The following is a 72089-nucleotide window of genomic DNA, read 5'->3' as shown; positions in this document are numbered from 1 at the left end:
TAATATGATGACCATTCATGTTGCATCTCCATTGTATTAGATGTTATAAGTAATCTAGAGATGACAAATGTATGGGAGGGTGCATACAGGTTCTATGCAAACACTGTCTATTTTATTTAAGGTATTTGAGCACCCATGTGTTTTGGTACCTTCAGGGGGATGACTCTAAATAGCATACAGATATGATTTGAACTTTAGGCCTTTTAAAAACTTCATGTCAGCCATCTTGCTTTAAACTAAAGGAATAGGATTGTAATTTAAATTTTTTTATCTCTGATATAAACAACATATATAAATCAGAGAGATGAAAGACAGCATTCAATTCCATACACATTAAAAATTACATGTCCTTTCTCTAATTGATTGTGATAAAATTTTGTTTTCTCTCTATTAACCAATATGTTTCTAATTAAGTCGTGTATCATTGTGCACTAAATAGTATAGTGTACAGATAGTGTGGATTATATGAAAAAGACTGCTGAAAATGCTAGTTTTCTCATGCATAGATTACACACCAACTTTCTCACATATAATAAATTGGTGAAGAATGATCATGAGTAGAGAATTTCTCAGTGTATGTACTAATTAGGTTTCTATTGCTGTGATATGCAACATGACCAAAGGCAACTTGGGGAGGAAAGTGTTTCTTTGGCTTACATGTCACAGTGCATATTATGGAAAGCCAAGGCAAGGACTCAAGGCAGGGATATGGAGGCAGGAACTATGTAGAGGCCACAGAGGGAAGTTGCTTGCTGTTTGACTCTGTGTCTTGCTCAGTTTGCTTTCTTATATTACCCAAGACCATGGTCCAACAGTGGCATCATTTACAATGGGCTGCACCCTCCCTCACCAATTATCAATCAAGAAAATGTGCCATAGACTTGTCTACAGGAAATCTGATGGGGGCATTTTCTCATTTGAAGCTCTTCTTCCCAGATAACTCTAGCTTGTGTGACCCAAATCAGGACAGTGTCCTTGCAAGTGTCCCTCTCAAGTCCCATCCTTCCAACCTTAATTCATTCAACACAGTTGGGTACTCTCACAATGACAAGTTGGGTGAAATCCTTCTCCCAAGTGAGGTGGGCTTTGAAGAGAGGTTGTTGTTTAAGCCATGCAGAGGTCACAAACAGGAACTTTGTAGGGAACAAGAAATCTTCCAGAGAGAGGGAATAATTGATGCAGAGACATAAGCAAGGTACCAGAATTTCTCCTGTACCATTTTTTCTTCTGCCTAAAGGACTTTCCTTAACATCCATTTTAGAGAGAAGCTCATGATGAATGAATCCTCTCAGCTTATACTTTGTGTATATATATATATGTGTGTGTGTGTGTGTGTGTGTGTGTGTGTGTGTGTCTGAATGTCTGGGTCTATATTTGTATGCAGGTGTCTGTGTTTATATGTGTATGTATGTGTCTATATCTGTATGTGTATCTGTCTGCATGTGTGTCTATGTATCTCTGTGTGTATGCATGTATGCATGTGTGTGCATGTGAGTGTGTCTGCATGTCTGGATCTCTATTTGTGTACATGTGTCTATGCTTATGTTTGCATGTCTGGGTCTGTATTTGTGTGCATGTGTCTGTGTATATCGTTCATATGCACGCACTTGCATGTGGAAGCCAACTTTGGGTGTTTCTCCCTAGGGTCCACTCATATTATTTTGTTGTTGTTTTAAAGACAGGGTCTCTCATTGGTCTGAGGCTTGTGACTTGGCTAGGATGGATGCCCAGTGAACTTTGGGGGTCTGCCTGCAACTGAGGTGCTGAATATGTGACTTTGTTATGTGGAATATGGGCTTTAGTCTGAGTTCCTGATGCTTGTGTGGCAAGTGCATTACTAACTGAGCCCTCTCTCCAGCCCTCTTCTCAGCTTTCTGAAAACTCTTTGTTTTATCATCATTTTAAACATATGTTTGGGGCATGTCGACTTTGTTTTCCTAGGACTTTAACTATGTCTCCGGATTTCCTTTTTGTGTACATTGATTTGGGTGGGAATATGCTGTAATTCTAATTTTTGTTCCTGGTTATGGACAGTTCATTTTTTTTTGTTTTTACGAGACAGGGTTTCTCTGTATTGTTTTGGAGGCTGTCGGTCCAGCCTGCCCTTGAACTCACAGAGATCCGCCTGCCTCTGCCTCCCGAGTGCTGGGATTAAAGGCGTGCGCCACCACTGGCCGGCTGGACAGTTCATTTTTAATATGGCTGCCTTTATGATTTTTTCTTTGATGACTTTTCTTGTGTTTGGTGAGGGGGGAGAGTCAAGCTTTGCTATAGTTTTCATCACATTGGTACTGCTTTGGTTTTCTTTTTTAAGTTCTTAGATCTCGAATTTATAGTTTTAATAAGTTTTGGCCATGATTTCCTTAAATGTTTTTTATCTTATCTGTCTTTCCTGGAACTCCAGGTATTTGGGATCCCTTGAGTCTTCCTCACAGGTCAATCTCTGTTCACCCTCCCCGCCCCATCTTACATACTTTGTTTGGAATAGTTTTTCCTCCATGTCTTTAGTTTATTGGTCATTTCTTCAGTAATTACCAGATCTGGTGTCAAAGTTTGATAAATTTCCCAGATCTTGAAGTTTTTATTTCTTGGGATTTCTCTGGCTACGTTTTCATCTTTTATTTCACTTTTCATTTTGTCCCTGTCTTTTCTTGCTGTTTCTTTCCTTTATTTTTTGAATTTTCCCCTCACTCCATATATAGATCACATTTTCCTACTTTTCTGCATTTCTGAGAAATTTAAAACCATTAATTTTCATTTATATGTATGTGAGTATGTCCTCTGAATATGTGTATATGTGTGTGTGTGTACCTACAGAGACCAGAAGAGGGCATCAGATCCCTTGGAGCTAGAGTTACAGGTGATGGTGAGCTAGCTGATGTGGTTGCTGAGCAACAAGTTTAGGTCCTTTGCAAGAGTAGCAAATGCTCTTAACATCCATCTCTCTAGTCCCCATTGTGAAATTTTTATTATATCATGAACATTATGAGTTTAACCTGCTAGGGTCTGAATTTGTTGTGCTTCCTTAAATACGATGGACTTTGTTTTGGTATGTATGTAATGACTGTTTTTAAGATCTATCGGCAATTTAAGCTTACTTTAGCCCTAGTATTAAGACAGCACTCTTGTGAGAACCCTCCTTACATTGCTACTATTATGTAGTCATTCTAGGCTGTTTGATGGAATGAGAAACGAGTCTTAGCTTTTTGTGAACTTCAGGAATTGTCCAACCTATTGCTTTCCAGTGTTTTGTTGCTTTTCCCCACCAACTATGCAGTTTCCTGTGCTGCATGCACAGCCTAGAGGACTCCTTTATGGATTCCTGGGATAAGTACTTTCTCTTACAGCAGCATCCTCTGGAGGGCACTGCCATGTAACCTCTGTGCACTGTGTTGGCATGATCTCCAACCTTTGTGTCCAGCTCTTAGAAGGGTTCTGGGCATCATTTGTGTTCCCCCTTCCGTACAACAGAGTGGAAACTCCCCAGGCAGGAAGCCAGGGCAATTGTAGGACAGGCTTAGTTTGTTTTCCTTTATGCACCTCCTGTTATTCAGTGTAAGAAAACAATTGTTTCATATGTTCCTTTTCTTTTTCTGATTTTTCTGCTTCCTCCAAGGCAGAAGGATAAATCCAGTTTTGGATATTCTATAAGACTGAAAACATTATATTTTGTAAAACTCTTTTTTATTGTGGGGATTTAAAAGGTTCACAGATATAGACAGGTGTGAAGAGATTCACACCTGTCCATCATCTGGACTCACCAATGTGCAACTCACGGCCAAGGGGCTTTAATCTGAGCACCCGCCCCCACTGCTTTTCACCGTGGAGATTATTTGGATTTACCTGGAGCAATTTCTGTAGATTTTATGATCTTTCTTATGAAAATTTCTGTGTGCATTTGTAAAAGATAAGGACAGTATTTAAAAAGTATAACCATACCAGCATTATCATGCCTTTAACAACAAATACTGGGCTGGAGAGATATGCCAGTGGTAACAGTGCTTGCTGCATAAGAATGAAGAGCTAATCTTGAGTCCCTAGGAGCCAGGTAAAAAGTGATGTGTGGCTGGGCACATTCTTGCCTCCCTAGTGAAAACAGCAAGAGTGCTGGACTGGCTGATCACTACCTTAACTCCAGGCTCAGTAAGAGACCTTCTGGGAAAAAGAGGGATTTTTACATTACTAAAGTAATTAAGAAATTGCTGTTTGGTTTTATTAGGGAGGGAGCTACTGTTTCTCTCTCTCTCTCTCTCTCTCTCTCTCTCTCTCTCTCTCTCTCTCTCTCTCTCTCTCTCTGTGTGTGTGTGGTATAGTGTTTGTGTACCTATGTTCAATGTGTTCACAAATAAGGAAAACTGGTGTCCTGTTCTATCATCACTCTCCATCTTATTCCTTTGAGAAAAGGTCTCTTACTAAGCCTAGAGGTTCAGCCCATTATCACCATGGTGGGGAGCATGGTGGCATGCAGGCAGACATGGTGCTGGCTACCATGATTAGAAGGCAGTAGGAAATGGTCTGTGTCACTGGGAGTAGCCTGAACATAGGAGACCTCAAAGCTTGTCCCCACAATGACACACTTCCTTCAGAAGGCACACCCACTCCAACAAAGTCACACCTCCTATTAGTGCTGCTGATTTTGGGGGCCATTTTCTTCCAAACCACCACACCTCCCAAGTTGCTTTGATCATGGTATTCTATCACAGCAACAGTAAGCCTAAAAGACACCCTTCCTCATACAGTTTCTTTGAAGTTCAAGTCCATGTTCACATCAGGCAGATCAGTGCAGATTGCCTTCACCTCCCAATGGGACTATATTGTGATGAATCTATTCTATACACCCACATCCTTGCTGAGCAGTCTGGTACACAGTAGAGGGCTGTCTGTTCCCCTTCACGGTCTTGTGGCTCACTGGGAGCTATGCCTGCCCAGTATCAACAAAATGTCAAGGGCCAGCTTGACAAAAGAGTCAAGGTCAACATTTGACTATGGAGTCCTCTGAATGCCCATTATTTTCTTATCATCCTAAAGTTAAAAAACACATAAACAAATAAACATTAACTTGAACCATCCCAAGTTTTAATCTCTTTCTTGAAAGATAAAGGGAACATTTTCAAGTCCTTCCCAGCTCTGACCTGCTTGAATTTGAATGGGAAGTCATGGACAGCTTTAGAAACAAAACAGAGCACTCTCTTGATCTTGAGTTTCTACACCAGTGAAGAATAAATAGCATCAGTTCCAAGGGATTGTGCCCTGCTCACTGATTCGTGGTCAATCATGATTATTATATTGAAGTTTCCAGTGGCTCAAATAGAGTCATATTCATGGATCACAAAAATGGCCATGCGTTATTTAAAAAGTTACACTCAAAATGACCTGCTGGAGGCTGGGGATATAGTTCAATGGATAAAGTGCTTGCTCTTCAAACAATAAGGACCCAAGTTCAGATTTCTAGAACCAACATACCTTTTTTGGATACTTAAAAGGTTCTGTATTAGAAACAAGAACACAGATAAATAGACACAACTTTCAAAAATGTATTTATTGCTATTTAATTAAAAACTCATCTAATTTACCCTTAAGCTGTAAAATTTGGTGGCCATTTTAGTAAAATTTTCAGTACATGCAGTTTTCACCATGGTACATTTTAGAACATTTTCATCCTCTGAAGAGAAAACCCATTTCCTTTAGCAGTTACCCTGTTTACCTTTAGCCTTCTCAGCCCTAAGCAAACACGAATCCTCTTCCCTCTCTGTTGAGGTTTCTACCCTGAACATTTCATATAAATGGAATAATACATGTGGTCTTTGGGGACAGAAAAAGAAGCGATCCAGAGTGATTGAAATTTATATTAAGGAGGCAAAGATTCCTTCCATTCCTTTACATGGCTTTTTCATAGGGAGGGGAAGAGGCCTCTTTGGTACCGGAGAGCTGATTGAGAAGCAGAAAAATAGAATGGCAAAGAACAGTGGCCCTCACTTTCTAGTTTGGTGGGGGAAGTCCTTCCTGTCTGTCAGCACTAAATGTCAAAGCTTCAAGATGATAATTCAGATGTTGACATCAAAAGAGAAGGACTCACCCAAGCGGCCTCATGTATAGATGGAGGCAAGCCCTAGGTCTTGTCTATCATATTCATAAATACTGGAAATGAGACTTATAATTAGACCTCACTTAACTGACAGCTCACCTTGCCTCCTCACTGAGCAGCTTGCAGGACCGAAGCATCTCTTTTCTCCGTGGCTGCTTGTAGTGCAACGCCTTGGAACAATGTTGCTCAGGCTATTTGCCCAATCGGGCCAGGTAAGGGGCACAGGGCTGTCATTTTCATCATGAGGAAATAGGTCTTTTGGTGTAATTTTCCTCCAGTAATTAGTCTCTCTGTGATTTTTAGATTTTGTGTCATGTTGTGATTGCAACATGTTCGACAGCTTTCCCGTGGAGGGAATATCTCCTATGATGGGTAAGCACATACCATCTTACATTAAAACATCGGAAAATTTCATCTGAAACTTCTGAATAGCCATGAGCAGGGAAACTCCTAATGATAGCAAAAAAATTCACTAATGCCAAAATCTGCATGACAGTCTTGTCCAGGCTGTTCTGAGACTTGACCATTGTTGGATATCTGCTCCCACCTCTATAATGCTGCATTCTGAGACAATTGGCTTTTGTCCACCAAATGGTGTTGTTTAAGTAAGAAAGGAAAGTGGGTGAACCAAGTGACATGTACTAAATTAAGACACCTTCCTAAAGTTTGTAAATCAGGCTTTAACTCTACCAGCCCTTATTTTTCATTTTCACTTGTCTATGAAGACACATACCTGCTAGTAAAAACTACCCTGGCCCCAGATAAAATGAATCAATAAAAATAAATTCCTTCTCTGATAAAGTCCTCCTTTTAGCACTGATGATGTCTGGAGAGAAATGGGTTTTAATGTCCTTAGGTGAAAGAGGCCATTATGCCTTTTGTTATAATGGGATGGTTGTATTAAGACCATTAAGACAGGAAAGTGGAATGACTATAACTCTCAGACATTGTACATTTGGAAGCATCAAGTCATTTTAAGCATATGCCTGTCCTGTAACCCAGCAATTCCAATTGTGTGTGTGTGTGTGTGTGTGTGTGTGTGTGTGTGTGTGTGTGTGTAGTGGTATCCATTTGTGAGGCCAGTGATCTGGAGGCAGAGAAAAGAGAATTTTAGGGGCTCTTTGTCCATCCAGTCTAATCAATGAGCTACAGGTCTCACTTAGAGACTTTGTCTCAAAAAACAATGTACATATCTGCCTCTAGAAACAACGTTTGAGGTGGACCACTGGTCTTTATAAACATGTGCACATATGTGCATGAGACCCTCTCCCCAGATTAAGGGCAATAGGCATGCCTACATTCACACACTCATAATGATTTTCTTTTAGGACTGCAAAGAAAGGAAATGTTCATACCTAGCCTAACCCATCAACCAAAGACCGTAGTTGGAATTGTACATACATTGGACAATTTATGCATTTGAAGATAGATCAGGTACCTAAAATAGTTATGCTCTGTATGTGTCCTTAGAAGACATTTGGATGGATATTATCAACCACCTCTGTTCTCTTTCAATACTTGATTTCAAGAAACAAAATTGGGAGATGTCTTCCTTGAACTGGTAGTACTTCTAGGCCAGGGAATTCAAGATAGCATTGTAGATGTGAGTGAGATAGCCAAGGGAAACAAGTGGATGTAATTTGTGTGGACATCATAGGAGAAAATGGGAGAGAGCAGTGAGAGTAGGAGGACCAGGAGCCAGGAAGAGCACATTGGTGAGAAATTAGTTATGCACCAGGGAACTAGAGACACTAAAAGTAGACCAGAGACTAGGTGTTCTGGTTCCTAGTGTGCAGTTTACAGGCCTCTGCCCAAGATTTAAGCTTCTGTTTCTGTAGTTTCTGCATTTTCTGTCTCTTTAATAAAAACCTTTAATATCTATATTCATGATCCTTTCTGTTTCAGTGAGGCTAGTTTTTTGCTAACATTTCCACAATTAAATCTATGCCTTGATTTCATTTCTTTTCATCAAACTCTGGTCCTAAATCTTTTTAACTCATTTGAAATAAGCCTTAACAAGTACCATGATCTACTGGCTGGTTTTGTATGTCAACTTGACACAAGCTAGAGTCATCAGAGAGGAGGGAGCTTCAGTTCAGGAGCCTTAGGAGGAAATGCATCCATGAAATGCAGCTGTAAGGTATTTTCCCATTAGTGATCAATGGGGAGGGGCCTATGCCATGGTTGGTGGTGCCATCCCTGGGCTGGTAGTCCTGGGTTCTGTAAGAAAGCAGGCTGAGCAAACCATGAGGAGCAAGCCAATAAGCAGCATCCCTCCATGGCCTCTGCATCAGCTCCTGACTCCAGGTTCCTGCCCTGTTTGAGTGCCCATCCTGACTTCCTTCAGTGGTGAACAGCAGTGTGGAAGTGTAAGCCAAATAAACCCTTCCTTCCCCAACTTGCTGCTTGGTTATGGTGTTTTCATGCAGCAACAGAAACCCTAACTTAGACAAATTGGTACCAGCATAGTGGGCTATTGCTGTGACAGACCTGACCATGTTTTGGGGAAGATTGTGGAAGGACTTTGGGACTTGGGTCTGGAAAAGCCATTGAGTGTTCAGTGGGATGTTCTGTGGGAACTTGGAAGATAAGAGTGTCAAGAGCAGTACAGAGGATGGAGGTCTGGTTTGTGAAGTTTCAGAGGGAAGATTAAAGATGCTTATCAGGACTACTTGTTATTTTGAATAAAAATTCTGTGGCTCTGATTAGCTGGGTCTGATGAATCAGTTGAGGTTGAAGAATCAGCTGTGATTAACAAGATCAAGAACTACTAAAGGGAAACTTTCCTTTGTTGGGATACTTGATGATGGTTAGCTGGAGCTAAGAAATTAGCAGTGATTAAGAAGAGACCAGCATCACTGAGGTTAAATCTTCTGGGATTAGTTTCCTGTGAGCACAGAGAAATTGTGTTTCAGAGATGGCCAAGGTTGTACACCATGCTGCCAACTGGACTTGGTAATGTTAAGTGTCACCCAGGTGGTACTAGTTTTGAAGGCATGAAGGGGTCATGTAGAACAGCTGAGGCTTGGCCCTGTGAGAGGCCAGGAGAAGCCATTGGTGAAGGAGAAGCCTCAGGAGCAATTGAAAGCCCAAGACTTAAGGAGCCATGCAAAGAAGTTGAGGTTTGGCACCATGCAGAGAGTTTACGAGACATTGTTGGTGAAAGTAAGATACAGTTTCAGCAGAAGACCCCTGCATTTTAGAGATGATATTACTATGGGACGACCACCAAGAGCAGCAGCAGCAGTGGAGTGGAGACAGTTGAAGCCTAGAAGACAAGCTGTGTGTGCTGCCGATGGTGGAGCCAGAGAAGTGGTCAAGCCCTTAGGGGGAATCCAGAAGATCATGAGTAGATCCCAGCCATTTAATGGTTGGGGTTTGGTTTTGCTTTGCTTTGATTGTGACTGTGCCCTCAATTTTCCTTCTTGAAGTAAGAATGTATTTTTAAAGGAGCCCACAGACAAAAGACTTGAACTTTTAAAAGAGATTGGGTATTTTAAAGAGAATGAAATTTTAATATCTTTGAATTTGTAAAGACTGTGGGACTTTTAAAATCATTTATTATTTTAATGTGATATCTTGGGTATGAATAAGAAAGGAAGGGTTGCAGCTTACTGCTTGTGTGTCAAGTTAACAAGGGGTCAGTTGTACTGGCTGGTGTTGTGTGTCAAGTTGACACAAACTAGAGGCATCAGAGTAGGAGTCTCAGTTGAGGAATTGCCTCTATGAGATCTGTTAGGGTCCAGGAGAAGTCCTATAAAGACCACCATCATGTATGCAATCAATAAGAATGCTTTATTAAAATTTCCAACATGTTGGGGTGGCACAAGACAACCACGTAAGAAGCCCAAAGGTTCATTTAAAGCAAGATTAAAGGAAATTCCAGGGAGGGGAGGTTAGTCTGGAGTCTTATTGGTAGATTTAAACAATTTACGGGTTGCTATAAGATTGGTTGGCATCTTAGTGGTTAGAGGCTTTTCAGCTGCAGGGTGGGAGAAGCTATCTTTAGTTCTCTTAAGCTTGCATAAAGCTATGGGGTGCCCTCTGATTAGTTGCCCCTGAGCTATGGTTTTCCCAAGTACTGCTTGCTCATCTCCAGCCAGTTCTAATTGAAAGTAGGTCGTGGTTCCTGGAAGTGACCTTTAGAAACCTGTCATGACTGTGGTCTGGCTCCCTTGCCCTCTCAAGATCCAATCATTTTCTCAATTAGTGGTCAATAGGGAAAGACCTAGGCCATGGTGGGTGCTGCCATCCCTGGGCTTGTTTTTCCTGGATTCTATAAGAAAGCAGACTGAGCAAGCCATGCAAAGCAAGCTAGTAAGCAGCACTTCTCTCTGGCCTCTGCATCAGTTCCTGTCTCCAGGTTCCTGCCCTGTCTGAGTTCCTGTCGTGATTTCCTTCAGCAATGAACAGCAATGTGGAAGTGTAAGCCAAATAAACCCTTTCTTCCCCAACTTGTTGCTCATGGTATTTCACTGAAGCAATAGAAACCCCAACTAAGACGCATGATATATATTAAGTGTATATACATACAAAAATAAATGTACCTGAAAAGATAAAAACAAAAGAAATAAGAGTCAAGAAAAAGAAATATCTGGAGTGACTTTGAAAAGATTTCCTCTGGGAGGGGAGAAGTGAGCATGGAAGGAGATGTTTGAAAACAGACATGGATTTGCCTTTTCTATTCTCTTTCCACTAGGCTCTGTGGTAATGTTATGCCAGCATGTATTTTTTTATTACTGCTTGTCCAGAGCTATGCTTTATGATCATGCATACCATCACACCTATTGCTCATGACACTCTAACACTGTGTTTAACTTGCATTTTTTAGGGAGGGAAACTAAAGCCTAGAATGGTTGAGTTGTTAATTGGTCAAAGGGTTCATAGCTATCCCAGCCTGGGTCTAGAGTGTGAATCCTGATTGCTTGGCTATGGAATTCCATCTCATAACTTGAAATTGTCTCTTTCTGGACAAACACGCTCCTGTAAATTCCTGTCAATATTTTTATGAGGACTTTAGACACTGTGTTTGCCTTACTGTGTCTGTCTCCATGATGTCAGTATGTTCAAGCTGGTGGGCATGGGGGCATGCCATATTTAATACATCCTGGGGCTTGGCTGGCCTTGAATTTGTGAATGAAGAGTTAAGATGTGATTTAACTGGCAGTGCAGAGCTGCTGAAGGTTTCTGATGAGAGCTGAGCTTTAGAGAGATGATTCTGACAGCCACTGAGGGATGGATTGGAGCCAGCAGAGGCTGCAGGCGAGAAGCCAGCTACTTTTATTACAGTCCAGGTAAGGTGGCATGCATGGTAGGATGAGGGTGGGGAAGGCAGGAAGAACGTGGTGGGAGTTATCTGAGAAATATCTCTTCCCAGAAGCCCTGCTGGGGAATATATTTATCCAGCTTCCAAACGAGTCAGTAAAAAAGAATATCTTGTTCATTTAACACTTAATCAAATCTCAATTTCCCAGCTGAGCTTTCAAAGGCCCCCATGTAAACTGATGCCAGCCTTCTGTATCCATCTCTGTTTGCTGATTCTCAGCATGCATCCCTCGCAAAGTGTAGCCTGGCCTTGCTGTTCCGTATGTATGCTAAGACTGGTATCATATCACACTCTGTCCCAGATTCTTCAGATGCACTTGTTTTCCCACTTATTTTGATGGATTTTAAACTCCATTTTGCCTACAGACACTGTATTGATTATAGCTACTCTTTTTTTCCCATCTTCTCTCAACTTCTCAAGTTCTCCAATGTAATTAGACATGGCCAAGCTGGCCTTGCATCTTCCCGAGCCCACTGAAGGATGCTTCCGGAACATCATGCATTATGCTCTATCTTGGTTCTCTATGGGACTTAGCCAGGCCTGGAGTACATGGCAAGCTTCAGACCATGAGCTGTTGTAGATTTCTACATAGAAAAGCTAGCTTCCATATGGAGTTTTGACATGCCAAAGTTAATTCTGTCCAAAGTCCAAAATTCAATCAAATGAGTTTTTACTGAAGATAGGCTTTGTGGTAGCAAGTGGAGGTACCTGGAGATGAGATGGTAAAAGAAACTTCGAAAGGAATGGGTAATTTACTGTGTTCCACCCTTCCTTGTTCTTGCAAATATTGGCTCACACTTACCTAAAGTTTAAAGGCCTTCTTTCTTAGCTTTGGGGTAATAGTGATCCCAAGGCCACTCCAGAAGAGAAATAGAGTCAATGAATGCTCAGCTCAAAGGTAGAGCAGCAGAGCTTGCATAGGCATCCATGAGCTTGATGTCAGGAGTGTGTTAATTAATTTTTCATTGCTGTGACTAAATATCTGGGGATAGCTCAGTTTAAAAAGGGGGAAACACTTATTTCATCTGATAGTTTTTGAAGTCTGCACTAGGTTGGTTCCTTTGTTCTGGTCTGCGGGAAGACTATGAGGTTGTTTATCTTCATGGTGGTCAGGAAGTCGAGTAAGACCAACCTTCCTCCTCTTCTGCTTTTGAGTTCCCTGTTTCCCCAATCTATGGGACAGTGACAGTCACAACCAGAGCAGATCTTTATTCATTTGCTGTCATATGTGTCACTCATCTCTGAACATGACCTCATAGACACACTTAGGAGTGTGCTTTATTCATTTCTTAGACATCTCTCAATCCAGTCAGGTTGACAATTAAGATTCACCATTGCAGATGTTGATTAAGGACCATTGTCATCTTTAAAGGAAGTATCCTTTTTAGATCCTCATGTCTTCACACTGTATTAGCATCTCCTTTCAGGTGTATCTCCCACAACATCTTTTTCCCCATAAGGCATACAATAGGTGCTAGCTTAGTGCTTTTTGATTAATAACATATATTTTTTATTTAGTAAACACCAAGATAGTACTCAATACTTCCAGTCTTCACAACTCTCATTATTGCTATTAGCTTATATAGGACTAACTAGGGCATAGTAAATTGCCCAAGGTTACATGACCAAGTGGGTAGACAGGCGCAATTTAAATCTGGCCATTGAAGCTCCACAGTCCTTGATGTTTACCAATATTGTTGGTTGTTTTGAGCATTATTTGTGTCCAACATGCTTTAGCTGTTAGTACTTAGGTATAGAGCAGTGGTCTCAACCTTCCAAATATTGTGACCCTTTAACACAATTCCTCATGTTGTGGTGACCCCCAACCATAAAATTATTTTGTTGCTACTTCATAACTGTAATTTTACTACTGTTACAAATCACAATGTAAATATCTAATATGTGACCCCTGTGAAACGGTTGTTGAATCACCAAAGATGTCACGACCCACAGGTTGAGAACCTCTGGTATAGAGTAATACTAGGGTCACTTGGTGGATAAAGTAGATAAGAGGCTGTGGGGAGAGATAGCAAAAGGAGGACAGTTGAAGGCCAACACATCTGTCTTCATTTTACAACTCACACAGGTTTTTGGTCGAGTGTTAGAATTATCTCTTCCCATTTTTAATTAAGGATTCCTCAAAGCCAGCCCAAGATATTAAAAAGCAGCAATTAGATGTCATTGTCCTTGGTAGTTCATCATCTTGTACTCTGACAGGAAGGAGCAGATGCTGTGTGAAGATCATGCTGTCATGGATGTTGTGGAACAATTTGGGTTTGATGGATGTCACTCCCTCACTGCTTCTCCAGGCAGACGACCTGAGACACTGCAGGGACGAGGGGTCTCTTATCAGTTGCCTCTTTAATTTATATGTCTTGAGCCAAAGCAGGAACCCTCTCACAGGATGCTCTTTTGGGGATGATTTTTGGAATAGATTTTTCCCCCTCAAAATTAATTCCACAATTCTGGGAGCACGACAGCATTATTTATCTGATCATATAATGAAGCTTATAGAGTTTCCCTCCTTTGAGATGAAGAGTCATTCATTCAATGGAAACTCATTGCTGCTGTTCCTTGTTCCCTCAAAGGGAGTCATTTTTGTGTGACAAAGGGGAAATATCCAAAATAACCTTCCTGGCGGGGATTTCAGCCCGAAGTTATTTGCAGAATGTCTCCAAGATTGGAAAATTTGGAGTTGCTGTAGTTACCAGGATGGGGAAAAAAGGCTTCCAGACTTCCAGAGAAGGGGGCATGGCTCAGGGATAAAGAGTTTGTAATGCAAGTGTGAAGATCAGAATTCAGATTCTTGGAGCCCAAATAAAAGCTGGGCAGGCGTAGCAGCCACCTGGAATCTCAGCACTCTGGAGGAAGATGGCTGGGGTATGCTGGGCAGCTAGGCGAGTCAGAATTGTCAAACTATAGTTTTACTGAGAGACCCCACCTCAGTAACTGAAGTAGAGAGTGATTGAAGAGAATATCTGACATTAACTTTGGTATCCACATGCGTGTGCACAAAATGTACATGCATCTGTACTCTCATGTTTGGACATGCATGTAAATATGTATACATACATGTATAACATACACCCACACTCCCCCATATACACACCAGCTTCCTTTCCTATGTGCTTGGAAGGGCATCTAAGGTAAAGCTCACGCTATGTCCCCAAGCTTTCGGCTGACAAAGTTTTCCATATTCTTCCAGTTTGGGCTCTATTCTTTTGATCTAAGAAATCACAACTTGTAAGCCCCTCCCTTTACAATGAGAATTAGTTGGGACGTGTGTGTGGAGTGGAGGTAGGTGACATATAACACATAAGAGATTGCTACTTTAGTTTTTTGAACTGTCCTAAAAAGAAATCAAAAGAGTTCTGTTCTATTGTACTCAAGCCTTTCCCATATTATAGCCATAGCTGATTTGTCATGTAACCAGAGTTGTTCTATGGCTTGGTACCTGGAAGGATGTGGGAGCTGAGGACAGATACCGGGAGAGGGAGGGGGCATGCCTGCAAGAGGAGTTACCCAAGAGCCAGGATGTGTTGTCTTGCTATTCCCCATGGTGACTTGGAATTCAGAAGAAGCAAAACGGAGGCATAAACCAGGAGATAAAAAGCTCATCTCACTTAATCTGCATCCTCTGTGGAACAGCTCCGTTGTTAGTGCAGCATCAATCTCACTTTGGGTGTGTGGAAGGGTAACTGTGGAGGCACAATGCTTTACCTGGCTTATTAAGGGTGTGATTACCTTAGCTGTTTGCCTGGTATAAATGTTTCAAATGAACATAAATGAATTTGTGTTTTAGTGAAAACTGAGAAGATGTGACATCACACTATTATGAGACTCTCAGTGCTAATCTGAACTGCTAACCTGTCAGCGCTCCAGGCGCTCTCTCTCTCTGTGTGCTCTGGCTCCCAGTCTCCATCCCCTCCCCTCCCAGGTATACCCTGCCCACTCTGCAGGCATCTGCCACACCACTCCAGGTGTGGGCTATCCCAAGGCAGGAGGAGCAGCTATAATTTGCCTGGCTTACCCTTCTGTCTTACACCTGAGCCATGGGTTCTTTTTAACTATGCTTTCTCTTTGGGAGCTGGATCTCTACCTTGTTTCTCAGGGCTAATTGTCTCATGTGACAATTTCCCCCAACTCCCTTCGATTTATCTAGTTCCCCTCCTATCTTTTCTATATTTCTCCCTAACTTTCTAGCTAAACCCTGTTCTTCTATATCCAGTACTCATGCTAAATACTAGGGTTTGTTTTTAATTACAAGAGGTCCCAATGTTCACAGACTAAAGTCTGTTCCTTTATTCTTCATGGTTAAGTGTGCCTGTCCAGTGTGTCTTCCCCCATATACACAGTAAGATGGCTTACACACTGTTTCTCAACCATGAGTTGAACTTTCTAAGCCAAACTTTGTGGCACTGGGCATCAATTAGCCCATTTATTGGCCATGATTAGCAGACTTCAGAATCACGATGCTGGTTCTAGAACAGATACTTGAGAACCACAGGCCCAGGCAATTGCTAGTCTTTACACTGCCTGGTAAGCCCTCCTGGGAGCCAGACCTGAGCCTTTCTCACCTGGTTCCCAGCAGGAGACAGCCACAAGCATAGGCACACCCTCCTTTCACTTGGGAGCATTTACGTCTAGTGTACAATGAGATACACTAGGATCCTAGAGTCCTGATTTTACTTCTGACGCCATCCTGGCTTTGGACTAAAACTAAGAATACCACCACCTTCAGCAACTCAAGCTTTGACTCGAGTGGTACAGTACAGCTGTTTGCTCTGGGTTGGTCATGAGCTTTTGCATCTTGAAATCAGCAGCCATGATGAATGAGACCCACTTGAGATACTATCTCACGAGCTAGCAGGGCTTCTGACACTCAGCAGCCCCCTCAGGAGGTGTGTCCCTTCTCCAAGTTTCCAACCACCAATGAGGAAGAGACGAACAATTAAGCTGAGTGTGATGGCGCTTGGGAGCCTGAGGCAGGAGAATAGGTGCAGGCACAAGGATAGCCTAGGCTACAGAGTGCGATCTTGTCTCAAAGGAAGGAAGGAAGTAAAAATAAAAGATGAAAATCCAGATAAACAGCGCATTGGGGATTTCTCTGTGCTGTAGCTCCCTAGGGTCTTCTTGGCCATATTTGTATAAGTAACCTCAAAAAGCCAGACTTGGATAGAATCTTCTTTGATCTATTGGTAGATCCTCTATCTAGATTTGCAAATATTTGTATAAATACATATAATTTGTTTGCTTTCTGAATCAGGGTCTCATCTAACATGACTTCCTAATCACTATGTAGCCAAGGCTGGCCTTACACTCCTATTCCTTCTGTATCCACTGATCCACTCCCTGAGTGTGAGCTATTCTGTCCAGGAACAGATGTTATTTTTGAGGGTATTTTCTTGAGTTTACCCAGTTTCTGTGGGCTTCTGGGATTCCTTCATTAACTTTTCTTTTAGATTTAAGTGAGCATACAAGTTATTGGATATCATTAGGGTACCTTTCATGTGTGCTTTAGTAATTCTCCTTCCTCTTTCTCTTCATTCCCTGCTGCCTCTACTTCTCCCTTACAGCCTCCCTGTCCCCTTCCTTTCTTCTTTTGCATCCCATTTGTCCTTTTGCCTGCTCCCCATCTTTCCTTATCACATACTTTCCCAATGGAATGCTTATGTGTGGGAACAGTCACATTTCTGCAATTGTGTGTTGCAGCACACCCTGCAACTGAATGAGAGCGGGATGGAACCCTGGTACTTCTGACTCTGTGCTGGAGGATCCCGTGAGAGTGGAAGTGAAGGGACACTAGCCCACTCAAGCACATGGCTCTTCAGGCCTTTCCCTTCTCCTGGATGACCCAGCCTTGCTAAAAACCATTCGATTACAATCCTAAGGCTAGCCACCAAGGCCTATCCCTTTATTTGGCCACTTCCTCCTCCTAAGGCCGACTACCAATGTCCAGTAATCCAAAGCCCCCTTTGGCTCACTGAATTACATTCCCAATTAAAATTAAACACCTCATTCTAATGTGGGGTTTCCCTTTTCCTTTATAAACTGCTCTTTTCCTATGGGCCACATTTGTCTCCTCTCTGTCCAGAGGCAGTCCTTTGTCCCCTGGGACAAATGCCTTTGTTCTCCTTTCCCCTGTTCCCTTCCCATTCTCCCTCATCCTCTATCTCCTGACTTTGTCTCTTATTCCCTACCCTTTGTCTCTCTGGGGCAGATAAATCTCCTTTGTGCTGAGAGCTTGGTCTTGAGGGTGCTGAGCCGATGCTTTTCCTTTCTGGAGGTTGAAGAGCTATGTGAGGCAGAGGAGCCATCACTCATCACACAGGTGGATGTCATAAGTGAGAGAGGACAGAGTTCCTTTGGTGCAGGGAAAGATAATTTGCAGGGCTGGCTGGGGATCTAGTGCTATGGTAGAATGACTACCTAGCAGAAGTGAGGCCCTGGATTTTAGTGCCAATACTGCAAATAAAATACAACCATTAAAAAGCTAGTTACCAATAGAGGAAGAAGAAGAAATTTGAGAGAAGACTACAAATGTCAAAGACCAACTTCTCTATTTTACAATTATGCCTGCAGCAACTTGTCCTGAGGATCACCAAACAGGAAAAGTAGAGACTAGTCTAGGATTGTTTCAGTAAGACCCACAGGACCACAAAGTAAACTGAAAATCTGAGCCTTTAGAGCTGGCTTGTTACTGCAGTGTAGACTGGTCCATCCTAACAGATTGGTCTGAAGCTAATCTGCTCTGGAGTATCTTTCCTTGGCCACAGAGGTACCCTCCAGCATTTTCTCCTCTCCTCCTCCTCTTCCTCCTCTTCCTCCTACTTTTTCCTTCTTCTTCATCTTCTCCTGCTCTCCTCCTCCTCTTCTTCTTTGTCTGGTCTGACCATTTATTTGTTACTATCAAAGACGTAGTTTTGACTGTATTCAGAAGCAGACGCTTTCAGGGAGGACAACCTGTGTCTCTTGGCAATCTGTTTTTTGCTGGCTTCCTTCCCTCTCTTGGCCGAAAGTTTGGCATATTATGCTGCCTTCTCCTCATCTTTTTTCTGTGCATTTTTTCTTGATAGCAATACATACATTTGTGTTGCTGGGCAGGTGGGGTAACAAGATGCTGAATCATGAGTGCTTTGGTCCTGGGCTTCTTATTTCTTTATTGGAGGCTTTTCTCACAAGATACTGCTGGAACCATCTTCTTTAGAAAAACTGAAAAGTTTTAAGATTCCACTAGTTTATTTGGATCTCAACCACTGAGACACAGTAGTATCCATCAATCCAGGAATAGCCTTCTCCCCTGCCCACTTTTTATTTTTACACAATGGTATCCATAGTGCATCCCTGAACAGACTTGTACTTCCTCTCTCTACTTCTCCTTGGTCTATAACAAGAAGGCATCTTATTCAACATCAGGTAAGCTCTTTGACATGGGTTAAGACATCTTGGTTCATGGGAAAACCTTGTTTGTCATTGCCACCATTGATTTGGACCACATGACCCTTCCACTCTCCACCCAGAGCATCAGCAGATGCTTTTATGACCCTGGATTCTCATAGGAGGCTTGTGTTCATCATCCACTCCAGTGAGGTCCTGACAGCCAATGCCTGGGAAGGAGATATTCAGCTACATCTTGACACAGGCAACCAACTAGGAGGTGCCATAAAAAAGAGCTCCCTCCATTTTCTAGACACAACATTTCTTAGTTATTAATATGTTGCTGTACAGAAAGAAATGATTTCTCCATCTCTTTTGTTCAGATAATTCTTGGTGACCATAGGGAAAACAATAACTAAAGCACATAGCTAGAGAATATAGATACTGGAAAAGGTTTGTGTCCTCAAAGGCAGACACTTAAAATAGTATATTATATGTTTACAGAAAAAGATATTTAAAAATGTGTCCTTGCAGGAAAAAGTTGCATCTATGCCTAAGTGCACGCTGACACACTTCTCTGTACATTCTTCCTACCCTTTTCCTCAGCTAGCAGTGTGCCTTGGAGAATAACCATTTTATTCTGGCAAGTTCTTCCCAGTGTTTAATGAATAGGTGCATCACGGCTTAGGTATCAGTAGCTTTTTAGACAGAGTCTTCTGAATATTCTTAATGAGGAAAAGAAAAAGGGAAGGAACAATGAGAAGGAAGAAAATCTAAGGAGTGGAAGCGTCTAACCAAAGCACAAGAGTTAGAACAAACAGGGCACCTGAAGCATGCCGCCAGGCCTGTTTGACTTCTAGTTCTGATTGTAGTGATGGACGTGGACTCTGAAATGTGAGCACAAAGCTGCAGTAGGGACTTGAACTAGGTTCAGAATGGCCTGAGGGAAAGGATCTTGGCAGCAGCTTCTAATATTTACTAGACTCACGAAGCACAGAGGGAAGGCAGGCCATCTGGACAACAGTTACATTTGTCAAGTCAAGAAGTGACCAAAACACACGGCGGCATCTTATCAGCAGGAGTAGAGAGGGAGGCTGTAGCCATTTAGGATTCGCCAGAGCATTGCTGCAGAGTTACTAGAGAGTTTGTTACTGGTGGCTGCTTCAGGAGTTCAGAAACAATGCTATTATTCCACAGAGTCAGGTTAACTCTGTCTCTCTCTGTCTCTGTCTCTGTCTCTCTCTGTCTCTGTCTCTGTCTCTGTCTCTCTCTCTCTCTGTATGTGTGTGTATGAGAGCATGTGTGTGCTGCCTGCCTTTCTATGTCACTGTGTGTATGTGTGTGTGTGTGTGTGTACAAGAGCATGTGTATACTACCTGCCTTTGTGTGTGTGTATGTGTCTGTTCACAGCGGTGCATACCAATGAGTTTTCAGATGCTCCTTCTCAACTGCCAAATGCTGTGTTGGGCACTTCACATAGCAGTATGAACCTTCTCATTTCCCTATCTACCTCGAAGCAGTTTTTGTGCCCCTTTTTAGCATATGCATGTGTGTATAGTGTGTATGCATACTTATACGTGTGACTGCATGTGTGTGCACATGCCTGTGGAATGTTACCTTCTATCACTCTCTGCCTTCTATACAGAGGCCTGATCTCCCTTGGACCCTACTTCCTCTTGTCTGGCTAGTCTGTTCATTACCTTCCAAGTGCTGGGGTTACAGGGGAGCTGCCCACAACTTGACTCTATGTGGGCTCTGGGGATACAATATGGGTCCTCACTTTGCTTCCTGAGCTGTCTCTCCAGCACCCCTTGTTTTTAATCCAAACCCATTCTCATTGTGTAGTGTAGGCTGTCATGGAAACTGTGAAGCTCCTCTGAAATTCTGGAATGAAAAGATCGCATGATTCCACTGAAAGGCTAAATCTAGAACGCTTTAATAGGTAAGTGATCTACCACATGAGAGCCTAGAGCCTAGGTATATTTGCTTCAAAACCCAAGTTACAGGGCTAGGCAGACAGGCCAGCAGACAAGACACTTGCTGCTGTTTCAGAGGACAGAGCACCCATGCTGAGCGACTCACAGACACCTGGATCGCCAGTTCCAGGGGATCTGACTCTGGAAACGCCACCACCACTCCCACACAAGTAAATACACGCAGGCACATGCATAGATAAAAGTTAAACAGACAAACATAAGCAACCCAGATTTTTCTTTGCAGGTTAGAAGACTGAAATATTTGAATGGACTATGAAAAGTTACTAACCTTACCTGGGTTTTGCTATGTGGGTAGACTCTGCTTCGGGGACAAGACTGGTCATCAAAGAGGAAATGGATAAAATCACAATTTCTCTCTGTGTGTTCAGCGAACAGCATGGTAGATAATGGACTGAAAGACAACTGGTTTGCAGAATTAAGAGCAAATCAGGAAGAACTCAGTTTTTGGACAAGGGAGAGATTTGCTTTTTAGAAAGAACCATGTCCTAGGGTACAGCCTGAAGACATGGCAGTCACCAGGATGTATGGGTGGCAGTGGTGGATGTGTTCAATTGAGCCATAGAGCCAGATTTGGAAAATGGGAGGCTAGAAAAACCAGCCAAAACTTGTTTAGGAAAAGGAAGCTCATCTGAGATAAAGGAATGGGAAAGAAAGCTCCTGGGGAGGGGCTAGCAGGATTGGCAGAGGATGTTGAGACTCTAGAAATAAAACTCTCAAGGAAGACAAATGTTATTTGGTACAGAGAAGAGATCTGGTAGGGGAGTGGAGGCCACACATCAGAAGAGGTCTTGCGATGGATGGGCGGGAGGAAGAGGCTGTGCATGTTCAGGGAAGCTACCCACTTCCACAGATAAGATCAGCTCAGACTCACTTAACAGCTTCTGAGGATGGCAGTGGTAGTGGCATTCCTGGGGTCAAACCCAGGTAAGCTAATCAAGTGCTCTACCACAGAGCTGCATCCCCAGATCTTGTTTTCTGTCATAGTGCTTTTGTGGTTTTGTTTGTTTGTTTAGAAAGGGGGTTCCACTATGTAGTATAGGCTGGCCTCAAGCTTGCTGTGTAGCCCAGGTTGGACTCAAACTCAAGTTCTTCCTTCCTTGGTTTCCCAGGTGTGTGCCACTGTGCCGAGCTACATCATAATTCTTACCCACACCTCATCACATATGGACAGTCTAGAGGGTGATGACAGAGAGCCTAAACTGTTTGAAGTTGGCAAAATCACTTCCATATGGAAAAATCAGAAGAATAAATTGTTTAAACATAGGAAGAGACATCAGAGGAGAAGCTTTGGTCTTGATTTTCAGGTTTAAGATGGTGTAAGACACAAAGCATTTTGACAGCACTGGCTATCTCTGTAGAGGTGATACTAGGGAGAGAGCATCAAATCCTACCCAATATTTGGCTTTATCATAACAGAAGACTTTCTCTAAATGACAATGTTTGGACCAGAAAGGAATTATGGAGATTCAGTTCGGTGGAGAATATGATACTACCAACTATTCAAAGGGACTTGTTTTTTAAACTCTCTTGACCAATTTAGGATTTTTTAAAATCTTCTCTTACCTCTTTAGATTTGGGCCTGGTTGGGAAGGTAAGAAGCTCATGCAACTATATTTAGAAAGATGCTATTAGACTAAGTGAATTCCACTCGTTGAGAATCGATAATTATCAGAAGTCTCCAAGGGGAGTTTGTTCATGCAGGATCTCTCTGGAGGAAATGAAACATCTTTCACGTTCATTTGAATATTTGCTCTCTGTGTATCAGAAAGGATGGAGCTTGCTCTTCTGAACCAAACCTGCAGAGATCAGTGGGTCATTTTCAACTCTTGGGGATTGTTTCCCTGTCACATGGTAATTTTCCAGAAGATCTACTTTGGAGTCACAATATAACTATAGTTACTAGTAAGCATTTTAAGAAATGGCATACATATGAGTTAAGAAATGTACATTCTGTTGCTTAAATGTCTTTTTAAGATTTAAAATGTGGAGTTTATCTTTTATGTCCTTAAGTGAATATTGCATATTCTGTGGAAACCATCCTGAGGTGACAAAAGTCAGGTGTGGCTAGTGTGGAAGCCATGTTACCTGGGAGGAATTTGAGGCAGGAGTTTTGAGGTAGAAATAGTGGATATCTGGGGAACAGTTACCTGAGTATTTATAGATGTAAATATTCACTGGGATGTATAGTTGAGATTTATGTCCATTGTATAAATTATTTCTCATTAGAAGCAAGCTATGTCTATGCATGGAAGTTCATGACTGTAAGTCTAGCTCTTGGGACCCAAAGCAAGAGGATCACAGATTTGTGACCAGCCTGGGCTACACAGTGATAACCTGCCAAATGGCCCACATCTTTAATGCCAGTACTCGAGAGGCAGACAGATCTCTGTGAATTCAAGGCCAGCCTGGTTTACAAAATGAGTTCCAGGCCAGCCCAGGCTACACAGTAAATGCCTGTCTCACAGAACCAAAAATAAATAAATAGGGAAATAAATACTGAAATACTATTCATGAAATATTTTATTAATATAGAAGGAAGAAAAGGGAATCCATTCATTACCAAAGAAAGCTACTGCTAAACTTAAAGTATGTTTTGTTTTCAATTTATATCCCTTGCAATAAAATCATAACCCATCTATAATTTACATTCCTTTTCTCCCATGTGTTCAGCATGGGTATTTTATGATATAAACTCATTTTTCTTTCTTTGGTCATGTATATGTGCTGTGTGTGTGTGTGTGTGTGTGTGTGCATGTATGCTTACATGTGTGGGCATCAGTGCATGTGGTTCCATGTGAATGTGGAGGCCTGAGGCTGATGTTCAAGACCATTCTTTTGCTCTTTCTCCTTATTCATTGGGCAGAGTCTCCCAGTCAAACGCAGAACTTGGCCACTTTGGTTAGTTTTTTCCAGTTTGGTCTGTCTGTGTCTTCCAGTTTTCAAAGTGAACACTTTAACCTCTGAGCCGTATTCACAGCTAAATGGTTAGTTATAAAGTCTTTAAAAAGTTCATTTTCTCCAAATAAATTGGCCTTAAGTTAGAGACCCTCCCGCCACGTGGGACATGGGAACAGTGCGGCACAGCACCAGTGAGTGAAGAACATGCCAGGTCAGTGCTGTGTGGGGAACGTGCTGATTTAGGAGATGGCATGATCAGTAATGTGATAAACAGCAGCTGGTTGGCAACCGGAAATTAATTACAGAATGCGAGATTTTAGAGGATGTAGCAAGAAAGTTGAAAGGGTTGTTTCTTTCAGAGAGATGTTTCTAATATAAGAAAATCTAGAATGCATTACGAGAAAGTGGAATCTCTGTCTTGTTACTTCCCTCCTGGTGTTTTAATCACCCTGAGTGTCTAGGTTAGACCTGATAAGCTGAGCCAGCCATTCATACCACAGTTTTAGTTTATTCAGGCTGCTATAACAAAATACCTTAGTCTGGGTGATTTGTAAACAGCCAAAATTTACTGCCCACAGTTCTAGAGTCTGGAAAATCCAAAGTCAACATGCTGGAAGACTTAGTGTTGTGTCAGGGCCTGCTCCTCCCAGGGGATACCTTGTGTTTGGGTCTCCACACGGCAGCAGAGCAAACAAGTTACCTTCTTATTTTTATTATTTTATTACTTCTTTTATTTCTTCATTATAATATTATAATATAATTGCACAATTTCTCCCTCCCTTAAACACATGTGTGCAGGTGTGCATGCATGCGTTTACGAGCGCGCGCACGTGCACACACACATACACACACACACACGCACACACGCACACACATACACACACATCTTTCTGAATATATAAGTACAACCTGATCATCTTTTAAAATGTTACTTTTGTGTATATATTTGGGTGCTGAGTATTTGGTACTGGATAACCAATTGGTGCACTCTTCTCTTGGGAAGACTATTCCTCCCACTCTCAGCATTCCCTAGATGCCTGTAGATTTCTGTTGGGACTGAGGGCCTGTAGGCTTCCTGATGCCATCCACCTTAGCTTGTAAATTGTTGTTGTCACTGTTAAGCTGGTGTTTACACAGCTACTTGGTGAGGTTCCATAGGTGTAGCTTCTGACATTCCTAGGAGACACAATCTAACTGCAAATTCCCTACTCTTCCAGCTCTTACAGTCTTTCCACCTTCTCTTCTCCAATGATCCCTGACCCTGAGCTGTATTGGAGATGAGCCCACTGGGACTGGGCTCCACAACTACACATTTTGATGGTTGTGGTTTTCTGTGATGGCCTCCATCTGTTGCAAAGAGGCATTTCTTTCATTAGGGGTGAGGACTACACTTATCTGTGGTTATAGGGATAAATGCGTAGAATTTTCTCTGAGATTATGCTGGTTTAGTTGTAAGTCCTAGGTTTTCCTCCAAGATCCTAGAAGACATCACTAGCCCTGGGTCTTTGGATAGGTTTCTGGTACCAGGTATAATTCCTATCTTGTTGAGCAGACCTTAAGTACATGTGGAGGTTGAGGTACCACTACTGCACTCTTAGGGTTATCAGGCAGAGTCTCTTTGTGTGGTTCATAGGCATTAAAGCTGGGTAGGAGTATTGGTTGCTCCTATTCTTTGGAAGTTAGCATGTTGCTTTCTGGTACCATGAAGGCTATTTCTCAGGGATGAGGCATTTAAGTCAATACTATTTCAGGGGCCTCTGGGCCCAGTGTCAAAAGCATATAATATGTTCAGTAATAAGGCTCACCTTTTACCTCTGGGGGATATTAAGGGTAGTAACAATAGTCTATAATGTTTTGGGAGTCTTGGAAAACCCTGACCAACAACTCATAAGAGGGTTTCTTATGCCTGGTGGTTGGATTTTTGTTAGATTGTCTTTGGCTCTTGGAGGGAACATTGTCAGCACAGATGAAAAAAATTCTTTTAAACTGTATATGTATATTTATTCACAGACTTACATGTATTATAGTTTTTTTGGAGATCTATAGCTAATAGTGTGATTCCTCATAACTTTTCACATAGCCTTAGTATTATTTTCCCTTTTCTTCTTCTCTCCCTCTAACCTCCCTATCAGAGCCCCTCCCTGTTTTTTCCCTTTCCCACATCTGAAAATGTCTATTCTGCTATTTCCCTCTCTTGGGCTCCATACACCCTGACAATATGGTCCCTTTTTACTTTCCTAGTTTCTGTAGTTACTCCAGGATATGTACTCACACTTGAAGATTTGGAGCTATGAGCCTCTGATAATGGAGAACATGAGACAGTTGCCTTTCTGGTGTGGTTACTTCACATAATATGGTCTTCTCCACTAAATAGCATTCCATAGTGTACATATACTGCATTTTTATTATCCATTAATCTTTGAAATAATCACATTCCTAAGAACAAAGTGCTCATGCAATCATCTCCTAAAGACTCTTTCCTTTAATGTCATCTCATTAAAGATTTGGCTTTACCATAATAATCTAAAGAAGGACAAACATTGAAAACCTTACTAGTTTTGGGGTTTTAATTTTAGTTTCTCGTTTGGTTCACTAGTCAGCAGTTGTGTGCATGTCCCTTGAGTTTGTTTTGTGATTTTCTAGTAACTGTTTTGTTTCTGAATTTTTACAAAATTGTATTTATCCTCATCACCTCAAATAACCCTGCCCTTCTTAGCACCATATATAAGAGTCCTGAACGGAGCCGGGCAGTGGTGGCGCACGCCTTTAATCCCAGCACTCGGGAGGCAGAGGCAGGCAGATCTCTGTGAGTTCGAGGCCAGACTGGACCGAAAGCCTCCAAAACAATACAGAGAAACCCTGTCTCGTAAAACAAAACAAAACAAAACAAAAAAAAGAGAGTCCTGAATGGAACAGGGAGCCGACAGTGACTATTTATATCTGCAAACCTGAATCCAGCTGGCACTGGAGTGGCATCAGATACCCATGCCTGGATAACCCCCACTGACCTGGCACCACTAGGTGAGTGGTGGACTTGAGCAGCCATCTGGGGTCCAAGCATTGACTATTGAGTGGTAGAAGAGGTCTAGCAGTACATGCCTAGCAGCTGAAGGAGTCACAACACCATCCAAGAGCAGTCAGGGCCTGAAGAAGAAAGGAAGCAGAAGTAGGAAAGGAGATGACAAATGAGAGTATAGAACTCACTAAGGAAAGATAAATCCCTAAGAGGGAGAGATGCATCATTTTCTCACAATTTTTACACATATAAAGCAAAAGAACACTTAGCCTGCTGATTGGTAGCACAGGTATTTTCTTCAAAAGCACGCTCCAAGTTCTCAATTTACAGCAAAGAAGCTCCTGAAGTTTCCAGAACCTTCCCTAAATTTTGTTAACACATGAGCTTGTGGTGGGACGTTTCCATGTATAGTTTCCATATATAGTTCATAACAACCACAAGAGTTTTAGTATGTCTGTCATCTTTATGAACTTTAGCTCCAAATTCAAGGACAGTGTATCAAGTATGTCCCACACATTATTCACTAATTTTCTCCAGTTTTGAATCTAGTCATTCACTGGTTTTAATGGCTAGGCAAACTATAGCATTTGTTTTCATTTTGTATTTTTCATGAAATTGTAACTCTCCTTCACTAATTGTTATCTCTTTTTTTTATAATTTAAGTCTTTAATTCTTAAAATAATGTTTGTTCCTCTGACATACATAGTCTTGTCTTGAAAATGCTTCCTCATGGGTTTGTTTGATGCCTGATGTGTAAATGGACGTTGTCTGTATTCATATACCAAAGAAACCTATAGACGAAAGGGGATAAAAGGAAAAGGAAGTAAAGGACAAGTCTTCATTAGGTAGTGCTGGACAACCAGAACAGAGCGAAATAATTTAGTAGAATTTGCGATACATATAAAATGCTCAATAAATGCTAGCTATTAATACTGTTTTCACTTTATTCTGCAGATACAGTTTTATTTAACAACGTAAGACAGTATCACTCCTGATTTACAAATGAGGTGTAAAAAGGTTAAAGACCCTCTGGCGTTCATGCTGTTAGTTGATTTCAGAGTCAATTTTCTTTTTTTACCTTTTAGTCATTCAGGGATAATTCGAGTCCCGGAAGTCCTGGAGAGATAATAGAGTGTGATGTCCTCATGTCTCAGACAAATAAGAATGTATAAGAAAACATAACATTTCATAACTAGTTAGTGGAGGTGTCTAGACCAGAACTCCATGCCACATAAATAATTTTTCTTTTCTGTTTACAGAGATCTTACAGAAAATAACCACACACTATTTAACTTCATTCTTCCTTCCTGAGAATCCACCCCCTACCCCCCACTGGCTGGGTTGATGTTGTTCAGTCCTTACAACATTCCTCACTTTAGGAACCCACCCTGCTCCTGCTACCTATGTGCGGGCTCTGGGGGACTATCAGTGGGACTGTCAATCAGAGCAGCCCACCGCCTGTGTCTAGAGACCACATAAGCATCTTTGTAGCCATGAAGTGTTTTCATTTTCTTTGCAGTTATGTAAGCTAATAGATAAGAAGACTGACTTAATAATAATAATGGTCATGGTGGCTGTATTTAGAGAATAAAAGATGTGAAGTGTGTCTTTTTTAGACAGGGTTAGATGAGCAAGGCTGGTCACAGGAAAGCAGAAACAAGGCAACACATTTCTTTACCAATGCTTTTTTACTTTCTTGTTGTGTCCACTCACATCTGAGGGAAAAAAAGAGAGAAATCGAACTTAGAAGTAAAACCCTACATACTTGAAAAACCTAATGGTTTGATCCAAACAGGTTCATTCTATAGGTAAGGTAACCTCTTATGGGTGTACTAAATTTTACAGTGCCAGAGTAGAGTAGGAAGAAATAAAACAGTAACATTGATTCAAGAATCCATATGTTAACTGATGAGAACATTACAGGACCCAGATGAGAACCCAGAAATCCTAATGTGTGGGGGAGTGCCCTTACTCCTTGAAGAAAGTCATGCTGGAGGAGGGACAGTGTTCTTAAATGGCACTCTCCTTTGTTCAGTAAAAATTATGTGTCAGGGATGTCATGGGAGTATAGTCATTTGGACCCCTGGAGATAAGGGCTAAGAGTAAATGGTGGCTTCTGTGGAAATGTACTAACAGTAAGGATAGCATGGGAGGATGAGGAGGAGGTGGAGGATGAGGAAGGAGAGGCAAATTAGCATCCTTGGCACACAGGGCATCATTGCCCCTGCTGGGAAATGGACTGCCTTCAAGGGCCAGCGACCTAAAATAGACCTTCACACATGACTCAGAGTTTGCCTTGCCCTTGCTGTGATGGCTTAATTTGTCTAAAGTATTGGTGCTCAGCCCCCTGAGCCACACTCCTTAGTAAATGGAGTCCAGTGCTCTTGAAATGGCCACTTTACCTTGCTGAGGGATTTGTGGTGACTCTCTCTGTCTGTCCATCTGCTCTTTCCATCCTCATATATTTGCCAAGGGTTTTCAAACATCAGGTATTCTTGGCTGAACCGTGGGTTTTCCACAATGTTTGTATTGAAATTCTAGACTCCAGGATATCAGAATGAGACTGTGTTTGGAATCAGAATCTTCGAAGAGCTAAAGGAGTTAAAATGAAACCATTAGGTAGAAACCTAGTCCAACGTTCCCGAGGTACTTGTAAGAAAGCGGAGATGAGACACATCCAGACGGAACATTATGTGAAGACATAGAGTGACAATGGCCATGTACCAGTCAAGGAGAAGGGTCTAGAAGAAAGCAGCTCTTCTAATTCTCTGACTGCTAGGTCTTCCAGACTCTTGAACTATGAGACAGTGAATGTCTGGAAGCCATCTGGTTAGTCAGTGGAACTTTAGTACATTAGCCCAGGCACACAAGTAACATAGGAGTGTTTCTATTCCACCTCCCCCGTGTTCACCATGGCCTTGGAGAAGGCAACTGTGCCATGCCATGGGACAGCCTGTGTGGCTCACTCCAACACGGTTGGTGCATGCACACTCAGCACATAGCTCTGTGCTTGGTGGCCCATACATTTTCAAGTGCCAAGCGACAAAGTTATTATTTTTTCACATTAAAAACGTCAAGCTGATCAAAGAAACAAACACTTTTAATGAAACATATGTGGGACACTTAGAAGGGGAAGATTTACAGTGTGTCTGCTGTGAAACCAGAAGGCTTATGGAAAGTGTGAAGTAGGAGGACAAAGATACCAGGCTCTGATGCCAGAGGAGACATGGCCTAAATATTAAACAGAAGGGAAAATAATTCCCCTCCATAAAATATCACAATTCATTTCCGCATCTAACATAAATCACTAATACACACACAGGACATTTTCATCTACCCACACTCAGTTCTTTCCACACCCATCACAATAATGTACACTTTGATCTTAGGGAAGGAAATTAAATTCAGACATTGAGATATAAAATTTCCAGCGTTGCTTAAAAACCAAATTCTAAGTATGTTCCCTCCCCTATTAGAATTTTAAGGATTAATAAAAATGTGGGGATGTTTTGTCTAGTCTTAAGTAGTAGATACTATCTTGACTTCCTTTAGTATTCTGGAATGAAAATAAAACCATTCATAGGGATAGGACAGTGATTTCTCTTTGAATGCATTAGTCACTGACATTTTATTTAGGGTAGTCACATATCTCAAGTGACACCAAGCTGCTTTTGAATGCTTTAACTAGACATTAAGTTGATGCTGTTTGAATAACTATAGAAGACCCCAAACACATGTGTGTGGTAGCCTAGATGGCTTATAGGGAGGATATAGTATGTACTTGCCATGGTATTTAGTATATGCCACAAGTGTTCATTCCCTCATACTTATAAAATATCTTACCTTAAATCCAGTGGCATCTATGCCATTGTGAATTTAGAGTTTCCAGTGTCAGTAGCTGTTTCTAGCTTGGCCTAGACACTGGTGGAATAGGAAGGATCCAGGAGTTAGAGTTAGCACTGGCTCACCCTTCCCTGGTTCTCCTTTCCTGTTGTTTCTCCTTTGCCTCCACTGGGAAAGGATCTACAACCCTCTCCAAGAAGACTTTCCTTTCTTTTCATCTAAAAGGATTATGGTCACCATGAACTATGGGGGACTAGAGATAAACGACTGTAGATGAATGAGTGTTAGTGTAGGAGTGAGTGTGGGAATGTGACACAAATGTGTGAAGGAATGTGCAAGTCAATGAGGGAGCGTGTGAGCAAGCATGAGGTGTAGGAGGGTGTCTGTGTTTGCGGGAGTAGGAGTGCGGGTGAATATGAGAGTCTGATGTGAATGTGTGAAGGTGTATGTAAGTTTTTTAGTGAGTATGCATTTGAGTGTGCAAGGGTGTGTAACTATGTGATGGAGCCCGTGTGAAAGAGTATATGTATGAGTGAATGTGTCTATATACGTGTGTGGGAGTTTGTAGCTGTTAGAGTGTATATGTGTATGTTTGTGTCCATGTGTGTTGAAGGCAAGGATAGTGTGTGTGTGTGTGTGTGTGTGTGTGTGTTTGTGTGTTAGTGTTACTGTTGCTATGAAGAGATACCATGACCATGGCTACTGTTACAAAGGAAATCATTTAATCGGGGCTGGCTTATATTTTCAGAGGTTTAGTCGATCATCATGGTAAGAAGCATGGCAATGTGCAGGCAGACATGGTGCTGACAAAGGAGCTGAGAGTTCTACATTTTGATCTACAGACATCAGGGAGAGACTGAGACACACTGGCAAGACTTGAGCTTATGAGACTACAAAGCCCACCTTCACAGTGATACACTTCTTCCAACAAAGCCACATCTACTTCAACAAAGCCACACCTCCCAATAGTGTCACTCCCTATGGGCCAAGCATTCAAACACAAGAGTTCATGGGGGCAGACCTCTTCAAACCACCACAGTATATATGTGTCCATGTGAGTAGAAGGCAAAGATGGAGACTTGGTCAGAGTTTAGGGTTATTCCCCTCTGTGAATCTAAGTATAGAGATCAGCGTGGGGCTTGACTCTCTTCTTATTCCAGGGTAGCAGAGGGATTTAAATGGTTCAGTTTCATGACAGCCCTGGTGGTACAGTTCTGGGCACTGAGACACTTTCCTGTTTCTAAGTCAACCTCTTTTTCTTCATATCTCTTTATTTTTACCTGAAGCTAAATTGATCACTTATTATCTGTGCTCCTTTATTTCATTTTATTCTTCAGTATCTTAAAAAACAAAAAGCTAAAAAACAAAAATCTCTGAGGATTTTATACAACATGTTTTAAACATATTACTTCTCTTTCCCCAACTCCTCCAAATTCATCCCTCTTACCTACCCAGTCAACTTGATGGCCTCTGAAAACAAAAACAAAAACACCTTATTGAATCAAGTTTGTGATGTCCATATATTCTCGAATGGGTGCCTTCTGCTGGATTGTGGTTGGCCTACCAGTGGCACCACCTTTAATGAATACTGACTCTCTCTCTCTCAGCATCCAATAGTTCCTTAACTGGGTGTGGAACTTAGCACCCAAGCCCCTTCTCTCTGGCTGGGATTTGCTCTGGCTTGAGCTTGCTCTGTCTTGTGCATGCTGTCATGTGCTGCTTTAGATAGTCTGTGAATGTTGGCCAGGTAGTGGGAGCGCAGGCTTTCAGTTCCAGCACTTGGGAGGCAGAGGAAGGCAGATTTCTGGGTTCAAGGCCAGTCTGACTGACAGAGTGAGCTCCAGGACAGCCAGAGTTACCCAGAGAAATCATGACTTGAAAAACTGAAACAAACAGAAGTCTATGAATATGTTAAGCATGACTCTTCATGGATTATTTCACCCTGAATATACTTTGAATTTTCTAAGTGGAGATATTGATTTTAGGAGAATGAAGTTCATTTCATTGTTGAGCACTGCTAAATTCAGGGAAATTATCTTTTCTAGTCTACTTTCTCCATCCATAGGCACTAGAACACAGCTCTCACCACTCAAGTTTTATTGTTTTTTAACTTCAGAACAGTCCTCTTCACAGAAGAAATTGTCCAGATCCTTCTGTGCCCACCACTCCCTGCTCCTGCATCTTGGTTATGTGGTCATAACTCTTCACTACAAGTCAGGGGGTCACTGTTTAATGAGAACAAGCTAGTGTCAAAGGCATAATGACCTGGAAAATTAAAGAGATGTTTTTTAATCTACTTGTTGCAACAGGGGGGATGTTCATTAATGAGGAATGTCTCAGAGAAGACAAAAATGAGGAGACTAGATTTTTATAGAGGGGAGCATACAGGGAGCCATCATGATTTTTAGGATACCCTGGAGTTACAGTGATGTTTCTTAGATGGGGGTCAGGGGCGTTCATTGGGTGTTCCCACCAAACACACCAAGGTGACAGTATTTCTCACCCATCTCTGTTTTCTAGAAACCCACTTACAAGTTTAGAGACATGAAAACTAGCTAGCTGGTATGCTATTCTCAGAAGTCTTAATGCTGTATATTTCCAAGCTTCTAAGCTCCAATAGTTGTGACCACTGCTTGTCCTTTCAAATATGCATCCCCAGGAAAATAATATAGTAATACTCACTAAATCACTTTTGCATGAGTGAGTAAATAAAAAGAATGCCATAATACCATTTTAAAGATTTGCTTTTACTATTTTTGGTTATGTATATATGCTTATGTGTCATGTGGGGTGTATGTACATGTGAGTTCAGGCGCTCTTGGAGGTGTTAGATTCCCTGAGGCTGAAGTAATAGGAGGTTGTGAGCCATCCAATATGAATGTTAGTAACCAAACTCTGGTCCTTTGCAAGAATAGTACATGCTCATAACTGCTGAGCCATCTCTGAAACTCCACGTACATTATTTTGTGAATTAGTTACTAGTGCTATATTGGTAAAAATCTTGGTAGTCTCATTTAATATGTTATCTTTAGAAAGTTGTCAATCAAAATTGGAGTTCCAAAGTATACACTGGAATATGTCTAAATTAATTGTGAAGATAATAGCTATGGATTTTTTCTCAATAATTTCCCAGAGACCTCAGTCCTCCATTTATTAAATCAATACTGTTAAAGAAATGAGCCAAATCAAAGAAGTCAATAGGAGACACAGGAAAGTATCTTAAACTTTATGATTAACAGTATGGAAAAGCCCATCTTTCTATTGCAAGAAGATGGCTTTTTTTGTAAACATATAATCATCAAAGGATTTAAGGTGTAGAGATTATGCTGACACCAGATAAGAGGGATCATTGCTTCCTGATGTGATAATAGTTTTTTTCTTAACCTCAAATCAGATTGGTGTTGAATGATAAATTAAAAAAGACCAAGAAAGCATATGGAACAGAAAAGGAATTTAGATGTTAGTTGGTGTAAATAGCATGCCCCTTCCCTTCAGGCCAGCTCTTGGACATTGAATAAAATTCCATACATCATGAAGTCTAGAAACCCCAAACAGGTTTTAGGGGCCTCAAAGCGGAGACTTAAACTTATGCCATTAGCAGTCATGTGGAAGAGACCCTTGTTCCAATAGTACCTTGAAACAGTTAGGTAGAAATGGCAGCAGGGCTGTAAAGAGTGGCTGCCCCTTTGTGTATTATCCTTTGGTTCCTCCTTCCTTTACCTAGCATTGTAAAATTTGAAGAAAAGATACACCTAAATGGATAGATTGCTAACTGTTGGATAGGTTTTTTTCTCTTTCCGTCTAAGAAATACCTGTTACACCTTTCCTGTGCATTGGACAGTTAGGCTAGCTCTTGTCATATTTTGGAAGAGTGCATTTAAGTCAGAGTTTTGCTGGATATAACCACATTGCTCCAGTTACTTTTGTATATGATATGACTGTTTTAGTTCATTATCTAAGTAAGCAAATCAGTGTCCCAAAACTTCCAGCCACTCACTGTATTAACTCATCTACTCTATGCATGCCCCAAAGATATAGGGCCACAAGTCACAGTAGGGTGTGAAGATGCTGAGTAGCACCAATGCATAGCACTCGCCTAAAGCCAGATGCTGCCCATGCAAAGTTCTTCCACTTAAAAGTTATATAAAAAGTATAAAGCAAGGCACTTAGCTTTTATTAAAAACTAATCAGAGCTGAAATTGTTCCTCATCAGAAATATACCCCAGAATGTATTTAACTCAACAAATCCATATTTGCATTATCTGTTACTTGTCTAAAGTAATTAGATGCCTCTCCACGTGACTTAGGTCCTCTCTCACTGCTATATCCACAAGGACCTGGGACACTAACCTCTAGGAAGAGTTTATTTTCATCTGGTTCTGATGTCTTTGAGCTGGGTGAGGGGTTGGACATAGACTTGTGTGTGAGGGGATGGCTGTTGATGGGTGGTTTGTAGTGATGTCTTTGGCAGAACATGAAGATGCTGTTTCTGTATATGTGAGATTAATCAAAATTATAGTCTATCAGTATAATAAGGTGAATATGGCTGGGCAGATTATTGGTGGAACAGGAAGAAAACAGGAGGCAAACTCAAAGTAGTATATCCTTTACATATCCTTCCAGACTCTTTCTAGTGCCATTTTGGCATAGCCAGCCAAGGAACCCTGGCAAAGGAGAAATATGATGTGTATAGTAGTAGCCCCAGTTGTGTTGACATGGGCACCATGAGTTGTAGTTAAACATAACCAGAAATAATAGTATCAGGAAAGGATGATGAGGCAGGAACTCACTTCTCATCTGGCTTTGCTACTAACCAGGTATGTCACTGTGGCCATGTCAATTTTGTCATCGCCTCTATTCACGCTGTATTTCTAGAGATCAAAGTGATTTGCAACAGTTAAAGGTACAATACAAATAGAAGATATGGTTCTATTTTAACCTCCCTAGTCAATCTTGCATGCTGTGGCTGCCTGGTGCTCTGCATCATAAGCCAGCTTGTCCTGTGGCTGAGACCTTGCCATGCAGCAACAAGAGCTCAAGCTCTGGGGTTAGGTTAGATTTAGCTCAGATTCCAGCTCCTCCAAGGCTAGGAAATCTACTTAACCTTGGTAGCCCTCCACTTCCACATACAAATGGATTGATGGTTTTTAGGAGCTAGGTGACCATGGACAACTAACAATCAGACTGAAAGTGTTTGAAAGAGGAATAGCATGTATCAGTTTCAACACAATTCTCAACAAGAAGTCCTGACATAGGTAGTTACAGAGATGACTTTGATTTTGTTTCATGGCCCAATGATTTTGGTTCATGGTCCAAGATGACTGCAACAAAATGATGTCCGAAGGCAAGAAGCATGGGATGTGGTATTTCCATGCCCAGCATCATGGTTTTTGTTAAACGTTATTCTAGGAGATAGGTTTTGTAATAGCTTTTGTAAAAAAGTATTTTTTAATTTAGGTTAGAAAACATCTTGTTTCCCATGTCAACCCCAGCTCCCTCTTCCTCCCCTACTCACCCGCCCTCCCCATCAGGTCCCCCAGTCCCCTACCCAATCTCCAGTCCGATCCCCAAGGAGGGTGAGGCACTCCATGGTGGATCTCCAGTAACTGTCATTTCATCCAGGGCAGGGCCTAGGCCCTCCCCCAAGAGTCCCAGCTGAGAGAGCCTCCCATATTGTGGCATGGGCACTCAAAGTCTATTTGTACTCCAGGGATAAGTACTACCCATGGCCCCATAGATTACCTAGGCCTCCTCAATGATACTCACATTCAGAGGGCCTGGGTCAGTCCCATGCTTTCCACACAGCCATCAATCTGGAGTCCAAGAGCTTCCCCTTGTTCAGGTCAGCTGTTTCTGTGGGTTAAACCAGCCCACTCTTAACTCCTTTGCCCATCAGTTCTCTCTTTCTAACACTGGATTCCAGGAGTTCAGTTCAGTGTTTGTCTGTGGGTATCTGTCTCTGCTTTCATCAGTCACTGGATGAAGGTTCTGTTTCCTAGACTCTCTGGCAGTGGGATTGTATGCTGGCACTCCCCTGATGTATGTCTAAAATCCATAAAGGAGTGAGTACATACCATGTTTCTCTTTTTGTGACTGGGTTACCTCACTCAGTATGGTTTCTTCTAGTGCCTTCCATTTGCCTGCAAATTTCAAGATTCCATTGTTTTTTCTGCTGAATAGTACTCCATTGTGTAAATGCACCACATTTTCTCTATCCACTCTTCAGTTGAGGGGCATCTATGTTGCTTCCAGATTCTGGCTATTACAAACAATGCTGCTATGAACATAGTGGAACAGATATCCTTGCTGTATGAATGTGCCTAAGAGTGGAATTGCTGGGTCTTGTGGTAGACTGAGTCCCATTTTCCTGAGAAATCTCCATACTGATTTCCAAAGTGGCTGTACAAGTTTTCACTCCCACCAGCAGTGTAGGAGTGTTCCTCTTTCTCCACATCCTCTCCAGCATAAACTGTCCTTGGAGTTTTTGATTTTAACCATTCTGACAGGAGTGAGATGGTATCTCAGAGTTGTTTTGATTTGCATTTCCCAGATGGCCAGGGATGTTGGGCACTTTCTCAAGTGTCTCTCAGCCATTTTAGTCTCTTCTGTTGAGAATTTTCTATTTAGTTCTGTACCCCATTTATTGATTGGATCCTTTGGTGTTTTGGAGACTTGCTTCTTGAATTCTTTGTAAATTTTTGAGATCAACCCTCTGTCTGATGTGGGGTTAGTGAATATCTTTTCCCAATCTGTGGGGTGCCTTTTTGTCTTGCTGACTGTGTTCTATGCCTTCCAGAAGCTTCTCAGTTTCAGGAGGTCCCATTTATTAATTGTCGATTTTAATGTCTGTGCTACTGGTGTTATGTTCAGGAAGCAGTCTCCTGTACCAATTCGTTCAAGGGTGCCTCCCACTTTCTCTTCTAACAGGTTCAGTGTGGCTGTATTGATGTTGAGGTCTTTGATCCATTTGGACTTAAGTTTTGTGCATGGCGATAGACATGGATCTATCCGCATTCTTCTACATGCCAGCATCCAGTTATGCCAGCACCATTTGTTGAAGATGCTTTCTTTTTTCCATTGTATACTTTTAACTTCTTTGTCGAAAATCAGATGTCCATTCATGTATGGATTTATATTAGAGTGTTCAATTAGATTCCATTGGTCTACCTGCCTATTTTTGTGCCAATACCAATCTGTTTTCAGGACTACAGCTCTATAGTAGAGCTTGAAGTCATGGATGGGGATGCCTCCAGATGTTGCTTTGTTGAATAAGGTTGTTTTGGCTATCCTGGGTCTTTTTTCCATACAAAGTTGATTATTATTCTTTCAAGGTCTGTGACAAATTGTGCTGGGATTTTAATGGGGATTGCATTAAATATGTATATTGCTTTCGGTAAGACTGCCATTTTTACTCTGTTGATCCCACCTATCGAAGAGCATGGGAGATCTTTCTACCTTCTGGTGTCTTCTTTAATTTCTTTCTTTAAAGCCTCAAAGTTCTTGCTATACAGGTCTTTCACTTGTTTGGTTAGCGTTACCCCAAGGTATTTTATGTTGTTTGTGGCTATTGTAAAGGGTGTTGTTTCTCTGATTTCTTTCTCAGCCCTTTTATCGTCTGTATATAATAGGGCTACTGATTTTCTTGAGTTGATCTTGTATCCTGCCACTTTGCTGAAAGTATTTATCAGCTGCAGGAGTTCCCTGGTGGAGTTTGTTGGGTCACTTATGTGAACTATCATATCATCTGCAAATAGTGAAAGTTTGACCCCTTCCTTTCCAATTTGTATTCCCTTAATCTCCTTTTGTTGTCCTACTGCTCTAGCCAGAACTTCAAGTACAATCTTGAAGAGGTATGGAGAGAGTGGACAGCCTTGCCTTGTTCCTGATCTTAGAGGAATTGCATTGAGTTTCTGTCCATTTAGTTTGATGTTGGCTGTTGGTTTGCTGGATATAGCTTTTATTATGTTGAGGTAAGTTCCTGTTATCCCAGATCTCTCCCAGACATTTATCATGAAGGGGTGTTGGATTTTGTTAAAGGCTTTTTCAGCATCCAGTGAAATAATCATGTGATTTATGTTTCTCAGCATGTTTATACGGTAGATTACATTGATGGAATTTCGTACGTTGAACCAACCCTGCATGCCTGGGATGAAGCCTACTTGATCATGGTGGATGAGTTTTCTGATGTCGTCTTGGATCTGATTTGCCAGTATTTTATTGAGTATTTTTGCATCAATGTTCATGAGGGATATTAGTCTAAAGTTCTCTTTCTTAGTTGTGTCTTTATGTGGCTTGGGTATCAAGGTTATTGAAGCCTGGTAGAAAGAGTTTGGCAAAGACCCTTCTGCTTCTATTGTGTGGAATACTTTGAGGAGGATTGGTATAAGCTGTTCTTTGAATTTCTGGTAGAATTTTGCACTGAGGCCATCTGGCCCTAGGCTTTTTTTTAGTTGGGAGACTTTTGATGACTGCTTCTATTTCCTTAGAGGTTATAGGTCTATTTAAATTGCTTATCTGTTCTTGATTTAATTTTGGCAAGTGATATCTATACAGAAAATTGTCCAATTCCTTTAGATTTTCAAATTGTGTGGAGTACAGGTATTCAAAGTATGCCCTGATGATTCTCTGGATTTCCTCAGTGTCCCTTGTTATGTCTCCCTTTTCATTTCTGATGTTGTTAATTTGCATGTTCACACTCTGTCATTTGGTAAGTTTGGATAAAGGTTTGTCTATCTTGTTGATTTTCTTAAAGAACCAACTCTTCGTTACATTAATTTTTTGTAGTGTTTTCCTAGTCTCTGCTTTATTGATTTCAGCCCTCAATTTGATTATTTCCTGGTGTCTACTACTCCTGGCTGGATTTACTTCTTTGTGTTCTAGAGCTTTCAGTTGTGCTGTTAATTCTCTAGTGTAACTATTCTCCAGTTTCTTCATGTGGGCACTTAGTGCTATGAACTTCCCTCGTAGCACTGCCTTCAAAGTGTCCCATAAGTTTGGGTATGTTGGGTCCTCATTCTTGTTGAGTTCTAGGAAGCCTTTAATTTCTTTTTGTATTTCTTTATTGACCCAGGGATGGTGCAATTGTGCATTAATCAACTTCCATGATTTTGTAGGGTTTCTGCAATTTGTGTTGTTGAATTCTAAGTTTAACGCATGGTGGTCTGATAAAGTGCATGGAATTATTCCAATTTTTTGTACCTCTTGAGATTTGATATATTGCCAAGCATGTGGTTGATTTTTTTGAGAAAGTTCCATGTGGCACTGAGAAGAAGATATATTCTTTTTTATTTGGATGGAATGTTCTATAGATGTCTGTTAATCCAAATTGGGTCATAACTTCTAGTAGCCCCTTTGCTTCTTTATTAAGTTTCTGTCTGGTAGTCCCATCTAGAGGTGAGAGTGGGGTGTTGAAGTTTCCCACTAGAAGTGTGTGTGGCTTTATATGTGATTTGAGTTTGAGTTTCTTTTATGAATATGGTTGCCTTTGTATTTGGGGCACAGATCTTCAAAATTGAAACTTCTTCTTGGTGGATATCTCTTGTGATGAGTATAAAGTGCCCTCCTTCATTTCTTTTGATTGATTTTATTTTGAAATCTAATTTGTTAGATATTAGATTGCTATGCCTGCTTGTTTCTTGAGTCCATTTGATTGGAAAATCTTTTCCCAACCCTTAACTCTGAGGTAATGTCTGTCTTTGAGGCTGAGGTGTGTTTTTTGTATGCAGCAGAAGGATGGGTTCTGTCTTCGAATTCATTCTGGTAGCCTGTGTCTCTTTATGGGCAAGTTAAGACCATTAATATAGCGGGATATTAATGACTATTGATTCCTCATTCTTGTTTGTTTTGGAATAGACTCTAGTAAAAAATTTCCTTGGCTTCCATTGGGTTCAGTTGAGTTTCATGCTTTAGCTGCAAGGAATCCTGGGGCAAACCAGCACATGGTATTTATAGACTCTATCAAGTAGAAGTTGGCTCTACCTACAAGAGAGTGAGGGCAATAGTTTTCAAGAAGACATCCAAAAATGCCTGTGATCCAATGCTAGCCCAGAAGATTACAAACTCAAATGGACTGATGCATTAATTTCTTTAAACTAATATTTAAGCCCACCAAATGCTTATTTAATAGTTATAATATGCCAGGTTTTGTTTAGTATCAGTTAATTTCTCCCAATTCCCTAAGGAAGGTATTCCTATGCTCTCATTTTACAGATGAGGAAACTGAGGTGCTAAGAAATAAAAAAATTGTTGACTCTGATTCACAACCTACAAATGGGAGAGGTAGGATTTAAATCTCTCTCAAAAGCTTTTAGTATCAACCCTGCAATACAATGTCTTTCCAAAATGTGAGTTTGAGCACCATGTGACACTGTGTGTCCTGATTTCCTAACCCTTCTGGGATTCTGTCAAAGGAGTGTTTGAGCACTGGTGGGAGGGGTCAATGTTAAAGAGTAGAAGACTGCCTCATATTTCATCCTTTGCTCACCTGTTCCAGCATCTTGGGCTTTGTTTTTATTCTCTGAGAGTTTAGTAAGCTCTTAAGAGTCTTTTTAAAAACCCTCATCCCTATTGCTTGTTTTGGCTTCTAAGATGGGCATTAAAGGATTGTTTTTTCCCCCACTGCTGACTTTTGAAAGTCCAGACCAACAGAGAGTAAATATTTTCTGCTTTTAAGGATGAATGGAAATGCTGCAGGAAGTGGACCTGGGGCTCTGTGGGAGATGCCATTGAACATTCTCATTCTGGGAAGAGGAAGGTCGAAGGAGCTCTCCCACGACCTTGTCTCGTGGTGAGATCACTTTAACACAGGGCATTAAAAAGCAAGGACTTGGATGGGCTCATCAGCCTGTGACAAGAAGCAGGGCATAGATGGCTGTAGACCTGACCTTATTTGGCTCTGGCTTCTCAGTCCAAGATGACTGGCTACAAAAAGAAATCTGAAGACAGGAAGCATGGAAACTAGGGTCATCTTTTTACAATGTGAGTTTTTCTGAACTTTCTAAAAGTTCCCTTGGGTTCTTTCTGGTGGAGTTAAGGTTCTCATTTATCTATCGGCGGTATCTCAATTTCCTTCTCAGTGAAAAGGGCGGCAGCAGCATCATGATATCACCCTCAGAGAACTATCAGGATAAATGAGTTGATGGTAAATAGTGCCGTAGAAGCATCTGATAAGCTTAAAGATAAAACAAGTGAGTATCATTATGTAACTCAATTTGGATGACCTTCTAGGAGGATGGTGCCTCTAATGACTTTTGCAACAGGCAGTCAATGATGGAGAGGCCCCAGGGGGAGTCATTTTGAAGGCGTCCCTTTAACGAAGAACATGCAGGAAGTGAAACAGGCATGTGTGATCCAAGCGGTGACTCAGGAAGGAACAGAAGAGAGGATGACTGCAAGTTTCCTAGCTTGGGACATTGAAAACATAACAAGGTCATATGGTCACACAAAGAAGAAAAGCCTCGTTGAAAGGAGGAAAAAACAACCAAATATAACCAGGCATGAAGGAGATCAGGAAAACAGCCTCCCTAACTGACAGTCAGCCAAAAATAACACATGAGCTCATCAAGCTCAAATTGTCAAGGTTGGGGTGGTGAGGCTAAAAGCCTCAGTCAGGTAGCTTCAACATTGAGAAGCTTATTTCTCATCTTCAAAGTGAGGAAAGTTCTACATCAGGTCTTCATAGAGTAGAACTAGCCCCAGAAGCTGGTGATCCCTGTAGAGATGAAACAGCCATACCTTTGCTGACTCCTTGGATGTCATCAAAAACACTTGCTAAATATAGATGCATGCCAGCAAGTCGTAAATAAGGGAGCAGGAGTGAGAAGCACCACACAAGAGGTGACTGGGAAAGAACAAAGACATCTTCTTCTGCCAAGATGATTATCACATGAAAATTGAATCCAGTCATTAATCACCAAGTCATGTAAAAATCCAAATATCAAGTAAGAATGAAAGTCTCAGGCAGGAAACTTGTCACACGAGCAGGGCCCTGGGTGCAAAGTGCTGCCTAGACTGCTTCCAGCACTCTATTCCATGGTGTGGAGTAAAAATACCTCATTGTAGGAAAGTTGAGAAAGCCATAATGACCAGGCAGCAAAGCGCTGTTCTGCCTGCTCCTCTGGAGTTTCACTCACATCATTTCCTTCACTGTTGAAGTTACCTTTACTGTGTCTTGTAGGTGACCCTGCTGGGACACCCCTTGGAGGAGGGGGTGAGAAGAAGCAGCACCAAGGACTCAGGCAGTGGGAGTCAGTGCGTAGCAGAGTATGCTTCAGACTCATTATTAAGGAAGTTAGACCTGCCTTTATAATCCCTCTCTAGGTCCTATTGACTCAGGCAGTTGACTCTGCTACATTGCCCTTTCCTCACTGGTGTCTCTGGCTCAGGTGTCTCTTCATCAGTATTCTCTGGGCATAGAGGTAGGTTTGGCTCAGGGAGGAAGTGCCTGTTGTACATGCTCATACAGGCTGATCTGGGCACTTGGGCAAGGTGACTGCAGCTTGGGTATGCTGGCCACAGTTTCTTCTACAACTGTGAGGGAAGTGGTAAGAATCTTGCCACACCAATTTGGATTGGCCTAGCACCCTGTGAATGTTGCTGCAGTTTCAAAACAGAGCCAAATGCAGTGTGAAAACAGAGCCAAATGTAGTTAATACTGATACATCTCTGCTCTTCCTTTCAGCCCTGGTCCAGTCTGTCTAGACTCCCAATATCCCATACTTACTAATTGTCATGTATACTTGGAGTTGGAGTTGCCTTTCTGGAGGAAGATAACCCAGCCAAATAAGCACAGGCCTGTTCTAATAAGATGGAGACTACAGAGGCATTGACACAAGCAAATGGAAAACTGTAAACGCTCACCCACCAATTTAAGTAATTTGTGCTGAGTGAATCTCATGATCACACACACACGCACACACACACACACACACACACACACACACACACACACACACACACACCCTTGGTGTCCAACAGCTCAAGGACAGTATGTAATATCAAAATTATCACCTATCATATGGTTCTGAAATGCTCAAAAGAACTGTGGGAACAACATTTTAGAAATCTTACATAAGAATGCACATTTGAATCATCTGAAAAATCTTTAATCTGCTGGTATATGTTAGTGATGGTTACTAAATTACAAATTAATCCAAAGTAAGGTTCGCTAGTAGGAAGAAATCAAGGAATGAATCCAGTAAACCCTCCATGGGTGGTGGTGTGTGTGATGCTTACTTTAATTGTCTTGATGGGACTCAGAATCACCCTGGAGCCAGGCATGGTGCCATGGGCCTTTAATCCTAGCACTCAGGAGGCAGAAGGAGGTGGATCTCTGTGAGGTCAGTCTGGTTTGTGTAGCCAGCTCCAGGATCGCTAGGGTGACATAGGGAAACCTTGTTTTAAAACACACTTGAATAGAGTCATCCTGGAAGCAGCACCCTGGGCATGCCTGTGAAGAATTTCCTAGACTAAGTTAATGGAGGTGGAGAGACCACGCCTACTTGTGGTGGTATCATCCTCTAGGCTGAGATCTGGGACTGAATAACCAGGAGGGGAGCTGAGCGGCATGCACCTGTTTCTGCTTGGCTACTTCATCCTGGTGTTTCCCTGTCATGATAGATGACAGCCACACATGGTGAGCCCAAAGAAACACTGACTTCCTGAAGCAGGATTTGTCAAGATTACACATTACCCTTCTATAATCCTAGCACTAGGGAGTCTGACCCAGGAGGATCAAAGATCATGTGTTAGAGGGGGCAGACAGGGCTAAATAGGACTCTTAGGCCAGCTTGGACTATCTATAAGACCCTATCTTAACAAGCAAGTAAGAAAATAAATAAACCACCCCTAAATTTCATTATGTCATGTTCTATGGGGTGATTGCAATTCTCTTGCCTTATCCATCACTGCTTATTCATTCAATTGAGAGTTTAAGAAATGATCAACTTTAAGATAACTCATTTTGTGTTTTTGCTATAAAAGGAAAACAAATGCTAGCAGATTATGCATACAGTAGACTATGAATGCATCCTGACTTTGGAGCTGTTAAAAACACTACGTAAATTTTTTGTAAGATTTGATGAAAAGCATACATCCTTCATTTTCTCAGAATATCATAAGGAAATTTGGAGTCTAAGATATATAGGCAAAACACAGACATACAAAGTGAAGTTGCCTCCTTGACAAGTCTCCAGCTACTCTCATTCACTCTGGTCGAACTTCACACAGGATTCTATGCAGGAGATGGTTTTTGTCACACACCACCCACTGTTGTAGTTATTAATGGGATCAGTGAGCTGAGTTAGTAAACCATGAAAATGTTTTGTGTTTTCTTGGTCTCTGATATGGCAGGAAGAGAAGCAGGACAGAGGACAGCAGCATGTGTGAAGAGCACTATGAGGATGAACACCAGTGTCCATGGGACTCTACTTGCTTCCAGATTGCTATTGTACCAGTTTACTGCTTCCTTGTATCTCTCAAATGATGCAGGAGATCATAGTCGCATATCTTACTTGTTTACTTTTTTGTTTAGCTGCTTTGCTTACATGGAGACAAGGTATCGGGCTTGTTAGGCTGACCTCGAACTGACTAAGTTGCTCAGGAGGAATTTTTGACCTCTTTGCCCAGTTCTGGAGTCTTAAGTTTGAGATGCTATACCTGGTGAATGCAGTGCTGTGGGGTGAAACCCTGGGTTTTGTATATCCTAGGTAAGCACTCTACCTAGTTACAGCCTAAGTTTGGAAAATGGTTTTAGAAATAACTTATTATGGATGACTGGACTATGAGAGAGTAGAAAAGGTGACATTGTGTATGTGCCCTTCATTTGGTGCTAACATGTAAAATTTGCCATAAAAAATATATATGTTTATATACATACACATGAATTGAATGTTTAAAAAATCTATGTACAATTTCAAGAATAATGAGGCTACTGTGTGGTATATATCTGTAATTCCAATACTTGGGTGGTTAGATGACAAGGATCCTGAGTTTGGGCATCCCTCCCGTCTATCTTATAAAATAAATAAATGAACAAAATGGATCTTAATGAAAAAAGTAAACCACTATGATGAGAAATAGTACTGATACTTTTGAATTCTAATGTATGACATCTCTAAATATTCAGACCTTGTCTGTGGGAGAAATTGAAAGTAACTGTTCCTTTGTTTTCTTTCATGTATAGATATTTGGGTTTCCGTATATATAAATATTCCTAAATCATGGTTCTAGTTAGTGTCTCTATTGATGTGATGAAACACCATGACCAAGGCAACTTGGAGAGGAAAAGTTTATATATCACAGTCAATTAAGGGAAGCCAGACAGGACCTCAAACAGGCCAGGGACCTGGAGGCAGGAGCTGATGCAGAAGCCATGGAGGAGTACTGCTTACTGGCTTGCTCCTCATGGCTTGCTCAGCCTTTTTTATTATAGAACCCAGGACCACTAACACTAAGATGGCACCATCCACAACGGGGTGGGCCCTTCCCCATCTATAACTAATGAGGTTATAATGTCCTATAGCTTTGCTTTAGACCAATCTTATGGAGGCATTTTCTCAACTGAGGCTCACTCATTCTCTGATGACTCTAGCTTGTGTCAACTTTACATAAAATTAGCCAGCAAAATGATTCATCACTTGATAGTTCCTACTTTAGAATTCAAGGTTAATAAAGCACAAGGCATAAGTATTTTCTGGCCCTATCTGTGAATTGACTCTATTCTCTTCTGCCTATAGATTGTGTTGTCTTTTTCTTACTGATTTGCAGATTTTCTTTGTCTTTAGTAATCAGGGACTCTTCAGACATCTCTCAGCTTGAGTCTTGATTCATGACTTTATTTCTGGGTCTTCAGAACATAAGTTGGTGTAGTTGTATCTGTTGTTTTTTGTTTGTTTTTGTTGTTGTTTTTCTTAATATAGCTTCTAGTGACTTTTACAAGACTCTTGTTCTGAAATATGAGATCTTATTTTATAATGCTTCTTTCATGTCACTGATGGATCTAACACTGAGTTTAGTGGGTGGTATGAGGGATCTGTTTGTCTCTCTCTCTCTTCCAATGCTGTTCCTCCCTCCCTCCCTTCCTCCTTTCCTTCCTCCCTCTTACTACCAAACCATTGACCTATGTATTACCGATGCACATTTCTTTTCCTCACTTACTTGCAGTGTTCCATGGACTGTTTTTCTGAATATGACTATATTTTATTTATGTAGATTTTGTTGTAGTGTTTTTGTTGTTGTCATTTTGTTTTTTTGAGACAGTGTCTCTGTTGTCCATGTAGGGCCTCCACCTCACCATGTAGTTTAGGTCAGCCTCATTTGTCTACCTCAGGCTTGTGAGGTCTGGGATCACAAGTTTGTTCGGCCATGCCTAACACTATGCTGTTATTAGTGATTACTTTTTGATTTGTCTTCTGTGTGGTAAGACATGCTGTGGTGTTCAAATGCAGCTGAAGTCTGAACTCAACAGAGCAGTGATACACTTTGCTGAAGAAGCGATTTCCTGTTTCTGACTTTCAGAGACATGGAAATACATTAGGTACTCTTGTGATAGGAAGTAGGGAGGAGGATCAAAGTGGGTGAGCTGTGGATCCTATGTTTATTTGCATGCTGTGAGTGCTTTTTTGATGAGAACATTGATGTCATTGTCCCCTTCCATTCCTCCCTGCTAGTCATCTCTGTGAGAAGGTCTTGTCTTTAAGGCATCTTTAGCTTACTCAAGTGGATCTCTTTTACTTCTTCTTTTAATGAAAAGGCATGGGACAGAAACAACAACAGCAACAACGGAATGGAAAAACAGACTTTCTTCCATGGTTCTCCAAAGATGTCCTCTCTCTTCAGAGTTATCTAAAGTTTATCAGCAAAATAACTTTGACTAAGTTAAATGGCGATGTGTCACACACCCAAAACGTGTGAAGCAATTTGAAAAAAATATTTTAAATATGCCATGGATTTGTAAATTAATGCAGGGCTCACTGTGCTTGAATTTCCATTTCTAAACTGCTTCATTTGCATGCAAAGAGTGGGCAATTTTTGTGTGTGTGAAAATTTAGCCTTAAGAAATGAAAATCAAAAACTCAGCAACTTGAAAAGAGCTGTTAGGCATAGAAATTGTTTAATCGGTTCCCAGCAGGGCCAATGGCGTTGGCATTTTGAAATACCAGATTGGATTGGCATCCTAGGAAAAAAAGAAACAACCCTCAGTCAGCTCAGAAAAAGTCGCCTAAAAAAGCCACTATGTACAGAGTGGTGATAGAAGATAGCCGAGATATGATGGATGCCAGCAAGACAAACCTGTGATGGGGAGAGAGCTGAAGTGTGAAATGAACAAATGTTAGATGTGATGAAGCCTCTGTCAGTACTCCCCCGATCATCCACTCTGACAAACACAATGGCTGATTGAGAGATCAGGTGCTTTTGTCTATGCAAATGCTTAGAGAGGTCTCAGAAATGGGGGTACAGCTTCTATGCCACATCCTCACTTTAGTGGTGAATCTAAAAGGGGGCACCTACGTTCTTTGAGTAAGATGGAGAGTCCCAGTTACAGACTCATTCCAGGATTTTTAAGTTGAAAATAAGATGTCATTTAAATACAGCTTGACATTTTGAGTTCATACCTTACAAACTAACCCAGAATAACATATTTCACTGGAGGCCAATATTCCTCATATTTCTTTACATTATTCTAAGTGGAAGGCACTCTTAGGTCCACTGATGATGAAGCATGGTGATCGATAACAATAGTAACAGTGAGCTGTCTTCACTTAGCTATCACATGCCTTGATTGGGTGCTTGCTTTGTGCAGGATGCAATTCTGGGTGCTAGGATTACAAAAATGAGTTAGGACCAAACTCTGAGTCATTGCAATGATTATAATTTCAGTGAGTCTCTGTCTAGTGGACTTTACGCTGTAACATGTCACCTCTAGTTATCTAGATTTGTCCCCAAAGACCAAAGGACTACAAAAAGCCTAGGCAACCAGGAAGCTGCTCTTTTCATGAAGAGTTTCACACTTCGGTATTTGAGCTCCATTCTTTACTCACATGATAGTCTCTTACCTCCACAGTCTAGGCTCCCTTTCTTTGGACTAGGAATGAAATTCTTGAATCTGAACAGGATATTGTAACGTCTTCCTGATGGAATCCTTACTTGTGATGCAGCTTGTGGGTTCCCCTAGGCACCAGTCATAAATTCTTTACACAGTGCTGAGTAGGCATCATGTGCATTGACCAAACACTGAAAAGTTCGGGGGCAACAGCACAAAGGGTCTCAGGAAAGTTGTCTGTCTATATGACCAAGTACAACACTGTGGGTCTAAAATAAGCCAGAGTTAGACAGTAAATGTAATGCGTGCCTACCAGGTATGTGCTGAAAACTGATACATATTAGAATACACATGAAAAATAAACAACCTAGATTTAATGAAAGCATGGCCAAGATGAGGTGTGTATAGAGTATCTTGTGGGTTGCCTTTTCTGCCTGTCCTCCTGGGTGATCTGTCTAACAAAGTGTTAATGTTATGTACAGCTCAAGCTGAACTCAAACTCAAATTTGTGTTCTGTTTGAATACTCACCAGCTTGAATAGTGGATAATCTTATGATTAAGACATGGTTTTATTTATATTTATTTATTTACCTTGTTATGTGTCTATGAATTCAAGTGAGCATGCTTATGCCATGGCACATATATGTGGAAGTCAAAGGACAACACCCAGTAGTCAGTTCTTTCTCCCCTCCACGCAACTAAACACAGGTCATCAGGCTTGGTAGCAGCCACATTTACCCTCTGAGTCATTTTTCCAGTCCAACAATTAGTTTTTATATACCCACAAATATGTGTCTCTATTTTAAATTTAGTTTTCAAAGAATTGGATTTATTTTCCTTAGCCAAAAATCTAGACTGTAAATGATAACAGATAAATATATAACAACTACTTCAAAATGAATATTCAATGCTACAGAGCTTAGCACTCGGTGTGAAAGCCTTGTATGACTCCAGCAAACATCTTTATCACTTATGAATTCTTCTGTCTTTTAAGAACAGAAAAAACAATCCATGGTAGCTAGCCAGTAAATATTAACTATGAGAACGAGGCAATGTGGACGTATGCACCTTTCAACACAATGGCTCAGCAATAAGTCCAGGCATACAGGAAACATGAATCTTGCCATAGTTATGTCTGCTTGTCTTTAGTGTATTGGCCTTTTATCTTAGTGGCTGACACCTCCTCTTTGCCAAATGGCTGCCTGTACTTCAGGCATCACAGGCTCATCTTCATGCCACTATCCAAACAGAAACTGAGGACTTGAGGCTAAAGTTATGTTTCCTTAAACTGCCTTTTCAGACAGCAAGGAAAGCCTTGAGAAGAACCCTCTTACAGCACTGGGTTCACAATGAAGCATTTGAACCTGTCTTATGTCAGTTACCATTAAGGGCGTAAGATCACTCACTATAAATCATTAGTAAGTCGTTTTTATTTTAACTTTCTGGGACTTGCTTGAGGCCCCAGATCCAGTGACATCTATCTGCTCACTGTCAGAATTCATTTTTAGCATGGTGTGGATGAGGAAGAAGGTTAGGAACATGGGGTCTGTGAATGCCAGGAATCAAACAGATGAGCCTGGAACATGTGAGACAGACTACAGGTGTGGTTTAGATCATGGGCTATGCAGATGGACGACCCCAAACAGAATTCTGGATCTGCAACTTCCCAACTCTCTGAAGTGGGGCAGGCTTCCTACCTTCCTGTTTCATGACTGCATGTCTGTAATGATGCTGACCTTAACATGCTGTTTTGAGAATGAAGGCATGTAAGGAACCTGGGCATTGGCAGTGGAGTGGTGAGCAGGGGCTCCTTTTATTACGCCACAGCTGCCAGTGCCTTGCAGGTGGGTGTCCTCTATGTCACATGCAGACACGGTTTAGAGGTTTACTATTTCCTTTTGTCCTCTTTTCATTGATGGACATGTGCAGGTGTGTGTGTGTGTGTGTGTGTGTGTGTGTGTGTGTGTGTGTGTGTTCATGGATGTGGAGGCTTGAGGTTGCTGCTGGGAATCTTTCTCAGTCATTCTTCCATCTTATACTTTGAGGAACAGACCTCCCCGATATGGCTAACTTGCTAAGCCACCTCTCAACCCCTAGGAATCACTTTTGGAAAGAGTATTGTTCTAAAAGTTAGGAGGCCATAGCTTCAGTGATGGCTGAATCATGAACTAGCAGTTTGCAGTTGTCACTTTCCATTTCTGAGCTTCAGTTTCATCAAATGTTAAGATGGGGATTGGCGCTGAGTGGTCTTCTGAGTTCCATTCAGCCCTGACATCTGGATTACTGGTGAGGTTTGGGTAATAACAGTTAGTAATAAGGGTGTCAGGGTATCTTCAGGGATGTCTCTTATCACATTATTGCAAATTCTTATAATTTCATTACAGTTAGCATTTGCTGTTTTGTATGTGACAGTAACCAATGTTAGAGGAATCTGTGTCCTCCCTGGGAGCCCCTGGAATTGGCGGTTCAATTGTATGACTAAATGCAGGCATCAGAATAAGTGAGACAGTGCTCTGCTGCAGATATGACTGGCAGTTTCGTCCCCATGGATGGAAAGATCTAATGAGCTCTCTTCTGCTTGTTTTTAGGACTCAATTGTACATTTGGAGCTCAGCGAACTCTTCTGAGATGTTCTGAGTTAACTCTGTGCTTGTTTAGTTTCAATAAAAACAAGGCAAATGCATAATTAGCATCTTAACAATAAATAAATTAGAACTTGAGATTTGCTGTAACAATATACACTGTTAAAGGAAGACTCGAAGAACACAGTCTAAAAATAAAGGCAAAACCATAAACACTCTTTTCTCTCTCGAAATCAAAAACACACCAATGGTTTTATGACAAAGGGGACTAATGAAAGGAACAGAAACTTGTATTCCCACCTAATGGTGGGAAGGTAGTTGTGTGGAGTTGGATGGGGAACAGTTGTACCCAAAACAATGAATTTGCTCTAAAAGCCCAGATTATTAGTTCCACTTAAAAAAAGAAGGCAACCTCAACAAGGGTAAATGTAAAACGGATGTTAGGAGATGCTTGAAAGCTGCAACCTATGAAAACCAAGTAGACATTTGCAAAATGCTGTTCCAATCAACAGAACGATTTCCTTCAGAAAAACAGTTACATGCCCCCCATGCTCTGTCCTGGCACAGCCTGAAAATGGTCTTTCTTCCTGTGGGACATGGAGCTGTTCAGAGCTTCGCCAAGTTTGTCATGCCCTAGAAAATTCTGAGTATCATTGCGGAATAATGAGGCTCAGGTTTAACGTTTCAAATTTTCCAAGGCCTGATGCAATTAGGGAAGTTTGGGGATAGTGAGGAAGGGCTTGGAAGTCCTTACTGGGGCAAGATAGAGAGAGCCCAGTGATGCTGAATTTGGTGACAGGAAGTAGCTCACATTGCCATTCACCCTTTGCATCTTTCGAACTGCTTGAACTCAGGGTACCCCAAACAACCACACTTAGGTTTAGCACAGGACTGAGGCAATCTATTAACTTGTCTTTCTGGCATCTCTAAATTGCTTTATGGCAATGTGTCTATAAATGTTCAAACACAGCACATTATGTATTTATAGGAGAAAATGAATTCAGGGCAGAGAGAGGTATTAGAAGGATTATAACATTTGGAAATTTGTACATATATATGTGAATGTGTGTTTGCATACACATGTGCAAGTGTGAATTTTAACTCCCCTGTCTCTTCTAAGGTGAATATGATGACATCTTTTTTTCATATTGCATTTGTTTATATGAATATCATTTTAATTATCCATTCATCAGTTGAAGTTCATTAAGGTCGTTTCCACTTCCAGCAATTGTGAAATGGTAAGCAATGGAGATGCCTGAGAAGGCATGGATGAGGAGAAGGTATGGATGGAAAGGTCATGGGAAACACACCTTCTCCAGAGTGGAGTCTGGAGAAGGAAATGGGAAGTCTGACTGTGTAGAGGTTGTGATTATTTTGTGTTGCATGATCATTTAGGAGACTCCTCTCTGGAAGAGACTAATCGTACACTTTCAGGTGCCATTAGCTGTCTATTGTTCTTTTTTAATTATGAAATTTTTAACACTTAAAAATATTCATCCTTTAGAATCATATTAGCTTATGAAAATTTATAACAGGATTCGTTTCAAAAATTTACACAAGATGTTTTAATCATGTTTTTCCCTTCCCTCATCTCACCAAGATCCTGCTCTCTACTTTATGCACCTAAGTTTATGGTTTCCCTTCTCCTTTAGTCTTTACAGTAATACCACAAAAGAAATTCCTAAACAAACAAAAAAGGAAAAATAACAAAGCACAACGTTTGCCCTTACACATATAAAACAAAAGCAAAACAAAAATCCTGAAATCTATTTTGTATTGTATTGGGTAAATACTTTTGGGACATTGAACCTTGGTATACCCGGTAACTCTTACCTCGACTCAACCTTCCTGTTCCCCATGCCTTCTTCTCCCCTCCTCCTATACCCCTCTCTTTTTCTTGGTTCCCTTTCCCCTCCCCTGATGTTCCCAATCTGCTCAGGAGATCTTGGCTCATTCCGCTTCTCTGGGGTATCATGCATATCTCTCTTGGAAACTCCCCTGTTTCCCAGACTCACTGGCACTGGGATTTTAGACTGACATTCCCCTGATCCATATCTAAAATCCATATCCATATATTAGTGAGTACATACCATGTTTGTCTTTTTGTGACTGGGTTACCTCACTCAGGATGGTTTCTTCTAGTGCCATCCATTTGCCTGCAGATTTCAAGATTCCATTGTCTTTTTCCCATGAGTAGTACTCCATTGTGTAAATGTACCACATTTTCTCTATTCACTCTTCAGTTGTGGGGCATCTAGGTTGCTTCCAGGATCTAGCGATTACACATAATGCTGTTATGAACATAGTGGAACAGATATCCTTGTTGTGTGAATGTGCATCTTTTGGGTATATGTCTAAGAGTGGAATTGCTGGGTCTTGTGGTAGACTGAGTCCCATTTCCTGAGGAATCTCCATACTGATTTCCAAAGTGGCTGTACAAGTTTTCACTCCCACCAGCAATGGACGAGTGTTCCCTTTTCTCCACATTCTCTCCAGCATAAACTATCATTGGTGTTTTTGATTTTAGCCATTCTGACAGGAGTGAGATGGTATCTCAGAGTTGTTTTGATTTGCATTTCCTGGATGTCTAGGGATGTTGAGCACTTTCTCAAGTATCTCTCAGCCATTTTAGTCTCCTCTATTGAGAATTCTCTACTTAGTTCAGTCCCCCACCTTTTAATTGGATCCTTTGGTGTTTTGGAGTCTTGCTTCTTGAGTTCTTTGTAAATATTGGAGATCAGCCTTCTGTCAGATGTGGGGTTAGTGAATATCTTTTCCCAATCTGTGGGGTGCCTTTTTGTCTTGCTGACTGTGTCCATTGCCTTACAGAAGCTTCTCAGTTTCAGGAATTCCCATTTATTAATTGTCGATCTCAATATCTGTGCTACTGCTGTTATGTTCAGGAAGCAGTTTCCTGGACCAATTTGTTCAAGGGTACCTCCCACTTTCTCTTCTATCAGGTTCAGTGTGGCTAGATTTATGTTGAGGTGTTTGATCCATTTGGACATAAGTTTTGTGCATGGTGATAGACATGGATCTATCTGCAGTCTTCTGCATGCCATCATCCAGTTATGCCAGCACCATTTGTTGAAGATGCTTTCTTTTTTCCATTGTATAATTTTAGCTTCTTTGTCGAAAATTGGGTGTTCATAGGTTTGTCGATTAATCTCAGGGTTTTCAATTCGATTTCATTGGTTCCTGTCTATTTTTGTGACCTTTATCTTATAGTGAACTTAAACTTACCTCTTTCTGCATCCTCTTCTCTCCATCTCCACCCTCTGGGCTCCAGGCCCCATATTGCGAAGAAATTTGAAGAGCTATCATACTCAGTCAAGACCCATGGGCGAATAGTCTGAACTGATAATCTCTAAGGCTTGGCATGTATTGGAGCTGGGTGAAAAAGAGGAAGTAAATTAAAACAAAAAGTTCCTAGGTGTCTTAGTCACTATTCTACTGCTGTGAAGAGGCATCATGACTCAGGAAACTCTTGTAAAAGAAAGCCTTTACTTGGAGGTTTGCTTACAGTTTCAGAAGCTTAGACCATTATCATCATGCTGGGGAACATGGTTTTGGGCATGGCAGGCATGGTGCTGGTGAAGGTGTTGAGAGCTATGTCCTGATCTGTAGCTACAGGGAGAGAGATACTGGGCTTGTCATAGGCTTTTGAAACCTCAAAATCTACCTCCAGTGACAGATTTTCTCCAAGGCTACATCCCCTAGTCCTTCTAATCCCTTCAGATAGTGCTATTCCCTTGTGACTAAGCATTCAAATATATGTGCCTTTCTTGTGTTTGTTTGAGACAGGATTTCTCTGTGTAGCCCTAGCTGACCTGGAACTTGCTCTGTAGACCAGGCTAGCTTCAAGCTTACAGAGATCTGCCTGCCTATCATGATGAAAATGAATTAAACCTTTGAAACTGTAAGCCAGCTCCAATTAAATGACTTCCATTATAAGAGTTGCCCTGGTCATGGTGTCTCTTCACAGCAATAGAAACCTAAGTAAGAGACACCCTAACTGCCTCTTCCATCAGGGACATTAGGGTCTCAACTACACCCTCATTGGAGACAGCCTGCTTTCAGTTTCTTCTCTTTTGACATGGTAATTTAGCCCATACTCTGGTCCCTCAAAATTGTTTCCAAGCTCTTTGTTTGAAAGCTGGACACAGAAACTCAAGGGAGTGCAAAGATCACTAAGTCCAAGTTCTTTACATTGCAGAGGAAGCAGCAAGGTGGCATGCTTTGAGCAAGGGCTCTAGGAAATCAGAGCAGATGCCAGAGATGAATCTAGGACTCCTTGCTGTCCCTAGGGGTAGTTAGAGGCCATAACACATTAAGCAGGGCTCTGGTTTCATGCATGGATTTTGATTTTCATGCTCAGTGAAATTTCAGTAGGAAATGGTAACAGTGTTAAGTCTAAATGAATAGAGGGAACCAGATATTTAAAATAATTGAGAAAGAGACACAGATGAGAACAAAGGCATGACATAGAGCAAACATGCCTTAACACTGGCTACTTATGGGAGCCATGTAGGGAGCTTTAAAAATGCCACGATGAACCTCAGTGCCCACTAACTGAGTTATTTCATCAAAATAGCTGAGTTAAACTCTGGCATGGATCACTACACAAAGCTCCTGTGTGAATTTTGATGTGCAGTTGAATTGCCTAAAAGAGCCAGGACTGAATCCTGCTATCAGTGGTATGTTAAGTGACTTGAAGGTAGTCACTTAACCTCTCTGGTTCTTACTTATTTCAGGTGTGGAAGATGTTAACACTTGTTGTGTAAGGTTTCTGTGAGATTAGATGAGATTATGGGAATGTTAGTCTCACACAAATCAGGTACTTTGAGAACTTCAATGGTGGAGGCAATGCCCAATAATTCCAACATAAAACTGAAGTAGGATTTCAGGGTTCAAAATTAAATGACAAGGAAGAGTGTTTATTGAAAAAGTGATTCTTAGTTCACTGTTGAGGTCATCTCCTCAGAGGTAATGATGGGTATTTTTTGAGGTATCACATGTCCAATGGAATGGTACAATGAACACAGTCATAAATGGCACTGAGTCACCAACAGACAACCACTGCCTTTTCAGTTTTCTTTTTAGGATTCAGCTAAGGTCAAGGACATTTCACTTGCTACATCACAGCTTATGCAATGGTCTTGAAGCCTTAATGGAAGCTTACCTTGTTTCTGGTTCACTCTGTTCATGGTTACCTTCCATTAATGGAAAATGTTATAGATTTGTATAGGTAGCAGTGGTCTTTAAGAAGAGCCATGCTGACTTAAAGGAAGGTCTTAAGTGTACTTTGTAGGTATGCTAAGTAGATAGGACACAAACCAGAATACTGGAAGTTTCCTGGGTTTGGGTTCTAGGGTCCTGGTTGCGGTTCGCCTGGATGACTTTAGGCTATTAGAGGAATATATTCTTCCTGACCTCAGTTCCTTCACCCGCCAGAAGTGATTTCATTTAAATTAAGCATGTCTGATTGTCAAGTTCATTGTAGGGTGGTCTTCTTGTGACCTGAGACATAAAGAGATGTCACATGGTAAAAGAAATGGAGAGGAAATGAAAACGTTCTCTTTAAGGTCTTCTCTCATGAAAGAACTTGTGCGTCATTGGTTTTCAGTGAAGTCATTTGTTACCAGGAACCGTTTGCTTCTGTGAAGTTGCTTCTCTTGGTGACAGGCTCGTTTCTTAATTTTAAGGACTGCTTCTATTTGGGTACACTCGGGTATACCATTTGAGCCATTCTTTTGCAAACTTCATAGCGCTGTGGATTATGACAAGGTTAGTGATGTCCCCCTCTTTTTGGTCCTCTTGGGAAATCTGAAATACGGAACAGATTTGCCCTCTGAAAAGTGGTAGAAAACTTAGTCAATGTAGAATAACATCGATTTATTCTTTTGGCAACAGTACTCTGCTTGCTGCCCAGCATACATGTAGATTGGTACATGAATGAGATGGCAGAGATTTTCTATTCTGTGAGGTTGGCTGAGATGGGTGAAGTGGCTAGAGTGCAGAACTCAAGGAGGCGATCAGAACTTATCGCAAACTATTCCCTGGCAGTTACTGGTCCCTGAAACTCTCTATTTAGGGCAGTGGTTCTCAACCTTCCTAATGCTGTGATCTTTAATACAACTCATCATGCTGTGGTGACCCCAACCTTAAAATTATTTTGTTGCTACTTCATAACTGTAATTGTTATGAATCATAACATAAATATCTGATATACATAATATCTGACATGGGACCCCTGGGAAAAGGTCATTCGACCTCCCCCCCTCCAAAGGATCTGTGACTCTCAGTTTGAGGACCTATGATTTAGGGTCTTCTGGGATTCATCCTTTCCCTAGCCACTGTCTATTGCTTGGCCGAGTGGTCATTTGTACCCTCGACAGAGGCTGTAGTCCCCCTCCTTCATATCTTTTCTCAATGCCCCCTCTCTGTCTCACACCTTCTTTGCGGCAGCTTTCCATCTCTTGTTCCCTGGGTGAGAATGGAAGTGGGTCCTGAGAACAGAATTGAAATTCAAGTCTACAGACATTTTCTCAGTGCTTTTCATGTCACAGGTATTGTCCTAGATCCTTTTTGCAAGCTATTTTGTCTAATCTTGCTACAATTATAGTATCAATCTCAATAAGGAAGAAATCAAGGCTCAGGAAATGGCCTTGTTTTCCCTTGGGTAAGTCTTCGGAAACTCATAATTTTGTGTTGTTCTGCACTGCAGAATGGTTTTTTGCTTCCAGAAGAGGCGAATTCTGGAGAACATCTCCCAGAAAGTCAAAGTATTTGGATGTGCAGGCCCCCTTACTTAAGGCTGGAGAAATTCTTCTTGTTTAGATCAAATACTTTTGGTTCCATGGATTTGGGAGAATAAGGTTGAGTTGGGAGATAGGTGGATGCTTGGATTAGATTTGATTCTCAGGCAGGTGATTCACGGACAGCTCCACGAATGCTGCTGAGGAGGATCCTTGGGTCTGGAGTTACAGATGGATCCATGATTCTTATTCAGTGAGATGTCTTAGCAATGTTGGGTGGTCCAAAGGATTAATTATTTGAAAATCTTTGCAAATGTTCCCTGAAGGAATAGAGGCTTTGTCAGAATTTTGTTTGCTCACTAATTCACTCATTTACTCAACTGTAAATATTTTTTGACTATCAGTCAACAGCCAGACATTCCAAGCACTGAGGACTCAGTGGTAAGCCATAAGAAGGAGTCCAGCTGTCCTGAAGTTGAGACTCTCAGACAGGTCAATGTTCAATGAGCAAGAATGAGGAAAGAGGACGAAGAATGAGCAAAAGACCAAATGGACTCATCCAGAGAAGTGGCTAGGAGATTAGGAGGGAGTGCTCTTGGTCGGTTTAGAGAAGAGTCTTTGGAGAATGAAAGATGGTAAGCTAACGTTAACTCAGAGCACATGGACCAGAAGAGAAGAAGCTGCTAGAGTCTCCATGTACCCTGTCACTTTGCACCCTGACAACACATTTCCTCTTCAGCTTTTCTCAAGGAGTTTTGCTGTGGCCAGGTCACGTTTCATCTGAGCGAGTGGTGCATTCCGCAAAGACACTTAAGTACTTCAGTACTTAATGCTTGCTACAGTGTGGACTCTTGCTGCTTTCAGGGAGTGAAGTCTTACGGGCTATGGCCTGCCTTTTACCTGGAGATGTGTTCTTGTTTAGGAGTCAAAACAGATCTGAACACTACCCAGATAGACAAGGTGCTCTGGACAGAGCAGGGGATCCCTGAGTGGATGCATGTGTCTGCCAGGATCAGCCATAGGTCTTGCCAGATCCCTGTGGGAGATGGAATGTCAGAGAACAGTTTGTTACAAAGAAATGCAAAAAGGTTGCAACAGTTCTGATGTCAGGAAATTCAGAAAATGCTTCTTGGAAACTGATTCCCCTCCAGGTGATCACAACGATACTAAGACACTGTTCCTTTTGCTCCAGAGAATAATTATAAATAACATTCATATAGTCCTTAGGAGTGTGTAGAGTGATTCCATGGGTCTTATTTTATATGAGCCACTGAGTGTGGGGACAGCTCAGCTCTGGTGTAGTCCTCAGGTCCTTGTACATCAGCTTGTTGAAAATGAACTCCTTTCTCAAGTGGGACCATAGGATGTTGAGTCCCATAGGATGTGGCAGTGCCCTGTGTTTAAATGATTCCACTGTCATCAATCTTACAGATGAAAAAAGGTTATAAATAATAAAAAGAAGTCACCATTCAGAATCCCCATTATGGGAAGTATTTCTGTTTCTTAGATATATTTTAGAGTTCTCTAAATTTTATTATACAAGCTAGGATTGACAGGCTGGTTTGACTGAGCTTCAGGGCCAAGAAGAGTCTTGGCATTTTTGAACAGGGGCCATAGAGACCTCCTAGGCTACTCGCTCAGCAAACGAGGCAGAGAACTCCTCATTGGAAGCAGGTGTCCTCCTTCTCTAAAATAGACACTTGGAGAGCTGCAGGTCTGTAGAGTGAAGCTTTGAATGCCAGTCCCATTAACAGAAGTAAGATGAATCTGAACATGCTATCTCCTCATTTAGCAGTTCATTTTTCATTAATTAATACAAGCCCCTAAACAAAATGTGGTGCATACAGTGGGGAAATATCCTACCTGCTCTATATACATTAAACAGCACCACAAGTTTTTCCCAAGAGTTTTTGAAAACAGATATAGGTGGGTATTTTTCCTGTACATTTAGATTTCTGAATTTTCTTTTCTAGAATGATGTCCATTCAATCTGAATAATTAAAAATGACAACTCATTACAATTTTTTGTATGACTAATGTTGGGGATGGAAGCAAGGGTATCCTGCATGCTAAAGCAGGCATTTAGCATTGAGATCTACCCCCAGTCCTTAGAAAACACCAGAGCTGTCTCCACTGTGAAGGAAGCACTACCCCCATAACTTCTGACAGTCCTGGCAGGTCATGAGATCAGGTCTGGTTCTGTAAATGAACAACCACGTGGCAGACAGTCTAGGGATCTTCTGTAATGCTAGATTCCTACATAAGAGTATTGTTTTAAGAGAAGGGTAGATAGGTGATATATCACTCTTACTTCCAGGCTTCCAATCTCCTCCCTGCCTCGTCAATGAAAAGGATAACTTAGCTGGGTATAATATTTTTGCTGTGCTATTCTAGCACTCCTCAAGTTGTCACAGTCATCACTTCATTGTTGTTGTGGTGGTGTACATAGTTAGCATTTAGGATTATAAAGTATGAAGTAATTCAGATTTTTATTTTTGTATGAAAATAGATTTTTTTTCCTGTGTAGAAACACACAGTATTTAAATTTTTATCATAGTGGTTATACATTTACAACAACACCTGTATGTATTTATTACTTTCAGTTAGTTTTCTTAAAATGAGGTGCTTATCAACATAGTTGTATTTCTGTTTTTACCACTGCTGGAGGGAGGTTCTCTTAACTGTATTTTTTCCTGTTTTTAAATTTTTCTTTATTGTGTATTTTGATATCTTTCCCCTATGATTTCGACTTTTTAATTCTAGGAGAACTACTGCAGTTTCTACATATTAAAAATTTTCTAAAATGCAGTTATGCTATTTTTGCCTATAGAACACTTTATAGTATGTTACTGCCTTATGTTATTATTTTCTCTGTGAGTATATCATGCTATCACTATATCACAATACCAATACCTCATTTATTGCATTGCTGTCTCCATTACTGATATATTGAAGTGACATTGTTTTATCTTTAAATGAGAATTTTAGAGAATTTTTAAGAATTCTAGGTTTTAGAACTTTTTCGGAAGTCTTTGCATCCTCTGAGTTACCATAATGATGTTTTTTTATCATTTCAATTCATGAGTGTTCACGTGTGTGTATCTCCTTAAATAGAAAGAATAACTCCTTTCCTCTCATCCAATAGCAGTATTCTTAAGAAGTGCTGGAGAGACCACCTCGAATGCCCATTCCTGATAATGAACTTGATGTCTATAACCATCCGGGAGCCTTCATCCTGTGACTGATGGAAGCAGAGGCAAACACAATTAATCACTGAACTGAACCCAAGGAACCCAGTGACAGAGAGAGAGGAGTGATGAGCAAATTGGCAAAGAATGGGCTGGCAAAACCAGCAGAGACAGCTGATCTGAACAGGGGAGAGCTCTTGGACCCCAGACCTACAGTGGGGAGGCCAGCATGGGACTGATCTGGATCCCCCAAATGTGAGTATCAGTGAGAAGGCCTGGGCAACCTATGGGGCCCTGAGCTGTGGGATCAGTGTCTATCCCTGGTATACAAACAGTCTTCGTGTGCCTATAGCACAAAGAGGGATGCTCTCTCACCTGGACTCCTAGGGGAGTGCCTGGACCCTACCAAGAGTAAAATGACAGACTCTAGATATCCCCTATGGGGAAGGATTTGGCAATAGGGTGGGAGGGTGGGGGGGGAAAGGGAGTGTGGGAGGAGGGGAGGGAGAGGGAACTGGGATTGACATGTAAAACAAGCTATTTAAAATTTAAAAAAAAAAGAGGAAAAAAAAGAAGTGCTGCAAGGTTTAAATAAAGAGACACTTGTGAAGCACTTATCACTGTGGATTCATTTTAAATAATGATTGTTGTCCTCATTAGTATCACCATCGCGATCTTGGAGTTACTTCTTAGATAGTTACATCTTCTCCAACATTCAAGTCAGAGTTTGTCTATGAATTCCTGTTTTCCTCTTCCTATGGTGGGTGACTTCTGAGTCTTTAGAGGTATTCTAATGGAAGACAAGGATGCATTCACAGCTTGAATCCAGACATCATTGGAAGTTGGAAGTTTTCAGGTTGTCTTCTTCGGTTTTCAAATACACATGGACAAATTTATCCAGTTGGATACATGGGTTGAAAAGTGTTGCCTGGGTAATTTCTCTAATTTCCCATAGTTGCTCTGATCAGTTAAATCAATTTGTAAATGCTCCTCTGCACCAGGCATGATGGAATCTTTACCTTTTGTATCATTATGATGTTGATGTTTTATCGTTCTCATACCACCATAAGGGAAGCATGATTTGCACACTTAGGGACCGTTAAGCTTTAGCATTTTCCACAGCTTTCTTCAGGAGTAAGTACAGGTACAGGGATGAATTCAATGGCATTAGCACTGACAAGGATGGTTGGACTCTGCTGTAGGATACAGCACTCCTTTTGGAACCATTGTTATTATAAAAAATTGAGATATCTGTCTTCTCTTCTTGTTTTGGAAAGATAAATTCATAATAGCAATGTTTTTGAGATAATCTTGGTCTGGTTCATCCCAGTTCATAACAAAGCTGGTGTTTTTTCCTCTTGACAGAGAATGTGGGGAGAAGCTTATTTGGTGTTGGAAACAGTAATGTGCCACTGGTAGGAACAGTACTGTCCAGCCTGAGTTTGGCTGAGGCTGTATCCAATTACCCATCAATAAATTTAGCACTGACATGGCAGCTAATTGTAGAATGCTTTCAGTTCTCTGAAAAACTCCCTTCAACCGTAGGTTACCACTATTATCACCCTATTGTTTGCAGAGTCCTGTGTAATTCCATATGTCCCATGGGGTTTTGGTTTCTTTAGTCAATTCATTTCCATTAATATTTACTGAGGTGACATTTGGTTTCTTGCACCATGACAAATGGTGAGGGTAGAATGCCTTGTTCTGTGGTTGGGATGCTGGAACATTGAGACATGGAGAGGACTCTTTTCTTTTGAGCACAAGAAACACAAGGAAACAAACCAATTAGCCCTTTAGATGAGTGCTGTGGATACCAGACACATGTGGTTAAGTTACATAATGGCGAGAAAGTCTAAATAGGTACCATTTTAAGGCCTGAGAAATGAGGTCACCACATTGGCAGCCTGTCCTTATCTTCAGGTATGCTGTCATTTGTGGGGATGTTTTGGCTCTAGCTTTTTGGGTACCTTTTCCTGATGGCAAATGAATGATAAATAAGTGGTTTAGCAGTAAGTTAGACATTAGTCTGAACTAGAAAATCTCAATATGCTCAAAGACTTTTTCAGCAATGCTTTCCTGAAAACTGTCAGAACATTCTGCTTAAATTATCTGAATATTATTGGGTGGTTAGACAGTCACTTGAGAATCCAGTTACTAGCATTCAGAGTTCAGACATCTTGTGAACTCTATGTAACAAGGCGGAGTTCATCTTACCTTAAGTGCAAGCAATGTTGTAGGAATCAGAGGTGTCACTGAATGGTTACTTGTGAGTTTTATTGGAAAGAGAAGGTAGAAAAATTGCATAAATTCCTACATAGAAACTATTGTAGAGATGGTGCAGTGGATCATTTATAGCATTGGTTTGTTTATTCTTAGAATACTCACCTGGTAAATGTTTGATTATCATTATCCCCTTTTGTGAATAAGGAAACAGTGTACAGGGATACGCTACCCAAGGTCTCACAGCACTTAAACACATGGACTCAGTCCCTGTGTAGCAGGTGTCAAACCAGTAGGACTGTTCAATAGAAGACAAATTTCTAGACATTGTCTCTAGAGTTGATAAATCATTTGATTTGGGTTAGTGGTTCAAGCATCTGTGTTTGTAGCAAGTTCTCAGGTAGATATGATACTATTGGTCCAGATATCAACCTATGAAAAGCTCTATTCTGTACCATCTTGAATCTTTAGAAATATGAGTCTAGCTGGAAAAATAGTTCAGAGGGTGACTAACTTACTTGATTTTTTGTCATAAATATTTGTATAGACACTATGGCTTCTGCAACTGTCCTCTAGGTCCCTGTAAAAGTCTCTCAAACTCTGAAATTAGTCAAGTTGGTGATTGGAGTTCCCCCAAGAGTCTTTGAACATTTAATGAATGATGTCCTATTTTATGGAACATAGCTGATGTATAGATTTATTTTCTTGATCTGGTCTTGCATGACACTATTGCCTTGGCATCCCAGGTCATCTAAAGTGAACCATCTCCAGGACAGTCAGAAGCAATTTAGGTGTAAGAACTTAAAGATAACATTGGGTCATATGCACCTACATGAGAGCACAAAAGTGTGGGGATTGAGAAAACAATATTCAAAAGAGTTGAGAGATGGCTGGCTAAAACCCCAAGGTGAAGGAGAATAAGTTTCTGAAGCAGAGCCTATCTCTGACCTTCTCTTGCCACCTTCTTTCCTGCTCTTCCTTTTCCTCTGAGGCAGTTCGGTCATAGGACCTAGAATTCCTCTTTTCCCAGGCAGATTCTGCAAATGATAAGTTGTCTTCTTTCCTTAAAGTCAGCCATAAGGGCTGGTGAGATGCTCAGTGTGTAGCAGTGCTCAATGCCAAGCCTGACAACCTGAGCTCAATTCCCAGGACCCACATGGTAGAAGGAGTGAACCAACTCCTGCCAATTGTCCTCTGGTAGCGTGTGCTCCTACTCTATCCAAAACAAATATGATTATATAAAAAGAATCTAAAGTAATTCATAAAATATAAAATATGTGTCCAACCTCCCCACACCATTCTGTGGAAGAGTTGGCCATAACACAATCCTCCCACTTATCTTGTCTGATGAAGGTAATGAGACTTTCATTCCAGAAGGGGTGCTTCTATGTCCCTAAGACAAAATCTACCAGTATTAGATTAAACCTTTTTTATTCAACCATGTTTCTGTACGGCTTTTACTGCTGCATCAAACCTGAACATAAAAACAAAATGATTGCATGGAGCTTTGAGTTTTCATATATGACATGTCCAGTGTCACATGAAACTTTGGTTAAGTAAGTTTATTATATTTTTCTTTTGTTAACCTGTGTTTTGTTTTAGGAGTGTTGGTTGTGACTCTTGTGAGGTGTCGATCCTAGATAGAAGACACCCTGTGTATTCCAAAGTGACCAATAATCTATGATTTACTATGGATTATCATTGATCATATCCCACCTCTCAAAAGGCATGTGATCTTGTCCCAGGTGTGGATATGATTATGGTCAAGGATGTGGCTGAATCAAATTTTACAGAGACAAATATAAGATTCAAGCACAAAGCTGAGAACTTCTACTTCTCCAGTCATGCCAGATTCTAATGTCTTTTTGTCTCTGTTCACACTACAGAAAGAGATATCTTCAAATCTCTAACCTTAGTCCATGAGGATTGTTGAAATTCCTAGTGACATATCTATGTCATCTATCCATAAACATTTGTTCTCAGGTTAAGGACAGCAGTTGTCTGAACAAAATGGGAATCTTTAGACTTCATCTTAGATACAACCTTACCTATAAGTATAACAATTACTAGTTTGTGAAGGTACCAGAAAATAGTATATTTCTAGTACTTTGGCTACACCAATTCTGCTATCTTGTCAGACCTATTCTTGTGGTCAGTAATTATGATCCTATATTTTAATTGAGGTCTTTATGAGTACCAGTTAATATTTTGATAGTTACATTGTCTCATCAGTTGATGACAACCTGCTGAGGAAGAGTCATATTGACTCATATTAGACAAGAATCTATTTCTACACTTCTTCATGGTATCTAAATGGATATGTCCACCTTGCCTGGAACAGCTATTTTTATACAGAGATATACAACAGGCATTATTTCACTTCTTACACTTCTAAATTCCTTCATTATTGACATCATACTAGATATGGGAAAGAAGGGAACAAACTAAAGAACTCCAGGACACTCTAGAGGACCGAACTAAGTTGGACTTTAAGGACCAACAATGAGGGAGACAGTCTCTAATTAGATATTGGGGATTCATGGGTCAATATGAGATCTAATGGGTCAATATGAGAGTGAGATTAGAGATTGCTAATTTAAACCACCAGAATCTATTGACTCATCCAAGAGTCATGTATTAATTCACTTCATGTCGGCTTCTCTTCTTGCTAGGAATCAGACCATGTACGGGGCAGGCAAATGCTTTTGGATCTATAAACCCTGATGGGTCCTACATGCTTGAGAAGACTTCCTCTGGCATCTGCATTGACAACTGGAAAGCTTTAGAGAAGTTCTCAAAGTGGACCGAATGCTTGGGTAATCTGAATGTTATCAAGAGGGCAACTTGGGTAGCCACAATTTCTACTAGGATAGTTACAGCTCTACATCAGGTCAGAAGCTTAGCATTTAAAGTGGGATATATCTTCTAAGTCTTTGTCAAAACGAACCACTTAAGCTATGCCCCCCTCCCCTCTGCTCCAAAGTACCTAAGCTTTGCTTGGTAAACAATAGTCACAAGGACATATTTCTGTGATACGGCATTGCTGGTAAAACCATTTATTCTGCAAGCTGAAATAGAACAGGGCTGAGGAAATTTATTTCATATGAGAAAAAGAGATATCTAATGTTTATTACAATAACTATTTATGATTCTTCCAAGATATTTTCTAGAGACTTGGGCCTTATTTGGGGGGAGTTGGACTGCGCATACATAAGTTACAGGGCTTAGAGAAAAACACATGAATATCTATGTATTCTGGACTAAATGCTATTAAATTTAACATCTCAACACATCATGGATTTCTTATTCACTGTTGTATAAAACTTATTCTTATTTAGGGCAACAGAGATCTACTTGGCGCCAAACACAAAGGAAAAGCATCTCATCCTGCTTGACATCAGAATTTAATAAACTAATTTATTTGTTTATTAGTCTTCCCTCTCCATTACCATGTTTGGCGCTGAGGTTTTAATGATAAACAAGTCAGACTCAGGGCCTGATCTCATGGATCCTAAAAGTTCTATTGGATGAATCAGAAATTAATAAGTTATACAATTATCAAATACTTTGAAGGGATATCAGAAGAGCAATGAGAGATTATTTAAGAACACTAAATTATGTCTCAGAGGTGTCCGATCAGAAATGAAAGATAATTTCCTTCTTTAACCAGCTCTGTGAGTGTAGCTAGAACTCAAGAATGCTCAGATGATTGGTTCTCAACCAGCTTATCTAATTCCATGTATTAAACTGTTATTCCAGAGCTTTGGATACGGTTTCTTTCAGGTGATTAAAACATGAAATTTCTAATTAGATGTTGGATCCCTTGTGTATGTGTCCTATTGGCAAACTCAAATGCACTTTGTTCCATTTTCTATATCTATGTAAAACAATGTACCTAAAATTCGTGGCTGAAAAAAAGGTCACTAGTCCTATTGATTTTAAAAAAGTCATCAATTTGGGTAGAACTTGGAAAATTTGAATTTTCTTTGCTGCAGCTCAAAGGCTTAAGAAAATACACAATTTAAATCACCCACTGGTAAAGTGAAAGTCGAAAACGATACTCCCTAAGAAAACAAAGAAGGGGACCAAGTAAATAGACGACATTTCTGATAAAGTAGTAACTTCTCATTGACAGTATATTAACAGACATTGCCCAATTACATCCTCAGAAGAAACTCATGTAATTAGTCTGAGTGTACACAGATATGTTTGGCACACTATGGCTTTAGGGGATTTTATATTCTTGGAGGTTTAGTAATGCTTAACCTGGAAAGTTTTGTGGGAGAAGATTTTGGTAGAATCCCTAAAGATGAAACAAGTTGAAGAGGAGGCCCTTTTCGGGGAAGAAAATCTCAAATAAGTGGAATCCAGGGGGAGAAAAATGTAAGTTGTTCAGTATAGAAACATAGATAATAATGAGTGAACAGAGAAGACTGACAAATAGCATCAGTAAATCCCAATGAGTGACTTTAATAAACCTGTGAAGCAGTTGGACATTATGATAATGTTTTCCAAAGGGCCATGTGATGACCCAAGGGATAGCTGAAGGAAGAAGACTTTTGTTGGGGACAAACAGATTGAAATGAAAGACAAGGAATAGGATTTTGAAACTCTTCATCCCAATTCAAAGGCAAGGGACTGGAGTACAGAGTCCTTGCTAAGACTGTGGTCAAGGAGAGTACCATTAAATCTGAGAATTCTTAGGGAAAAGCCAGTGGAATGTGTGGTAAACACCATGTCTATGTTGTTTGGAGTGAGCTGAAGATTAAGACCTAACATTCCCTTATTGTCTGTAGCAGACATGTGGATATTTCAGATAGTAACTCTATTAGACATTTATTATTTAATTAACCAGTCAAACCAACATATTGTGGGCAAGTACTTAATCTTACATAGTTCAATGCTTAGCAAATGAAACAGTCAATAACTGACTTGAGTTGAAAGTAGACTCTGAGATAAATATTTGCGATAATTCCTCGATTATAGAGGTGAACATATTCTGTATTTATAGGTGGGCTATGAAGCATCAGGCAAAGGAAGGAAATCTTTAAAGGTGGTAACGTCAAGCCTGTGTGTTCAATTGGAGCTCAATATGGTGAGAGTTCTCAGATAAGTCAATTACCTAAATTATGGGGCAAGAGAACCCCAGGCAGAGACCGTGATCCAGGGTTCAAGGTATGTACATGTGATGTTACTGGTGTGAGTGCAGGCATCAGTCTTGTTGTTACTATAGAAACCAAGAGACTAAAGGAAGGAACAGAAGAACCCGAAACACGCACAACAGTCTTACTGCTTCTCACTCATCATTTCCTTCTAGCATGGACACGTGCTTTTGGCTGCTGCAATGCAAATCCAGCTGCCAGCAATGACTCAAGAAGCCTCCATGTTACTTCTCAATCCATGGGCATATTTCCATCTCCCAATTCAGTCTTACTGACAGGTTTAATTAGCAAGCTAGTTATCCTATCCCAGATCATTAATGGTGATATTAGATAAGATCAGATCAAGTAGCATTTCCTGAAGCTTCTCCCCAACTACCCCTCCTCTTGCATTTTCTCACAATTCAGAAATGATTTGCTGTCACTTTGGCCTGCAGTGCCTTTGAGGCATTTCTTGGTGATTGTCATAAGTCATAACCGAGATGATCTAAATGAATTTGTCAAAGAACATTTAATGAGACAGTGTGCTAAATGTGCCACTCTAAGCACAGCATTGGCTTCATTTCCTTTTGTCCAACTAAGTTTTGCATTCCCTTAGCAAATGGTTTCTAGGGATAAGCATTCAAGTAGATTTCAACAAACCCTAACATTTATTGTGGGGGAAAACCCACTGTCACTTACTTTATAACTGCGATGTTTATGTGAGGGATAGGAGAGCGTATATTATTCTGTTTTATAGGTGGCATGAAGTGATTCATCCAGTGCTCTGAACAGGACATCTGTGCTTCTTTGTAAGTCTTGACTTTCCTTGCTGTGTCAGTCCCAACCTCCACATTTCTACCACAGCATGAATCCCTTTAAAAGCCAGCCTCACTCTGCAGACAGCTGCTCCATCTGCCCCACGTAATAAGCAGCTATGCCCTGGCTTAATGTTACAGAAGTAATCATCTCTAAAGGAATCTAATTCAGCAAACATTTTCTCTTTCAGTTCTCCCTCCCTCTCTTCCTCCCTCCCCCTCTCCTTTCCTCCTTCTTTCCTTCCCTTTCACTTCTCCCCCTCCCTCCTTTACATTTTTCCATCTTCCTGGCTCCCCATTTTAAAATTCTTACTATGTAACACAGCCTGGTCTTGAACTCATGATCTTCTCACCTCAGGCCTCCTCACTCATCTGTGCTGCACAGACAGCAGGTGTTTCTTTCCACTCTCCAACAAGAAATTTTGAAAATGATGTTTTATCAATATACTTGAATGTCCCAGACTGATGGACAAGTAGAACCTGGCAGTTAAGACTTTAGAAGTCGCTTGTCAAGGTGTCCTAGTCTGAAGTCCATGACCATCTAGATAGCACATTTCTATCCACCTGTGTGTGTGCTTTTGTGGCTTCCACCAACATTTCTGGGGATACTAAGTTTCACTCCCTGATCTAGAAAAGCATAAGGAAACACTAAGAGGTAGAAGTACTCCATAGTAATGAAACCCACTAAATGTTTCCAACTGGGCTGTACTCTGGCCACATCTATTTCTGTACACAGATGTGAAAACAAGCAGCCAAACCATGGCCAATTTGGGAGCCTTCGGCAAACTGAGGTTTGTGTGCTCTTTGTAACCTTTTGCCGCTGATGAGTATTTTGTTATTGTATGCCCATCATTTCATGTATGAACAGAGGATTTTTTAAAAATCTAGTCTTAAAACTATTGTTTTAAATCTAGTCTCCCCAAAATGTTAATCTCTGTCTCTCTCTCTGTCTCTCTCTGTCTTTCTCTGTCTCTCTCTCTCTCATTTATCCAGATGTGATTGCCAATCACTCCTCCAGTGTTTCCTTCCCTGCCATGATGGATCCATACCCTCAAACTGTAACTCTGAATAAATCCTTACTCTCTGAAGTTGTTTCTTGTTATGTTTTTCGTCACAGTGATGAGCAAAGTCACCAAGAAAGGAAATTGGTGCCAAGAAGGGGGATCATTGCTATGACTAAGCTTGACTGTATGGGTTGTGGGCCTTAGAAATGGTTTATGGGAGGAAGATGCTGAACTCTGAAGGTCAGTGCTGAAGAAGCCCTGGGTACTCTAGGCAGAGTTGCTTGGGCTGTTCCAATAGTATTCTGGAAAAAACAGGACTCTGGTAGAAAAGCAGCCAGTGAAAACCACCAGACCCATGCAGTTTCAGAGGGAGAACAAAGACTTTATCAGGAATTAAACTATATAGTAATACAATCTGGAATCTCTCTCTCTCTCTCTCTCTCTCTCTCTCTCTACATATATATATGTATATGTATATGTATATATATATATAGTGGCATTCTGTCTATGAAGTTTTGAGTGAGGCTAGACTTAGTTGTTTTGAGTATGAAATTTCCAGATATATCTAGGTTATGTTATAGCTACTGATCATTATTCCTAGATCTACAGTGAGTAAGAGAGAGAGAGAGAACAGAAAGATAAGAAAAACATGTAGTTTGGTAAAGAAAGGAGGGACTATTTAAAGTTGTGGACAAGCTAAATACGGGAAACAGCAGCTGTAATAGTTAGACTGACTAGATCCATTAAAGTTCTGCAAAACCCAGTACTGCATAAAAAGAAATATACCCCGAGAGTACACCATGTTCATCAAAGTCTCTAGCATTTGAAAGGAGAGAACAGAACTGCTAGAATACAAGCACCTAAGAAAGGGTTTCTCAGGTTCAGCCACGAAGGTGCACAGAATTCACTGCAGCTCTAGTAGAAGGGGGCCAGACTGCATAGTAAGTTGGGAGCAGAATCAGGAAATATTGTCCATATGGTGTTGATCTGGCAGACATGCAAAAAGCCAGTGTTATGAAGTCACGGGGTCTTGCACCAAGGTTACAAAACCCATTTAAGCTATGCAATGTCTGTCAGGAATTACCTGCAAGGAGACTCTGAGAGACCTTTGTATGAAGTGTGAAGGTGAAGGCTTAGTGGCTGCCGAGACCCTAGACTATTGGAGATGCCCAAAACAATGGGATGTCCAGAGAGGAGAACTTCATTACTGAGTGTAACTGGCCCAAGAAAGAGGCTACACATATCGCAGGTGACAAAACTGGAGTTGGGTGCCACATAAGCCTGTTGGAGTATATTGGGAATCTCTGCTCTGGTCTCACTCCCCCATTTCAAATCCTGCCCAGATGTCTAGCAGGGAACTCCGCTTCAGCCCCGCCTCTCTCTCTCCAGACCCCGCCCTCAAAAAGCCCACCAAGTGATGACTCCACTCCTGCAGGGTATTTAAGACCCAGTCCCTGCTATGTGTTTTCTGTCTTCCCTGAGAATCACCCGGCAATTGCTTTGCTCAGATTAAACCTGGTTATATTAATTCTGCTTGATTCATACTTCTGCGTGGGAAAAGAGACTTATTATCAGGCTATGGAAACTCTTCAAAGTCCAGATAATATTGCCACAAGACCCAGATGCTGGACCTGGAGATAGAGGGTTTGGTGTCTGTTCTGGTTTGGTGTCTTGCTTTGTTTGGGTACATCATTTCTATCCTTCCATTTGAAATGGGAGTACGTATGTTGTGCTATTGCATACTAGAACTACGTAGCTTGGGTTTTTTTGTTTGTTTGTTTGCTTTACACTGGCTGACA

The sequence above is a fragment of the Mesocricetus auratus genome, unplaced genomic scaffold (assembly GCF_017639785.1).
Source record: "Mesocricetus auratus isolate SY011 unplaced genomic scaffold, BCM_Maur_2.0 Super-Scaffold_6730, whole genome shotgun sequence".
Taxonomy (NCBI): domain Eukaryota; kingdom Metazoa; phylum Chordata; class Mammalia; order Rodentia; family Cricetidae; genus Mesocricetus; species Mesocricetus auratus.
This window is presented reverse-complemented; position numbering follows the sequence as displayed.